The sequence below is a fragment of the Tyto alba genome, unplaced genomic scaffold (assembly GCF_018691265.1).
Source record: "Tyto alba isolate M040663 unplaced genomic scaffold, T.alba_DEE_v4.0 Super-Scaffold_14, whole genome shotgun sequence".
In the NCBI taxonomy this organism is placed as follows: Eukaryota; Metazoa; Chordata; class Aves; order Strigiformes; family Tytonidae; genus Tyto; species Tyto alba.
The window spans coordinates 48,754,200-48,809,259 of NW_024881276.1; the positions used below are offsets into that span (position 1 = coordinate 48,754,200).

General features: G+C 38.1%; 2 protein-coding genes across 6 annotated transcripts; one reads left to right on the forward strand and one right to left on the reverse strand.

The window, feature by feature from the left end:
• The first annotated feature begins 10,920 nt into the window (after positions 1-10,920).
• LOC116964759 (Holliday junction recognition protein) lies at positions 10,921-38,955 on the forward strand. 5 transcript variants are annotated; one of them, XM_033005314.2, is made up of 15 exons: positions 10,921-11,761; positions 12,310-12,407; positions 13,929-14,023; positions 16,776-16,842; positions 18,210-18,274; positions 19,434-19,461; positions 24,208-24,263; positions 25,809-25,848; positions 29,375-29,436; positions 30,551-30,649; positions 31,400-31,412; positions 32,424-33,994; positions 34,517-34,580; positions 35,993-36,080; positions 38,137-38,955. In XM_033005314.2, exons 4-15 carry the CDS (start codon positions 16,812-16,814, stop codon positions 38,174-38,176), a joined length of 2,157 nt encoding a protein of 718 aa, XP_032861205.2. In that variant the 5' UTR covers positions 10,921-11,761; positions 12,310-12,407; positions 13,929-14,023; positions 16,776-16,811; the 3' UTR covers positions 38,177-38,955. The 5 variants fall into 5 exon arrangements, with proteins under 5 accessions (XP_032861205.2, XP_032861206.2, XP_032861203.2 ...); XM_033005315.2 differs by having other exon boundaries at positions 10,921-11,455; XM_033005312.2 differs by lacking the exons at positions 10,921-11,761; positions 12,310-12,407; positions 13,929-14,023 and adding an exon at positions 15,339-15,500.
• A 4,865-nt stretch (positions 38,956-43,820) lies between these two features.
• Positions 43,821-53,344, reverse strand: LOC104367831 (T-cell receptor-associated transmembrane adapter 1). Its single transcript, XM_042788814.1, has 6 exons — positions 53,336-53,344; positions 50,014-50,124; positions 48,347-48,383; positions 46,835-46,896; positions 45,391-45,449; positions 43,821-44,171 (listed from the first exon to the last, which is right to left on the reverse strand). The coding sequence occupies exons 2-6, from the start codon at positions 50,114-50,116 to the stop codon at positions 43,905-43,907; spliced, it is 528 nt and encodes a 175-aa protein (XP_042644748.1). The 5' UTR covers positions 50,117-50,124; positions 53,336-53,344; the 3' UTR covers positions 43,821-43,904.
• Between the last annotated feature and the right edge of the window lie 1,716 nt (positions 53,345-55,060).

Here is a 55,060-nt window from a genome sequence, read left to right on the forward strand (position 1 = left end):
CTGCTCGAACTGTCTGCATCACTGGCATTTCTATGCTCGTAACCAGGCTGTGGTGAACCCGTGCTTTATTGTCCAGTGACCTGACAACTTCTGACCCAAAGATTAGGAAAGGAGCCCCTGCTCAGCTGGTATATGTAGCAGGCAGGGACCTATTATTTCTGCAGCCTGACTGGGACACAGAGCGGAAGACAAAGCTCTGGCTTTCAATAACTCTGAAGGCAGATGGAGCAACTTAAAAAGTGATGTCTTATGGTTAGGCCTGCACTGATTTTTGCCTTACAGTAGCCATGTGAGAGAAGGTTCAACCGCCAAAGGTAACTTAACTGCCAAAGACAGTTGTTTTAAAAGTTTTCCTGTATCACTACTGAATTTTTATTTTCATCTCCTTTGCAGTAGAACTGTAGGAGAATTTCAAATAGCTTGCTGAACAGTTGTTACTATGTTACTGTAATGCAATACTAGCTTTTGAGTGGCTAAACCATCAAATACTACTGGTTCTGGTTAGAATATCTAGTTGCTTTTAGTATGGCCTGAACTTCTCATCTCATTTAAAGCAGCACTGTTTACAAAAAACTTAGATTAACCTATGTCCCATGCAGAAAACTGGAAAGACTGGCAGGGCAGATGGGAGTGAGTCAGAGAACACACAAAAAGGCTATAGAGAAAAAGAAGCAGGGGAAGAAATCTGAAGAGGGAGAGATCAGGCCCCATGAAAGGGACATCATGGTGTGACAACCTCTGGCCCTAAGGGACATTCTCTGGAGTAAAGTCCAAAAAAGAGGAAAAGGAGAAGAGACTAAGGTTATGAAAAGTCATGTTCATGTTGTGATTGTTCCATGCCTCAAAAATACTTGACCACTCATTTGCTTCTGTAAGTGCTCAACAAAACCTTAAACAGAAAGTATTTCATCTGAGACTCTGTCTGAGATCTGGTTTGCCTTTCTCCCATGATTGAATTGCAAAATTTTTCTAACAGCTGTTGAAATTGCACTGTTGAAGGAAGATCCCAGAAGAGGTCATACACACTACCCTGTATATGCCTATCTCCTGCACAAAGGTACAAACCAAAATTGCCTTCTGAGATTATCTAGCATTCAGAGAATCAGATTAGCAACGTTTCAAATAAAGAAAATGAAATAGTGATAATCTGCACCAGCAGTTTTTCCTACCTGAGGTAGTGCTGTGGGACTATTGCTATTTCACCTGATTTCTCAAACACCAAAGGAATTAAACACTCAAGATGTATTCTGTTTCTTCACAGAGGATGCTCAACAGCCCATCAAAACAAGTGTACTTTTTGTTGTTTCTCTCTAGATTATTTTCATTAGCTGTCCAAATTAGCAAGGTACCAATAGGTGTGGTGGCATGCAGAATTTTGCCTGCTGTGGAAAACTGTTTATTTAGGAAACACAGTAATTTCTTCCTCACAGGTCACTAAATACCCTCTGAGTGGCAATGATACTCAAGCGCTGTTTTTCACAACTGAGTCTGAGCAACTGATATAAGGAGAAAATGGCTGGTATTCCATTCTCTGATCCCATGAGCCATCTAGTCTTCTGGCTTTTTGAATATACATAGCAATTACAGATCTTTTAAACACCTTTTTTGGAAAACTCAAAGTACACTCAGAATGATAAATGAACGTGTACTTATGGATCATTTGTGGTCCCATATAAGTCAATGATCCCACTGATTGCAAACCAGAACAGAATTTCTTCATGCTAACATCTAAAGAATATATCAAATTCTTGATTTATTCAGAATCTTATTGACCTTTACGCAGCACAGTATTTCTGTAGGCTACTGCAGAAGAGTGTAGGAAAGGAAAGAAATAAGTATTTTGAAAACACTCTAAAAAAATAAAAATGTAATGTATTGTATTAGAGCCATGATTATGTACCTTTTCAAAACCAATGAAATATTAAGGGAAAGGGTTGACACAGTTTTGTGTGTATCAAAAGAAACTAAACACCCATCATTCTTCAGGCACCGATTTCATTCTTGGCATGTGTCCACATGTTCCTTCCACCCCTGTCCCCAAAGCAATAAAAATGATGTCGCTTTTTGTTTGTTTGGTTTTTTTTTTTTACACTGGCAGCATACCTCTGGCACATCGCTTCAGTGGTTCTCGACAATATGGGAAGAGTTTGTACTTTTCCTCCTCTTTTTATTTAAATTACCAATATTTGACAAACTGCTTTTTTCCTGGAGTATTTCAAATCCACTCAGATTTAAAACACAGCTCACTTTTAAAGAGCTGCTAACACTTAAAGGAAAAAAGTTGAACATTTGAAATTAAACAGGTTTTTATTGTTCTTTCATTGTTCTTTTATTATACTAAAGGTTCTCATATCAAAAGATGATCTTTATTCCCTTGCCCTCATTTATTTTTTAATTAGGTCAGTCTTCCCTTTGATATCCTGTTCACCAGCTCTGCCTCTAATGGCAGTGTCAGCTAGTAATCAACTTCTGGTGAAAATAATAATAAATTAGTCATCTTCTAAGTAATGCAATGACCTTCAATAACATTCCGTAAATAGTGAACATCAAACAGCTTGCAAAACACAAACTATAATTTATGACCAAAACTACCTCTAAGCAGAATACTTTTTCAATTTTCCAAGAAAGTTTGGGCTCTTCCCTAGAACTTCAAAGTGCACAGGGAAAACAAATACACAAGAAATCCAAGCTTTTTAATTATCGGTAGTCAATTTTTTCTAAGTATCTAAGCTGGTGAGATTCCCAAACACCCAGGTTAGGAGATGACTTTCCTTAGATAGTGGAAAGAGGAAGCTCTTCTAATGGTAGGCCAGCACATCGGACCTACCAACTAAAGACATAATCTAGTAAAATAAAGGTGTAGTGCAGCTCCCCAAAAAGGAAAGCTCCCAAAATTATATGTTCTGCCTACCAGGGTTAGGAAATACCTCTGGAGAGCACAATTATAACTCCTAACTTGGTACTTCCTGCTGGGTTTGATTGTTGCAGAAAGTACATCTGTGCCCACTCAGATGCAGGATATATACTGCTGTCATCTTCTCTGCCTTATGCTCAGAAAAGTGACAAATGCTGCCAGGTCTCTGAAGAGAAGCTAGATACGCACAAGAAGCTATTCCCAGGACTCAAGGAAAGTGCTGACCAATGATCTTGAGACAGCCCAAGGTGAGGGTGGATGTGTAAGAAATTACTGTCCTGCAGGTACAGAAGTTAGAGGGAAAAGGTTCAACAAATAAACTATATTGCTGTTTCAGAGAAATCCTCAAAGCAAAATCCTTCTAGACCCTCTACCACTTTGTCCTGAAAGTGTTGATGGTGAAGTATGTTTGTGGCAAGACAGGCTGCTGCTGGCAGGAGGGAATATTTTATGTGATGAGCAAGCAAATCAGATATGAATGGAGTATGATGAGTTGTTTGTCCATATGTTTTTATTATTCCCACTGTTTTGGTCTGCTTGTGACTGAGGGATCTTTTTTCCCCTTCAAATCCTTTCTGCTTTCTTCTACTTGTCCAAAGTACTACTGGAAGCTCAAGGGAAAGAGATCAGACCTTGAGAACAAGCAGGAGAGGACAGATAGAAATGGCTTTCTGGCATCTGGTGAGTAGCTTTGTGCTGGAGAAAACTGCTTACTCACAGATGTGCTATTCCTGTCACTTATTTTGATTTCTTTCATTTCTGCTTTGCATTGACATTCAAGGCGCACTAAGAAGATGAACTTCCCTGTTTACTGGAGAGATGTAACAAAGCATTTTTTTCCTATATATCTAAAACAGAAACATCTGGAAATGAGAGACACGGTGCAAGGAGGCCTTGGTGTCACTATTCCCATGACAAGGCTCTGCTTATCAGACTGAAAGAAGCATTTCATATGTTGTGGTAATTTGCAGTAAAAATTGCCACAGATGGTGTTAGTTAGTGTTTGTGGAGTTTATGAGAATGGTGTTTGGCTACAGATCTATCTCCACATGTTTCTGTGATATCAAAAAGTATACAGAGATAGAGAAGCCTAAGTAAACACAATTTTTTTCTTAAAGGAGGTTTTGTTGAGAATCAGTTTCGCTATAAGCTCTGTAGTAGTATGGTAACCAGATACAGTGAGCGATGTAAATGAAGCTCTAATTTTCACTCTAAAAGTAATCCTAATCTGTATCTGTAAATAATTCCTGATCATATTTTGTTTTCACACATGCTGTTAATCTATGTATGGTATTGCCTTTAAAGCATATAAGCAAGAGATACAACCCCTTCACTAGCAGCTCCTTTTCTCCCTCCCAGCACCCATCTTGTTGAATGAGTTTACCCCTCGCCTCACAGTGTAGGTCTGCGTCCACTTTACCAGACCTTCTCTAAACACAGAGAAATGTCCAAATAAATGTTAACCTCGTGCATCATAAGAGTAAGGCAGAAAAAAAAAAAAAAAAGTGCAAAGCAACAGTTTCTTTTTCTTTCTAAATTATTTGGGTGTATTGTGCCAAAAAGAAAATCAAATCTTTCAGTTTAACTGATCATGGTGATGTGCAATGCTCTAAATATTGGGTTAAGTGATGGGGGGACAGCATTCCTCTTCAAAGCAGTACAGTGAACACTGTTGTGATTTGAGCTCAAAGGGCAACTGAGCACCACCCAGCCAGTCACTCCCCCATTCTCCCCCCAGCACTGAGAAGGAGAAAATAAGGAAACACATAGTATTTGAGATAGGACAGGGAGGGGCAAGTCACCCATTATGGTCACAGGCAAAAGGCAGACTTGATAGGGAAAGAAAAAAATAACATAAATTTTTTACAGGCACTAACGGCAACACCACTTAACAGACAGAGTAAGACACTGAGAAGCATTGCCACATCTTGAGAACACCATCCCCTCACCCCTCCCTTCTTCCCGGGCTCAGCTCTGCTCCCAATATCTCTACCTCCTCCCCACAGCACAGGGGCAGGGAATGGGGGGTGCAGTCAATGCTGCTGCTTTTTCCATCTTCGGTGGGGGGAGCTTCTGGAATTTCTTCCCCCTGCTCCATTGTGGTCCCCCTCTCACAGGAGACAGTCCTCCACAAACTTTCTCCGACATGAGTCCCTCCCACAGGCCACAGAGTTTCCTTACGCTGCTCCAGCATGGGACACCAACTTTCTCCAACTGGAGTCCCTCCCACGGGCTGCAGCCCTTCTCGAGCTGCTCTGGCGTGAGACACCCCTGCATGCTGCAATCCTCCCTGTGCTGAGCTACAACAGCAGGGGCTGTTTTTTCCAACAGGATCCCAGCTGCCTTCAGCTGTAGTCACCTTAATTTTCATGTGAGACCCCTCACAGGCCATAAATCAGTGTCTGCTCCACTGCTGACCTTCATGGGTGGTGGGGGCGGGCAGAACACCCTGCCGTCTCCCCACAGGTTACAGGGGGGTCTCTGCTCTGGCACACCTCCCCCCTCCTTTCTTCCTCCGTTCCTCCACTGACCTTGGTGTTCACGCAGCTGCTGCAACTCCTCCTCACCACGTCCCTTCTTAAATACATTATCGCAGAGGCGCAGCTGATGGGTTCAGTTTTTGTGCAGAGATAGGGCTGACTTGGAGCTGGGGGAGCTTCGAGAAGCTTCTCACAGGGGCCACTGCTCTAGTGCCATCCCCAACTACCAAAGACCCCCATCGCTCACTCAAACCCAAGACAAACGCACATACCGTTCAGAGTCATGCAATAAAGCACAGGCACCTAGGAGTGTTGGGTGATGTGTGAAGGACCAGGGTATAACAGTGTAGAATGGGAACATCTCCTCAAATGGGGCGTTTCAAGGCAGGGGTGCCGTTAGGAAGCACTGTCCTGACTTGTGTAGCAGGTGTACAGCTGGATCTAGGGATACTCTCCTATGAATCTGTGAGTGTTGGATGCCAGATTGGACAAGTGGATGTAGGCAAGGTGCCTCGGGACACAACAGCTCCGCAGAGTCCTGTGCTCTGGACTTGTCACTTTGCTTACTTCCCAGATAAATTGGGAGAGGAATTGTCTAAATCTTCCTGTTGTGGGGTTTTTGTTTTGTTTTTGTTTTGGTTTTTTTTTTTTTTTTTTTCAAGTAAGGAGGTGTAGTTCTTCCTCATTTCCTTGAGAAAAGGACCTCCAAGCATCCACATTGTGTGCATTTGTTGATGGTTCAAAGAAGTTTTTGAGGCTTTCCCTGTTCTTCTTCACCCTGCTCCTATTTGTATCCATCCCCAACCAACCTACCCCCACCAATGCATCACAATTTTTTTATTTTCTACTCTAGCACTTGCTACCAGGTCTTGATCTATCCCCTTTGGTTTATTTTTTTCTGCAACTCAATCCTTCAGCCAATGTCACACAGACCCTGTCTTAATTTTAAAGCCTTCTTCATTGATGAAATTTCTTCCCAATTCCTTGAAGAGACCCCACAGAAGGCAACTGAAGAGTGGAGGGCAAGAAAGAGGAATGTCAGAAATTCAGAACTCCACGCACCAATGCAACTGTCCTTTGCACCTCAGAAGTGATGTCAGCCAAAGCAAGTTGAAGCCTACACGTCCAGATTAGTTTAGCTCCTCACTTTGTGGTCCACAGTGGTCAGAAGTCAGAGGTCTGAGACAAGCAGGACATGTCTGTAAAGCTATGCCATCCACCGACCCTGTTTGTAGCCATGAATTCTTATGAGCTCTGCAATGGGGGAAGGATGCCCAGCACACCTTATTTTGGGTAGGATATAAGCCAGTTTTACAACACATGGGAGTACATGCCACATAACACTGATTTAGCCAGGTACCTGCTATACAAAAATCCTTGAGAATACAGCAGCGTATTTGAGGGCTCCCAGGTGCGTACAGTGGGTGTCCATGTCCTGCGCAACCCTACCATCCTCGCTAATGCTACAGTCCCAGCTGTTTGGAAGCCAGCTGAGATACTGCTGCCCCTGATGCATTCACATCTCCCTTTGCAGGACAGACCCAGCAACATCTGACTTCCATAAAGCTTGCCACAGACCTAAGAGAAGCAGAGGGTTGAAAGAGGAGGGGAAATATTAGCCTAGGCATAGCTCTATTTTCTTTTTATTCTCCACAGCAGTGAGTCTAGCTTAGAAAGGTGTGAATCTTTACAACTGCAGCCCTGAAAACACATTTCCTGTTTTCTCCTGGCAAGCACTAAGTTCTGTGCTCTTAAACCACATACAGCTTCTATAACCAGACACTGCCACAGCACTTGTGCCAAAATATGCCATTCTGAAAATGGCCTTTCACTCTCTGCATATAGTAGTTCTCTCAGGCAACTGCAAGTGCTTATGAACAGTTTTCTAATAAGGACATGGAGACATCCTTTTAATGAAACTAATCTTTTCTAGCTGATGAACTGTTATAATTTCATATGGTTCAAGTGACCAGGCATATGCTGTTGAATCAAGCAGCCCAAATATTTATTTTGACCACTTCGAAAATACCTTGCGGTCTAACTCTGGTTTGCCCAGCTCTTTGTTAAACAATTGCAAATGAGAAACATTCAAAAAATCACAGCTTGTTTATGCATAATTTGTACGCTCACAGTAGAAAGGGCTATGTATCGCAGCTAAATCATTTGCAATGAATAATTCCACCATTCAGTACAGATGCAAAGCGTTGGAAGTTAGAGAACATTATGGAAATGTATCTTCCGTCCTCAGGAGATGGGAGAATTTTAATTCCTGGCACTGAAGGCAGGCTTGAATGAGAATATGATTAAACTTTTATAACTGCTTGATGTTTTCTTGGCTCAATCAATATTCTTTTCAATAAGCCCTTGGCCTGTTTCAGAAGCACTGCCAATATTTGTTGTTGAGTAAATGTGGTTTTATTTTTCACTCCCACTGATCTGATCAACAGAATGACATTGATCACAATGAGTGCTGTGTTCAAATATTTTAAAACAATTTAATCTGCTCATGCAGGACAGAGGTTAGGTAGCGCTGTTGATTACAGCACATCTTTTAGTGGCCTGTTACAGATGAATATGCTTTGATGTCACCTCCAATATATCTGTGATCGTTCATTTGTGCAAGCAGGCAGGAACAGATGGGGTCATGCAGAATGGTTGCTTCCTTTCCTTCAAAGGAAGACCTAAAGGGACGTGACAGGCAGTCATGCGCTCCTCAGGAGGACCAACATACTGGGGATAGACCCTGATCCTTCCATACTGCTGAGTGTGAAAGCGCTCAGAGGAAATGTCTATGGTTATTTAGATGTTAATACTGTCAAGGAAAGGGATGCTAGACTAGAATTTAGGATGTGACTACAGCCTATTCACTGATCTGCCAACAGCATGTGCATAACCTTGGGTAAATCACTTAGCTCCGTGCCTTGGGTTTTCTAGCTATCAAGCAAGGTTAGTAATTCTTACTATGTTTTGTGAAATGGTTTGACATCTATGCAAGAGATGTGATGTGACTGTTGAGTCATGGCACTCGTTCAGCACATTGGTGACACTCAGCTCTTTGCCAATCCAGGCAGGAGATACTTCTACAAAATGCCAGAGAGAGTGAAGGGTTTGAAGCAAAAGTCAATCCAGGCAGTTTCAGCAAATGCTGAGAAACCAGGGAAAGTGGCAAGTAGTGAAAGGGGCAAGAATCGTTCATTCCTTTCTGAAGAAATTCTCATTCTTTGATTCAATAGTAGTATGATCTTACTAGGTCTGATTCCCAAGCGTTGTGCCCTGAGCCCTCAATGATAAGAAGTGACTTTTGTTGTCACTTCTCCATTTCCACATGTGATAGAAAACAGGACTGACCATTTCAAAGTAATGGCTGTCCTAGTAATTGCTTGTCCCTCTATTCATAGACATGATGGTTGAACTTGGGACCTGCCTTTATAAATGAGCTTACAATAGGACATGTTTCAGTGATCAGAAGGCTGTAGAAGTAATCAAGCACTGTGTGTTGAGCTGGGTTGAGATGGGTTGGTTGGCCAGCAGCCAAGGAACCACACACACCCCAGTGGGACAGGGGAGAGAACAGAAAGAGCAAATGCAATAAAACTCATGAGTCAAGATAAAGACAGTTGAGCGGGTGAAGAAAAGAGGGGAAAAGAAACCCTACAAAAGTCAGCTGATGCAAAGGCTCATTACCTCCCACAAGCAAAGGTCTCTGAGCAATGGCCAACATGGAAAAAAAAACAACCAAACAAACAAACAACTCTCCTTCTTCTTGCTCTACCCCAGCTTTTATTGCCGAGTGTCATGGTTTGGGCCTGGTTGGCAACCAACCACCGCAGCTGGTCACCTGGGAATGGGGGAGGGAATTAGAGGGGTGAAGGGAGACTCGAAGGCTGAGATAGGAACAGTTTAATAATGGCAATAAAACGAGAACAATGACGATGATGGGGGAAAAAAAAAAAAGAAATATATAAACAGGCAATGTACAGCGTAATTGCTGACCACCCGCTAACCAATACCCAGCCCATTCCCAGCTGGCAACCCCGAGATACCAAGATCCCAGAATCGCGATCCCGGAAGCGAGAGAGAGAGAGCCCCTTCCCGACCACCCCTCCTTTATATAGTGAGCATGACATTCCATGATATGGAATATTTCACTGGCCAGTTTGGGTCAGGTGCTCTGGCCGTGCTCCCTCCCTGCTCCCTGTGCCCTTGCGCACGGGCAGGACATGGGGAGTCGGAGAGTCCTTGAAGTCTCGGTAGCAGCTGAAAACATCAGTGTGCTATCAGCATTCTTCTCATACCAACCCAAAGCTAAATCCAAAACACAGCACTCATCTAGTCCCTGAAAAGGAATATTAACTCTATTTCAGCCCAAACCAAGACACTGAGCATGACGTTATATGGCATGGAATATCCCTTTGGTCAGTTTGGGTCAGCTGTCCTGCTGTGTCCCCTGCCAACTTCTGGCACAGCCCCAACCTACTCATGCTCAGGGGAGGGAGGTGGGGGCAGAGTGGGAATTAAAAGAAAGCCTCATGCTTGCAAGCACTGCTCAGCAATAGCTACGTTATTCATGGTTTACCATTACCATTACTCTTTTAGCCACAAACCCAAAATACAGTGCCAGAGGGCTGCTATGAATAAAGTTATCTCCATCCCAGCCAGAGCCAGTACACCAGAAAAGAAATCAAAGTAGGAAAAAGTCCCATTCTGGCAGAGGACTGACTAGACTGGAACTGATTAAATTACTCCCCCACAAAATTAAATATGCTCTTGAACAACTGAGGGCAGTAAACAAGTTTCAGAAAACTGCTGACCCAGCAAGGGCAGCCGATTCCCTTCCAGCAGGCCTGCACACAATATTCAGAAGTAGGGAGATAAATAACGTTACTCAGCCGAGAACTGTGTTTAGGAGCTCAGCAAAGTATTTGGCTTGATGGGCAAGATTTTTGATGGCTTCCTGATGGCCAGCTGTGGGGTTTTTTATTTTGGTTTTGTTTTCTTTTATGTTTTATATAAGTTATGGAGTTATGGAGTGCTTGGGTGTGTTTAATTATGATAAGGTTTGGAAACAGCTGTCTGTTTTAATAGAGACACTCATGCAGGGACTGCCTTATGTGAAGGAACTAATTTGTGACTCTGGATAGAGTTGTGAGTAAGGAGGAGTAAAATACCATTTTTTGTCCTATCTCTAGGAGAGCAGGGAAGGCAGGGCTCCTCGCAGCAGCGATGGTACACAGCACTTGCTACAGCACCTGGCCTGTGCTAACTAACTTACTGTGGTGTTTTCCTGGGTTGTTCACGCTCCCTCTTCCACAGGCTGACAGCTCTCCAGCATGCCTACAGCTACTCCCCCCTCCACACTTCTCAGTGTTTTTTCACAGGCTCTGAATCTCCAATTATATTCACTGACTTGACACAAGCTGAGCTGTGTGAGGGTTTCTGGAAAAGAGCAGTTATTTTATGCTTTCATACTCCCTTGTACAAAGAATGAGAGCAGGACGCAATCTAGAAGAAAGATACTAAAGAGAGATGAGTTTGTCATTTCAATAGTCAATGTGATGTTTTGGCTGTATCTGAAGATCAACATTTACAGAGAATAGATGTGTAAATCACTTTTTATATGGTTCTTCAGCGGTCGCTTTCATAAAATGATTTACTATTCCAGATGCCTAAATACTCAAAGATATTGACTGAGTGGAGACAGTTCAGAATAGTAAAAATGATCACTTAGTGCAGATGTTTTGATTTATAAACAAGCGATTAAAAGATTAAAGGGGTAAAATACAGCTTGAGGCTGGGCTAACTGATGAGCTGGAGAGGACACAGATCTCTCCAAATATGAATGAACACCATGAATAAAACAATTACATATTGCAATGTACCAAAGAGAAACCAGTGGCATACACAACTCAGTCCCACAAATTATTCTTCTATAAACCAAACTAAACAAAGAGAATTTGAGGTCAAATCTTCTGTCAAACATTTCTGCATAGACCTACTCAGTAGAATTGCAGAAGATATGGAGCTTGGACAGAACAGAAGACAAGCTTCAAGTACCATACAGGTACCAAAAAAGTTTTCTTCTTGAAATGTTTTTGTTTCTGCAGCATATTAACAATACTCTCTTTTATAGCAAAAAATGGCACAGTGTTCATTGTTAACAATGCCATGCAATGCTACAGGCTTGGGGAAGACTGGCTGGCAAACTGCCTGGCAGAAAAGGACTTGGGGGTGTTGGTCAATGGCTGGCTGAACATGAGCCATCTGTGTGCCCAGGTGGCCCCAAAAGCCAACAGCATCCAGGCTTGTATCAGAAACAGTGTGGCCAGCAGGACTAAGGAGGGGAATCAGCCCCCTGTGTTCAACACTGGTGAGGCTGCACCTCCGAGAACATGTTTTGGGCCCCTCGCAACAGGAAAGACATTGAGGTGCTGGAGCATGTCCAAAGATGGACAACAAAGCTGGTGAAGAGTCTAGAAAACAACCCCTAGGAGGAGAGGCTGAGGGAACTGGGACTGTTCAGTCTCTTCCCCCAGGTAACAAGTGATAGGACAAGAGGAAACGGCCTCAGGCTGCGCCAGGTGAGATTTAGATTGGGTATTAAGGAAAATTGCTTCCCCAAAAGGGTTGTCAAGCACTGGAACAGGCTGTCCAGGCAAGTGGTTTAGCCACCATCCCTAGAGATCTTTAAAAGACATGCAGATGTGGTGCTTAGGGATGTGGTTTAGTGAGTGGTGGAGTTGGCACTGTTAGCTTAACAGTTGGAGTCAATGATCTTAAAGGTCCTTTCCAACCTAAATGATTCTATGATTCTAAGACTGTATGATTCTGTGTTTTCTTAATCATAAGATTAAAAAGATGCTGGCTGTCTTCACACCATAGGAAATTTCCTGCTGACATCAGTTTCCCCTTTTCCAGTGGCAGAGGAAGAATGAGAACCCATCTAGGAGCAAAGCCTCAGAAGTCTGGCTGTATACTGACTGTGGGACCTGGACATTATTTTCACCTCTCCACTGGTACTGTCCAAGACTCATGCTTCCTCGTGGCACATAGCACAATTACACCTTTACAACCCAGCCACCCCTACTCAAATGAGGACTGCAAACCACTCCTCCACTATTCAGTTTATTCATGACTTCAGAAATAGTTTTAATGATTTATTATCTTTATTGAAATAGAACCTAAGACGAGGACTTTGTTACGCTAGGTGCTGCACAAACAGGATACAAATGGGTAGTCTCTGTTAATTTACAATCTCAATAATTAAGCAAAGGACAGCAAGCAGCAGACACGAAAAGAAGTGCAGAGGAGCACTAAGAACAGACAGGCCATTCTCTGGTCACATGGCAGTGTGATCACAAGACAAATGGCAGCTGCTGTTTCCTATAGGGACCTTAACATGAAGGTTTTAATATTATGGATTTTCCTTGTTTCCTTTCTTTTGCTTGTTTACAGTTTGATACACTACCTGACTTTGCAGTCTGTGTAAATGCATCTTCTGGGCAAAAGCATTAGCTTACATTTGTTGACCTTGTGATTCCTAAGGTCACGGAGTTTGAAATTTTGGGTTATACCTTATCAAATATACCAGTTACTACTGCTATAGGATAGTTTTCATGCACAATTGCTGAATGCCACTCTCATTTCCTCACAGGGGTGGTAGAAAACATTACTTGCAATTGAGTGCTCCTGTCACTCTAGTGAAGTGTAGCATCAATTCAAAACAGCCAAAAGTAACTACTGGATAGATTGTTTGAAAGACTGATCTTCTATCAATAAGATTGAAATAACAGGAACATACCCTTATTTTCCTAGGTTAGTGATTACCTCAAATATAAAGCAAGCCCGGGGCTATTTCTATTATTTCTAGTATAAAATTACATATTAAGAAATTAGAAAACATTAAGGTTGTAAAGTAAGTGACTCCTAAACTAGGGAATGTCAGAGGAAAGTAATTAATCTCATCCCATGTGTGCACTGTATTTCAATCTTTAATTATCAAAGCACTGCAAAGGGATCGCAAAACCCCACAATGAAAGCCACGATGACCCTAAACCCTTGAGTGAAAAACAAGACTTTATGATGTTTTGTGTATTTTTTTTTTCCCACAAGGGACTTTATGAGGCATTTTTTCCCATGGGTATAGCACTTTGTTGAAAGAACTGACTAATTAGTTATCTAATATTTCCTTCTATCCTTCTTTCAGTGTGGGGCTTCAGCTCTTTTTTACTATGCACCATCTAAAGCTTGCCCCTGAACACATATAGACTTACTTGTCTAGTAATAAACTTCCTACTAATATTCTGACCTATTCCAATATTTGGCCATGTTGGAAGCAACACAGAATTTATTTTGACAGTATTCACGAGACTAAAAGTAGTAATATTATTCCTCTTTTACCCACAGAAAAGTAAAGATTATAGGGACTTGGTTCGAAGTACTGAGTGCCCACTAATTTTGTCAAATCAGTCTGAGATACACAGAATCTGATTTGTTCAGGGTATTTACACTTTTTTTTTTTTTTTTTTTAATCTTAGGAAGTTTATATAAGCTTTTATATATTCAAAGCATAGCTTCCATCGAAGTGAACAGCAAGAGGAAGCGCTGAGAGCTTCTGCAAATACACTCCCAGGTGGGTATCAGGAAATTAAAGAATATGCAGTTAGGTGATCATCAGTGAGATTTGAATTACCGTACTCATCTTTTCTTGTCCTGCTAACCAAAATCAACACTTTGCTACTCTTTTAACTGGCTTGCTCATCATACACATCCCACTGCTGAGCACAGGGGTTCATGCAGCGATGGCAGCAAAATCATACCTTGAAAAAGGGTAAGACCTCCCAGCAACAGGGTAAGGCTTTAATGCCAAACTTGTCAGCTGTGGAAACTTCACAACCACAGCACAGAAAAGTAAGAACGCTTGAAAATGAAATTATACATTTTTCTTTAGTTCTGCCATTTAAAAAATAAAATTTATTACACCTGAACTAATAAACAGTAAGTAGATAAATACAAATCGGCTTTAGACAAGAAGCCATTATGAAAAATGTATCTTTACATTGGCAAAATGGCAAATGTTTTTGTAACAGGAGGTTCCAGGGAACTTGATGTGCTGATAGCATTTATTAAAAAAAAAAAAAAATCATTATAGAAAAGGAACGATTCGTTGAATATAGGAGAGGAATGGGACGATACTCAAACTCCCAGTGCCGGTGGGCACGCAGTGGTTCGGGCGGTGCCGATGCCAGCCCCCCTCAGCGCCCTCAGGCCTGCAGCCCTATGGGGCGGGCGGGAAGACGGCTGGAAAGGGCGTGACTGTCGGCAGCCATCTAGCCACAAACTCTCCAGCCCTTATTCTCCTGACCGCTGCAGCCGACTCCAGCAGGAAGGTTGTATTCTGTACGGCTTTGCCTGGAGCTGCCTGGCCTGGCGGGGGTGTGTGTGTGTGTGTGTGTGTTGCAGCCGTCACGTTCGCTTCCGCAGCGCTCCGTCCGAAGGAGGCGGTGGGGACGGTCCCCTCTTGACCGCTCGACCGACGCCGGCCGCGGCCTCCCGCAGCCGTGACGCGACCTCCCAGCTGCAGCCGGCGGGAAGAGCCGGCGGCCGGGAAGCAGCACAGGGTCCGCTACAGCCATTTCCCCCCCCCCACCACCACCACCCTGCAGCGCACCGCCGCCCGGCCTGCGGAGCTCGCGCCGTGCCGCCGCTGCTAGGTAGAACAGCGGCTTTGCGCCGCCCCCAACCCGCTGCGAGCCCCGGACCCGATGGGAGGGCTTGGAGGCGGGTTGACTGCGAGGCGGGGGGGGGCGGGGCCGGGCGCTCTAGTAGCCAATCAGGATGAGAAAGGTTCCCCACTGCGTGCTCGGATGGGCTGCGGCGCCTGAACTGACGCGACCAAGACACAATCAGAGATGGGGGGGGGAGGAGGAGGTGGGCGCGCAGTTTGAATTGCGGTAGGGCAGGCGTTGGCGCCTGGTGGCGGTCGGGGCCGGGGTGTGGGCGTGCTCCGCCGCCCCGCCATGGCCTCGGAGCTGGAGCGGGAACTGAACGAGCGGCTTCGGCAAAGCAACGTCCGCTTCATTGCTTCCATGAACCGCATCTTGGAGCAGGTGAGGGCCGCGCGCGTGCCGCCGCGGGCAGTTGGCCGGGGCTCTCGTTGTCGCGCGGGGGCGGCGGGAGAGTTCTGTCGCCTGCGCGGCCGTGCCCAGCGGGGCCCCTGGGCTGCCTCCCGCCTGTCTCGGGAGCGTGGGGCTGCCCACGGCTTCTCCTGCCGAAAATGGCGTGGCGTGGCGTGGCGTGGCGTGGCGTGGCGTGGCGTGGCGTGGCGTGGCGTGGCGTGGCGTGGCGTGGCGTGGCGTGGCGGAGCCTCGCCGCCACTTCTGCGACGCGCTGGCCGCCGGTGGAAGGCTGCTAGGCAGCACGGCCCTCTGCCCGCCTCGCCGTGAGCAACGGCAGCGCTTTCCGCTCCTCTTCTTCCCGAGCACCTCCAAGTCCTGGTGCGTCAGTAGAGACGGTCGCAACATTCTTTGTGCGCTCTAATTTGCGGTAACTGGCAATTCTCACCGTGGTTAGTTACTTGGGTCCTATTTTTCCTGGCTGCCCAAAGCCGCTGTCACCCAGGGCCTCGTGCAGCTTTGCAGTTTCCGCTGGGCCACGCACTCCTGTGGCTTGGCCTGAGGAAGCTAGTAAAGAGCCAGCTCCTTGATTACCTCTGTAAAACTTAGATCTGGGATTGCCGGTATTGAATAAGTGAGTGAAGTACAAGTCCGGGTTGCCTTTATAGTGCCCTTAACCCAAGTTAACTAGCATTAGATGAGGTATTTTCAATGAAACTACAAAAAGAAGTGGAAGACTCCCTCCTTCACTTTAGAGCTGTTTTGTGTTAAGGATGTAGGAACCATATTCCTCTGTCCAGAGATGCATGTATTTGTTCAGGGAAATGTTTTGTACTAATGTCTAGGTGCTGGCATAAGGTGAAGTCTGGTTCTAGAATGTTTCTCATCTAGCATTAGATTGGATATTTTTATGTCATGAGCTGTGGATCTTTGCTAAGTGGCTGCTTCCAGTTATTACACAGGAAGTTGAGAAGAAACTTTGTTAACAGAGTAACTTAGCCACTTTTGAAAACTTTCTGAAGCCCCGTTTTGTCAGTTACTGTCTTATGACTTGACATTGAGTGATTTATGTATGTGCTTAAAATATGTGTGTTTCCTCTAGGTATTAATGTTTCCAGATTGCTGAATTCTAACTTCAGCCAACAAAACAATGTACAGATAATTTCACATTTCAGTCAAAAGAAAATGGTATATAAACAATACTTAAAATGCGGGTTAAAAATATTGCTTTAATAACTTATTATAATCTCAATGGTCCTTTTTATTTAGTATAACCATCCTTTTGAAGATGATTTACTTATTTCCATGGAAACTCTCACTTACGTTACACCTGAAGGTAAGACCTTCTTAAAGTTTGGATATTTACAAGCTGTATATTTCAACTTAGTAAAGCCTGCAACTGTTGGCTGTTATATAACATTTAATTGCAACAGATATTGAATTTTGTTCACCTGGGTGTGGCACTTCATATGTAGCCTTTGATATGTGCATATAATACCTGGAGAGTTTATGCACCGTTTTAGTCCATTGCATGCTCTGTTTTGGACATCAGAAAAAGAGTTATTAGCAAGGCTCAGGATATCAATTGTTAATATTTAGATGACTTGTAAGAAGAAGAATCAAAATGGACAAGACTGAGTTAAAACGAAGGAATGGAGGTATTAGCAGGAAGTTACACACATGAACGGATTGTGTAGTTTCATCTCTGCTTAGTATTCCGAAGACTGCTCTGATAAATTTCTGTTATGTCAGAGTGGACTGGGTAGGTAGTCTCTCTAGCTTTTCCTTTAATGCAGTTAGTGTAAATCTATACCACATTGTGCTATGTCTTATTTTTTCTAGCGTTTCATTGTAACTGTCGATCCGTTATAGAGTTGATAATGCTTGTGGAGTGCTTATTGTGAAAAAAAACCTGTTGCTCTAAAATATATTGCTCAGAGTTTTAGTGGGACTTGTGACTTAGTAGCTTGGTGACTTTACTGGGAAATTAAATGTTCTGCCACTTTTTATTATCACTAAAGTGAGGATCATACATAAATTGCCGTATCAATTCTTGTAAAGTAGAATTTACCGGGCATACACATGAAGTACTACCACAGCGTCAAACCCACTGTAATCATTGCACCAAATATTATTTACTTTTCAAAGGCTTTTACAGACCGGGAAACTTCTATTTCATATATGCTGTCCATCAAGAGAGAGAGGAAATATGAATACAGCACTGCAATACACAGTCGTTGATTTGTAAAGGCTTGTTGAGTAACCTCTATTCAATATAAAGTGAATATGGATCTCAGTCCTGTAAAGCCTTAACTATTGCTCTAAGTAACCTCAGTTACCATGTAGCCTGCATGCATTAAATGAAATTTAAAAACTGAAATAATTTGATGGTTTTCCCCTTCTTCATAGCATCTAGGGCTGTAATGCTCTTCGAATTTTAACACCGTGTCGTTAGACTCAGTGTGTGATTATTTTTTTTTTTTTTTGCCTGACTTCTCAATTAACTTGAAATTACAATATTCTCTTGGTTTGTTTTCCTATAAATTTATGTTTCAGCAATTGTGTTGGAGGCTGTTCAGCTTTTAGAATGTTTTGTTATTATGTAATAAGTTCTCCTAAATGTTTGTTTGTTAGAATGATACTTGGTATAAATAGTGTTACAAGAAAAGCTATGTATTTATTTGTATCTTTTGTTATTTCTAGGACCAAAGCAATGGGGGGAAGTGCCAATCAAGAAGCTTAAAAAAAGGAATAAGGAAGCACTTGAGGTATCTAATAATATAGTCCTCCTATGCAGTCAAAATGTAGCAATATTTCTTTATTATGTATCTGTATGTTTATATAAATAATGTGTATAGGGATACATTCTAATCTTACTGTGCCAAATATTTGCAACAGATGTTAATCAGTGAAGTCAACATCTGATTTAAAATAGGATTTTAGGATTGATTGGCTAAGACTGTTAGATGAGACAGATTAAAATAGATGACCATTTACCAGTGGTTAGCACCACTGTTAAACTTGGAAAAATATATTTTTTTAGAATGCTGTCTGATGGGGACACATCTCATCAGAATATTGTCATTGAAGTTAGCATGCACTGAATCCATTTATCTTGGTTCAGGTAATCAGCTTCTTAGTTCTAAAGGGCTTACTGGTTTCATCTTTGGATTTTTTTTTTTTTTTTAATGTAAAACAATGCTAGAGTAATTAAAGTATCCTTAAAGTCTCAGCACTCGCTGTCTGTCTCAGGCTAAAGCCATTACTGTTGTGGGCACGTGATCTGTATTTTTTCATTCTGAGTATTGACATTAAACAAGCAATCACTTCTTTTTCCTAAACTCCCCCATAATAACTTAACAGTGAATTTAATAAAAATATTGGTGTTTATCACACGACTATTAGAAGTGACATTGCTGGTATATTCCTAATGCCTGTCTAAAGTGAAGTTGTGTAGTGTGCCTTGACAACTAACACAGAAGCTGTTCTGAACCCCACAAAGTGAGGGGATGAGGAGTGAAATTCAGTCTTGAGTAACAAGAATGGATTTGATGGAGACAGAAAAGGGGCTGTATTTCCCTTTCATTTTCTGCTCCTGATAATCCCTCATGGATCATCCGATAAGCATTGCTGCACAACTTCACAGACTAAATCAATTAAAGACTGTAAGAGGAATTCTCTTAGTCTTTTATGTGGGCCAAGGTAGCTAAAGCTTACGCTCTTGTGATTTCAAGAAGTGAATAATCAGGTAAGTTTTACCATGTATTTGTGGCTTTTCTGGTCAGGCCATGGGAAACCTGAAGGAAACTGAATAATTATTTAGGAAATGCCTAGTTGTAAAATATACCAAATTAAATAAAGGCAGCCATTAAAATAACTACTATTCTAAGATTGTTCTGACTTTTTTTTTCCTATTTCTAATTGCAGCTTAATAGAAGAATTCAAAGGAATGCAGGTAAAGTGTTTTTTTTTAAAAAAAGAAGTGCTATAAATTACCTTATCCAAAGAGTCTTGACTTAATAGAAGTTGTCTTGGTTTTATGCCAAACTTTTTAGGATACTCACTTTTTTTTTTGTGGGGGGAACCACCCAGAAAACCCAAATATTTATAGTCATAAGGATTCCAAAATGTAGTTTAAGATGAGTAAATGCATTATAATTGATGTTGCTATCATCACAAGTTGACTAAAATAATCTCCCCTCATCAATTAAACAGACAGCTTCTTGTTGTATTTGTCAGTTTTGTCAGATGTTCATTGAATCTAAAAATTCCAACCTTGACTTACGTGTGTGTACAAGTGGAGAAATTGGAAGTTGCTACCTTTTTGAAATTAACTAGATAACACACATTTTAATAATATGCTTGCTTAAAAGAATCTCATGAAGTAGCATGATGAGCTATCAAAAACTTTAGCGGATTATTCTGTATAATGAATGAATCGGGATGCCTGCAGGAAAAAGTAGTGTATAGTTATTCCATTAGAGATCAAGTACTGTGATGGAAGTCAAATCAAGACTGCACACAGCAAAGTAATTCTGATACTACTTAGGGAGATGTACATCTGAAGTTTTTCTCACTGTTTTTAAAAAGGAGCTGGATGTTCCAATAAAATACATGTTTTTACTGAGATAAATGTTTGGGGGAAAATGTGATGTGTAGTACAACAAAGGTATGTTGGGCTTCCTTTTCTTAAGGTTTTGAAGTGGTTTTTTGGTGTTGCTTATTTTATGACATTCACCTGAGAAACTTTTATGCTGAACATATGAGGACAAAACACAACCTAGTGTGTCTCTCCTTCTACGATCCTATCAAAATCTTGTCCATACAGGATTCAGGTATAGACTTTGAATCAGCCTATGAAATTAAAATGAGCTGGGAAATAAGGGTCTGATAAAAGAAGATTCAGACGATCCAGACCCTTGACTCTAATTTTTAGAAAATATATGCAGTTGGATCTGAAAAGTACAAAAAATGACTGGCTATAATCTGCAGTAAAACTCAACAGGAAAGAGCATCTAGCAGTTAAGTTTTTTTAAGATACAGCATTTGAAGTTTTTTAGTAACTTTTTTTGTTAGTCTTTGTTTTGATCTAAGATCAGAATGCCTTAGAAGTTGAAGGATTTTATTTGGAGTTTCTTTAATGTGGTGAATTCTCATGCCCGTGCGCAGCCTGGTCTCATGTCGGTGACGGAGCCAATCTCAGGCGCCAGTGTGGTGTGCAGAAGGCGCTCGTTTATTAAGCCTCAGTGATACATATTTATCTTACTTTGTGTTCTGTACACGCGCCGAGCATGCATACTACGTTACGATTATAGGCTACTAATTAAATATGTTAGTTTGTGATTGGTGCTGCAGGCTGACCACTTGCTGTTCACGCGCCTTAGCGGATTGGCTGCTCTTTGCCCGAGTCCGTTGCCAGCTTCTTCCCTATATGTTGAACCATTGCTTTTTGTTTCCTTGTGTTGAACCATCACTTTTTGTTTCCTTGGTTGCCTTGGTGAGTCTTATCATAGGTCCTGATATGGCCGCTGGGCCACATAAACCCCCACACTTTAATGCTATGAAGGTTTGATCTAATTAACTTTAAATTTAGTGTATTGCACTACAAGTAAGGTAGAAAAGCAGAAAAATTGCCATCTTAAATATCTTTTCCAACTTTTAATATAACTTGAGCAGTCTTTAGTTATGCTTTAAGTTACCCTAGGGAATAAATATTTAACTAAATATTGAAGGTGGGGAGATAACACTAGTGTTAACAGCTTTTGTTATAAGGAAACCCCCACTTTTACAGATTTGTATTTATACATGTAAAAAACAAACCCAAACCCCAAAAAGGCCTCCAGGAAAAACCCAACCCAACAACAACAAAAAAAATGCCTTCTGTCTATGGATTATTAAAGTTAAGGTGCAAATTTTACCTTTTCTTATTTCATACTCTTAGTTGGACCTGATATGTGTTTTCAGCTAGGATACATAGTTCTGTGCTATTAAGTGTGAACAGTTAAAATATCTTTTTAAGACCCAAATAGTTAGTAATGAACCCCTTCTCTTGGTGTATAGGGGTGTTGTGTTATTTGTTCCAACTAACAATTCTTGATTTTGCTAGAATATATTTTCACTATTTGGATATAAACTCCAGTACCCCCATGAAGCTTTACTGAGTAAAGTGACAATCCTTTGAGTGTTTAGTTGTTGGGGGTTTTTTTATATATATGGCAGTTCTGAGTATGGGAGGACCAGGTATGTTAAATTTCAACCTCCAAGGTATTTCTGTCATATATTAGCCACTTAAAATGCGTTCTTTCCTTGATAAATCTTTTTGAAATAAAACACCCTCTGCAGTGTTTCACAGATCTTACTCAGTAAGGGATTTCAATGGGACATTACTGTATTATTCTGATTTCCTGTGTTCCCAATCCAGAAATGTTTGCAAAAAAAGCTTATTTAGCATTCTAAAAATTGCACTGCTAATATATTCTAAAGCAAGCAGTACTGTAGTTTTTTTGCAAAACAGTGAATGTAAATTTTCTGAGAAGGCTACAAGCTGAAGCCAGAGCCTCCTAGTCCTAGAACATGCTTCATTACCTTTATAGGAGAGAGTGGTTTTATAGCCCAGTTTCCTACCAGTTGGAAAACTGGTCTTAGAATAGTTATCAATGGTGTGTGTTCAGACTGAAGGGAAACATGAGGGATTTTTTCCAGAACTTCTGAGCAAACTACTAGCTTATGCTTTGAGTAAATAGGAGAAGGGAGGATACCCTTAATTACCTCACAGATGATACCAAGTAGGGATGACGACTGAAAGATAGTCTGATAAATTGGGGCTAAAACTCAATGTAAACTTTGTACACTTCATGCAGAGAATTTCAAAGTAATAGATTTACATAAGAATAATTAAATGCAGGAAGAGGCAATTTTGAAGGCTGTTTGAGCCAATCAAGAATATCACTGTTGAGAAAATAGTGCAGTTTGCTAGAAAATATACACAGGTGCAGAGTATGTAAAGCACACAGAACAGGTTTTCTGCACTGTTCAACAGTGATAAAACTTGTGGTGAAGTACTTTATTTTATATTTGATAGTAGCTTGACTAGCTGGAGTGAATCAGAAATGGAAAAAAAACTTACTAGAGCCTTTGGTGATAGGACTTAAATAGAGGGGGAGGGAAGAGCAAAAGAGAACCTCTAGGTTAAATATTAGAAAAGCTTTCCAAATGTAAACATAAGGAAGTGCTGAAATACGTTTCTTAGAGATTATGGAGTAGTTGTTAAGAATGAGTTAGACTTCTAGAGATGTTAGGTATAGTTGATCTTCCATTAAAATGGAAGAAAAAATAGATGACATCTTTAGGTTTCTTTCCATATGCTTTAAGCCTTTAGGAAACTGGAAATCTTTACATGTATGCTGGGCAGTATTAAATAATATGAAGTGCTTATAGGAGTAAATAATGCTGATGTGCCTGAGTTAGGTATGAGAAGTTTTCTCACTTTTTAACCAAAAAAAAGTAAATCACTTGTGATACTTGATAGCAATTTTTCTGGAAACAGAAATGCAGAAAAAAGCAAGGAGAACAAATTCTGCATTAAACAAACTTGTTTGACAGTCTTGTGTAGGGCAAACATGTCTGCTAAAGCACATTTATTATTATTTAAGTCTATCCCATGCATCCAGTCATGAGAAGTCCCACTACAACTTCAGCATCATCAGAGTCATTTGGAGCTATAGGTCTTCTCTTTTGAGATAAATTATAGAAATTTAATCTATGCAGTATTAACAGTAGATCCAGGCAATAATTTTTATATGCACATCACAGCCATATGCACTCTGTGCAGACTTGACAGGTTGTAGCTTGTTATAGATACCTTTTTTAAAACCTAACACGGCAATGCTTAGAAATGTAACTTTTTTTCAGTGATATCAAACCAGTTTTCAGTGTTTAATTTTAATAGCAACTATATCCAGCTTAGATGCTAATTGTAAAATAAGCTTAAGTGGAAGTCACATTTATTTGAAGGTAGCTACTTCTCTGTGGGTCTAATGTTTTGGATCTTATTTAAATCTGAGTTGTGATAGCTAATGAAGAATGAAATATAGATTAAATGTAAAAAGGCGAGATCTGTGCTACATTAGACAGCTCCTACACTCTATATTTCTTCAGCTTCTTATGAAATAAAAAGGGGGCAGGGGAAATCAACCCACAAAGATTGCCAATGGATCTATCTGAGGAAGACAGGTCTCAGTTTTGGAAGGCTCACTTACCAAAAATCATTAAAAAGATGCAATAGAGGTTTGGGGCTCTATCCTCAGGCTTCAGGAGTAGTTAGTCTTTTTCCTATCCTTTTCAAGATATGACAAGAAAGAAGGCACAAAGTTTGCAGTTGTCTTCCTTTTCTACAAGTGATACCACCTGGTAAAAGGGACAAATTTTATTTTCTGTGGTGCTTCATGGGTTAAGAAGAAAACATGTAATACGGTAGATGTATACCTCTGATCAGAATTACTCTGCTGTATTTGACTAGAATCTTGTTTTGTCACTTGTCAATTCTTTGTTTCAGTGCCCATTTGTTAAATGTTTGTGTTAAATAATTTTCAAAATAAAGAAGAGTGTATACAAATGAAAAATTCACGGACTCAGGAACAACATTGATCTGTGATCTATCAAAATTAAATAGAATTTTTTTTCCCCTCCCATTCATGCTAAGAAATGTCAACGCAACAGACCAGTGATTTTGAAGATGGACATTCGACATTACATCAGGTATGGGCACCACATTGCATTTACTTTTATGAAGCTTCTTTGGGAAAATATATTTATGTAGTTAAAAGCTAAGAAATTAATCATGAGCAGATGGACCTGTACTGTAGCTATAAAGCTATATTTTAAAGACCTACTAATTGCTTAAGGAGAATAAAGTGATTTGATTAAATAAGTACTTCTGAAAAAATTGAGGGCTTAAAGTATTTTGCTGTAGTTCTTTCACTGCAGTTCTTTAAACTTCAGGTATCTAATTAAACAATTGCTTTATCTTTCCACTCATGTAGTTCCCTGCATGTCGTTGCATTATTTTAGGAAAGATGTGTCTTTACTTAAGAGGTGGATGTTTGTGTAAAATTAAAATCTTCATGTTCTGGTTAATGTTGATCATCTAGTATAATTCCCCTGATTGTTTCCTCCTCCGATAGATTCTGTGGTAGGAGATGGTGATGAATTCAAGTTCTGGACTTGTATATATGGTGGTCTCATACATTTTGTGATAGTGGATTAATGCAATTTTTAAAAAATTACTATGACCCTATTCATATTGTTTATGTGGTAGGGTTTATGTATGTTTCATGTAATTACATATCTTCCCTCCCATTGTGATATGAGGGATATCAAATAACAGCCATGATACCAGCTATGGATTTCAGCTGAATTCTACTCTTTTAAGTTTATTTAAAGGGAGAGAGAGCAGTTGGATATAGGCTTTAAACCATCAAGTATCTTTTTAGTTAGGCAATACATGTGTCTACGTATTATTTGCAAAATCTGTGGTTCTCTAGAATAACTTCTTTTGACTCCTTATCTTTTTAAGGAGAAAATACTCAGCATTTGAAGAGTGATACGGACCATCTCACTGGTCACTCCTAATTAGTTGTTCTATGTAGATAGTAGTTAAATTGTCTCATTTTACTGATTGCATTTTAACTCGCAATACACTAATTTTATGATTGAACTAGACAGACTATATTTAGACCTTTTAAAAAGAATTTCTAAAGAATGTGATGTCAGATGCAGATTTTAAACATTTAGAAAAGGCTCTTTACTCTATAAATGAGCTTTTTATGCAACTATCAAGACTTCAACAAAATAGAGCAAAAAACCTATTTGAAATATTATATATAGTCTGAAATAGGCAATTAAGAATTCTTTAAAGAGGGAAGTTAAGAAACTTTCCTTATACATTGGAACACAGAGAAATCCCGAGTACATATTGATAAAGATTCAATGATTAGAATTCATCTGTCAACTGTGTGTTGCTCTTGTTGCATGATGACTTCTCCCGGCATTATTTATCTGAATATATAAGGGCTGGGAAGAAAATAGTTTTCTCCATTGAGTAATGAGATGTGAATCAAGACAAATTTGTGTACAGATTTGTTAATAAAGATGGTGTCATTTGGTCATAGTTTGGGGAATATGACTGGGTTTATTTTACCACCACCTCAAAAAATTGAACAAGTAATGACAGCAGGGAATTTTACAGACTAGTTAACCTAGCTTATGCTACCAGGTCTTAAATTCCTTTCATGTGCTTTTAAGGAATCTTCTGAAAACTCTTATGTGGATACATCTGACAGAGGTGGGTTTTTTAATCTACTTTTTAACTACCTTTTTTTTTTTTTATTTTTTGAAAAAGATTTCCAACTGACTTTTCTGTAATTTTCTAGTATAGGAAAAATAATTTTAATATGTTTTCTATACCCTTTCAGAAAGTAGATAATAGGAATAACAGGAGACTGAAGTACTAGTAGTACTATGAAAGCAATATCCACATTCCTCTTTAAATTGTCAGTCCTGAATCCCTGATTCATTGGAAAATCGATATGGAATATGTTCAATTGCCTTTTCTTAATAAAGAAAGGAACAGTGAAATCACAACTTTGGCACAAGTGGCAACAGAAGTTTTATTAATAACGACAATGTAAACATTAATTTCTAGTGGTCTGGTAAACACAGATATTGCATTCAGCTGCAACAGTAAGTCTTCAGTAGGGTTTGTAATAGTTTCAGCATCAGTCTTGTGACCTGTCTGCAGAATTTTGGATGGTATTGGCCTTGTATTCCTGAATAGTTATTTGATTGTATTAATTAGTGGTAGCAATCTTTGAATGGCTTTTTAAAATATTTAAAACTTGTATTACTCAAGATCTTTTCCTGTGCATATAAAAACTTACTATTTTGCATAAATTAAACTATGTCTAGGTGGTAACCAGCATTTAATGGTTAAAAGAGCAGTTACAGCAAAATGTAGTTAGCTGGTGTTTAAATACTCTGGTATAAATTAGGTGCTTCATACACATAGCTTTCTCCAAGGCATGTGATTACTTCTCTGTTGAGGGGAAAATAGAAAACAGCAATCTGAAACTTGTTCTATCATTTGAGAGGATAATTTGAAATATCTGTTTGAATGATAAAGTATTTTCTGCAGATTTAGAAAATGTGACTTCAAACTTTCTCAGCCTGCACAGTGAAACATAGGAAACAAATTTCAGAAGCATCTGTAGCTTAGATTCTTTAACTGTCCTTTGTGTCTTTTGCACTCATGGGATAAATCAGTGATGCAGTTCAGACTCTGGTATCTTCATAGCAACATACAATAATATGATTATCTACTCCTCCTGCATCTCCTGTGAATGTTCCAGAAAGAGACTGGAGAGGATTTATAGCAGCCTTGGTGAATCTCAGCTATCTCCAAATACAGTAAGACCTAGAAATTAGCTTCTTGGAGACATGGGATTGTATTCCTCACTTAAAAATGGAATTCACTTTGGTGTTTGTTTGTGGGTTGGTTTTTTTTTTTTTTTTTACATATATAGGTGGTTAGCAATGGCTAACTCTTAAGAAAAACATGTATCTTCAGCTGCTTTAGCTAAAACTTAAGCTTTGGCAGATTTTTTTCATTTGTAGTATTCCTACAGAATGTTTCACATTACTCAGTGATGGCAGTGTTTCTTCCAAGTATTACGTAGTGGTTTTGTTCTAAAAGTATGCAAAGCCTATCAACAGCAGGTACAAATAAAGTGAAAGAGCTGTCACCTGGACCTGCAAGTATTGGTCTTTCTGCTAAGAAAATTTAATATGTCACCTTCTTTGGTTTCACAGGAAGTAGCATGGCAAAGTATAGTGATATCTGAACAATTTCAGAGAATCATAGGATGGTTTGGGTTGGAAGGGACCTTAAAGACCTATCTAGTTCCAACCCCCCTGCCCCAGGCAGGGCCCCCTTCCCCCAGCCCAGGTTGCTCCCAGCCCCGTCCAGCCTGGCCTGGAACCCTTCCAGGGAGGGCGCAGCCACAGCTGCTCTGGGCACCCTGTGCCGGTGCCTCACCACCTTCACAGGAAAGAATTTCTTCCTTGTATCTAATCTAAATCTGCCCTCTGTCAGTTTAAAACTACTACTTTTCATTGTATCACTACACCCCCCTGATAAAGAGTCCCTCCCCATCTTTCCTGTAGGTCCACTTTAAGTACTGGAAGGCTGCAGTAAGGTCTCCCTGCAGCCTTCTATAGGCTCAACAACCCTTTAAGTGCAACCAACTAGCCATTTGCTTACCCACTGAGTGGTCCATCTGTGAAATCCATGTGTCTCCAGTTTAGAGACAAGGATATTGTGCTGGATAGCACTGGATGCTTTGCATAAGTCTGTGTAGATGACTTCCCTTATCCACCAATGCTGTAACCCCACCACAGAAGGCCACCAAATTTGTCAGGCACAATTTCCCCTTAGTTAACCCATGTTGGCTGTCACCAATCACTTTCTTTTCCATGTGCAATTCTTTGTATCTATTAGGATAGTATCACAAAAAGTGGATTTATTTTGGAGAGAAAGGGGAAAGTTCAATCTGAATTAAATATTTAACTAAGGGTATTTTAAGTTTTGATGATGACATCAAAGTCAAAACTTAACATTTACAGTCACCCCTTGTTCATCTCTTAAATAAGATACCTAAAAGATGCAGTAGCAGTGTATTGAGTGTATCTCCAATGAAATAACTTCTGTATTATAGGTCAAATTTTCCAGAGAGAAAGATGGGAGTTTTATTTTTTCCTCTCTTCTGTACTTGAAGAACAGATGTTTTCCAAATTTCCCTTTAGGCCTTTAAAAGCACTTTAAAGTTCCCTAGAGAAGATACTTCACATTTTTTCTGTTCAGTGCTGTGCCATGGTCCTCTGTTAATAATTAGTTTTCCAGTGTTTTGAAGTATGATTGATGATACGTTGAAGACATACTAAAGTTACACTTGTGTGAGGTTTCACACCTAGAAGAGTATTCAACTAATATATAGATCAATTCATTCTACGATACAAGCTATTTTCTAATAATTTGTGATTGGTGTGATGGAGTTGACCATTCCTGGATACTGGAGTTGTTACCTTTATCTCAAGAGCCTCCCATTTTATAGCAGTCTGGTCTGATCATCTCAGTGACCCAACATGGGACAAAGATATAACAGTCAGGGAAATTCAGAAATCAGGGCTTAGAATGCAGCCATGTTTTATGATCGTGAAAGACTGAGGCTTTAGCTAGTGATAAATTAGAAGGCCTGGCAACATCTAGCAAAAAAAGTTTTGTTACGTTTCATTCACAAAAATACTGATAGAATACCAAAAAATTGAGTTGAAAGACTTGGACTTGCTTTTTAATATTCTGAAGTCTGTCTTATTTCTCCCCCTGGCAGTTCCAATGCACTCTTGCCAATAACAAACTAAGAAAAGGTGTGGTGGAAGGTCCTTACTATCTTTGCTGGTATATTTAGGTGTGTAGCTGAAAGTAAGTGGGAATGATACATTAATGAATAGTGAATCTTGCAGAGCAATGCTTTGGAAATATTCTGCTTTCTGAAATGGTTAGCATAAATCTTGATGAATTGGCTATAAACAAGTTATCCTCATTCTTCTTGTTACCCTCAAGTCATTTATGATCTATAAACTATGCTTTTCAATTGGACTTGAAATGGAAATGTAATACAGATAAAAATTTTAGTGTAGAAAATAATTTTCTAAAATTAAACCAGTTCAGTCAATAAGTTATACAGTGTGTGTTTAAAAACTTCTGGTTTGAGTTCAACTAGATCTTATTTAGTATTTATCTCTTCAAATTGTAGATGAAGAAAGTGATGACGATATAGTTTCAGTAAGAAGAAAATTTGAAAACATTCACTTCCAGGTAAAAATTTCTGGTGTCTAATGTTATGGAATAATTTTGTGTTCAGTAGGAATGATTGAACTCTTTGAATAGCTTACAGGTGCCTGGTGAGTTGATAGAGTCTTTTGCTGACTGCACGTAGTCTGTGTCTTAATGCACATTTTTAGTAAGTATAGCGAATGAGAGGTTCAATAAATAATGTCATGAATATCAATATGAAGTAATATTATGTCTTGGTAGTATTATTATTATTATACCAGAGGAAACCACACAATATATCTCATAGAACAGGTGGTCCTGAAAAAGGCTATTATTGGTATGGAAAAAGAACAACCAGATGATAACAAAGTCAAAACACTTACAGAAGTATGATCATTCACCTGAGAGTGTAGCGTAAACAGGTAACGTGATTAAAAAAAAAAAAATCTGAAATAATGGCTACCATAACAAAAGCAGACTGGAATCTTCTGCTGTTTTTTCCCAAATTAGCCTGTGGGTATCAGGACTACCCAGAATAGTTACTGATGAAGAAAAGTACATTTCAAGCTTTGTGTGCGCAGCCATTCTAATCCTGTGTTCGGCTTGCTGAAATGCCATTACCAAAATTTTATTTTACTTTGCTTATTTGTTTAGCATAGTGCTAGGCATTGTCATGGCTCTGACAACAGCTAATACAAACTGCTTCAGAAAGTGAGAGTTTCACTAATGAACAATTTTTACTACTTATCACCAAGTGCTTTTAGATTTCACAGAGGTGTGTTACAGTGTAGACCTTAATGTCTACCTGTAGATCTCAATGGGATGTTAATTATACATGTAAAGATTTGCAGCTGTAATTACTAGTGCTTTGTAACCTAACACAGGGAATTTTTGTTTGGTCAGTGGGTCTTCAGAGGCAGTGTGTTCTTTTCCCTGCATCAGTAAACTAGCTAGTTATTTAATGTGTCTTCAATTACAGTTCCTTCTCAGGTGGTTTTTTTTTGACATAAAATGTATATATTAAAATAAGTTTATGTTGGTTGGAGGTCTTCATTTGAGTAAGACTAGCTTGAAATAAGTCTAAGTAATGTATTTGGGCTTGTGAGTGTTAATAAACTCCATGTTTTAATTAATTATTTTTTTTCTCCACTCTAAGCACATGTATGTAGATAATGGGAAAATTCAAGAGAAAAGAAAAGTTCAAGTGGATGTGATAGTACAAGAAGATGCTAGAAACATTCCCAAGTGGATTACGGTAACATATTTCTCCTGTTCTGTTATAAGGTATTAACCAATTAGAATAAAATAAGAACTCTCTATCTATGCAGCACAATGAATTCTAATACAACTTCTCTGCTGTTCCATCTTTGTTCCTCTCCTGCTTGCTCTCCACAAATATCACAATATCTCAGGTCTCTGAAAGCAATGATTTGTAAGAAAGAGAGCAGACAATATCCAAATATTTCTTTTTTAATTTTTTTTTATATATACTTTGTGCTTTGAAGCCTGATGCGTGGGTTGATCTTCAGTAAGTTTTCTGAAAAGCCTAAATTTGACCTTTGTAGAGGAAAAAAAGGAGTTTTAGCTTTATTTTGGTTTTGGGATGAGGGGTGCTAGGACTAAGGGTTATGTTACATGGTACAGCTTCTGTTTCCTACTGGAGCTGCCAGAGAAGTATAAATTATCCAGGTGTGTATATATCCATGTATAAATTATCATATTTGGGAAAGGCATTAAAATAAGATACATAATGTATAAGTCGCAAAGATGATGAATAGCTTTCCAAGATTACACTGGTAACTCTTGGAAATTCTTATTGAAGTTTTAGACTAGACTTTTTCCTCCTTGTCTGAAATTTACTAAGACCCTTAGGACCATAACTATACATAACCTAATATAGTAAAGAGAGAGTAGGAGGAGTCACAAAGAATGTTTTGATGTTACCTTTAATGTGCAAAAAAATCAGGATATTATATTTTGTGTCTTTTTTTTCTTTGTTTTTCAGATAGCACCTGAAGGTTTGTCAGAAGGTCTTCATTTAGCTTCATCAGTGCAAGAACTGATTGGTGTAACTGAATCTTTTTGGGTGTTGATCAAATATATTAGAAAATGTGTTTTTATTAAAATTTAATAGAAATAAATATTCAGTGTATTGAAAACAAAGAGGCATTATTTATTCAACAAAGTTCAACAAGCTGGATCCTTGAAAAGCTAGACATTATTTTGCTTATGGCAAAATGTACTTGAAAAATAGACAATAAATAACCTATATACATAAAACCAGCTTTTCTTAAATAGCCCCAGGAAAAGAATGCATAGTTACAAAATTCAGCAGCATTAAGCTTAATTAAATGAAAGCATAACTTTTTCATTCTGCTTATTTTAAATTCAAGGAATGTAATGAATTGCTTCAAGCCTGCTGGTAGTGGATACTCAAAGCAGTACTTCGCTAGTAAACTTTCTTCATAAGCTCTTCAGACTTGATGCAAACCTAAGATAGAATTTTGGTGTAAATATTTCAAGCCTAATGACTACAAAAAGAATTCCCTTCATCATGCTTTACAGCACGCAAAGTTACACTGGTACTAGCCAAGTACAAAGCTTTCGAGTAATATGGAAATAAAGTAATAAAGCCTGTAGGATAAGGCTGTTCCTCCTGTTCAGAAATCACAAAGAGCAAAGCAGTCTGTCTCTACAGTAAAAGTATTTTTATATCTATGTATTAAGCTATATGAAAATAGGGGCTTTTTCCAATACATTTCACTTCTGTCTTCTATATTCTGTTAATTCAATATGGTTAGGGAAATCCTTTTAACTTTTTCCTAATGGATTGTATGTTAATCATCTGTTTAGCCTGTCAAAAAAGCTTTATGAAATATGCTATTGCAGTATGACTATCTGTACTGCATGCAGTTGTTTCAAAGTCATGTAATATATTACTGGAAGTGACCTAATAGGTTGTGTTGGGTTTTTTTTTTGTTGTTTTTTGGTTTTTTTTTTTTTGTTAACTCATTTGTTTTCTTGAATAGGCAACCAAGCTGCTGTTTGCAGAAAGAAAATAGAGTTGTCTAAAGAATGTTCATCTAGACCTCTACAGTTACAACTTTCTGGTGCTCCCACTTCACCAAATACCATAACCATACCCAGGCATCAACATTCTTTGGAACTGAATGAAACTTGCTGTGATAGAATCTTGGAAGAATACCAGTCTGCAGATGAGGAATGTTCCTGGAGCAATGTAACTCTTGTAGACTTGTATCCAGCAATGTTAGAGACACTTATAAGGTTCATGACAAAGCAGTCTCAGAGAAAACACTTAAAATACATGTTTAGACTCTTAAGGCTCAAAAGAAGGTATTCTGGAAAACGAGAGTTCAGTGTCACTGTAGGCAAAAACAGAGGGTTCAGACCTCTTAAACTGAAGAAAGCACTACCTAGCATATGCAGCCGCAGAAGTGAAGACATCGAGAATCAAACTTTTGGAAATGAGAACAGAGAACTTTGTGATGACAGGTGTTCCCTTAACAATTCATCTGGTCTGGTACCTTATTCTTACACTGATACCAGTGAAAACAGAATGGACTACTCTGACTCAAGTTTAGAACGTTATTTGGTATCTGGAAAAGGCCAGAAAGTCTCCAAACAGACTGTTTCTCCTAATGTTATGTCTAGAATAGGAGAGCAGACAACTTTCTCACTCAATAATTTAAAATGCAAAGAAAGTGAAAAATTGTCTTACCAATGCTCCTCGAGATACTCTTTTACACCTGCTGCCAGTTCAGGGTCAAAAGCACTTCATCTGGTAAAAGAGAGTAAAACTCAAACAAGGGATATTTTTGGTGGTGATACCTCAGAGTTATGTTCATCTACTTCCAGTTCCTATGACAATAGTAACACTTCTACACCGGTCGCAAACTGTTCTCGTGCAAGAGCATCAAGTACTTTGCTTATAAATCCTGAAAAAATAATTTCTGAAAGAGGAATTTCTTTCCAGCATAAACACTCATTTTCCTCATTGTCTGTGAAGCAGAGTCCTTCAAAGATGCCCGAGAAATACAAAGATGAATTTGAAGAACTCTACTACAAACTGTGTTCCCAAGAAATCCAAAAGCCTTTGATATTTACAAGACCTCGTTCAAATTCACAGAACTTTGAAGAGAAAGGAAGATTAATGAAGCGTAATTTAAGTGATTCTGTGAGGACTGATAAACATTATGATAGAGAATTTGACAGGATCTATGAGCAATTGTGTAGTGAGGCTGTTCCAAAATCTCCTGGCTTTCAGAGAGCTTCAAATTTAAGGAAATATGGAGGAATACAAATGTCTGAAACTGTGAATGCTCTTGTTAACTCACCTGGCAGAAGTTTATCTACAATTCCTAGAGTTAAAAGACAAGGAAATTTTCAAAATGATCTCCTTAGTTCACCACTAAAGCGACAGAAAAATATACCAGAACGTAATTTTCCTTCAACAGAATGTCAACAGATTTCTCACAGAAAAATCCTCAATCTTCAGACAGCTGGCATGGATTTTTTGAGCATACACAATGGCAGTAACCCCAGTGTTTCTGACAGTTACATCTGCATCTGTGGGAGACAGGTACTTAAGGACCTTGTAAAAAAATTACTGTGCAATCTTTGCTGATATTTGGAGAAGGGCTTAAAAAAATGGATTGGAGCTGGAAGCTGTTTATACTAGTGACTGCATACTACTGGTGCTATTTGGTCAGTAGGGTTGTTTTACGGGTTTGGGGGATTTTTGTTTGTGAAAATGTAAGTTGTATCAGGTCTCCTGGACCATGTAAGGAAGTTCACTATATTTAATAACCTTGATGGTTATAAAATGCTCAATAAAAAATTTTGTTATATTTTAATAGACTGTCACTGATTAAAATAATCTCAAACAGTGACTCTGGTAATTAAGGTACTGTCCTTCTGAAATTGTCATATAGATGGACAAGGTGAGACTAGCTTTACTGGGTTCCATTGGAATTATTAGATTTGTCAATTTAAATATTAAATTAGGCCCTTATTTCCAGGTTCCAAGTCATTTCTTCTGAGGCAAGCCTTAAAATAATGTGAGTTTCTCCATTGATGTAATCTGTTGATGATTTGTTTTCAGGACTCTGGATTTCATCCTTCTTCAGATAAAACTTCTCTTGGTATTCCTGGTGATTCCCTACAAGGTTAGTTCCAGAGACTTTATAAATTACTACTCTAGAAATCACAAGCACTTCAAAGAGTAAATCTACAGATCTCAATAGACCACTGTGTAGGTGACAGCTCTTCTTAATAATGTGGTATGTTTGTGTTCCTTTAAATAAGGAACCTATACAGAAAAAAGTTTCCTGAATCACATATTAACAGCTATTTAAAAAGCTTTTCTTTAGGTTAACTAGGACTTTTCCTACTAAAGTGTTGCTTATTATCTGCTCGGTTTCTCTTTTCCTTTTTTAAATTTTCTTTAAGGTTTGCTGTTGCTTTTACTTTCTGTATCTAAATGTTCAGCAGGAAATGCATAGTCTATTAGTCCTACATTTGCATAACCAAATGCTTTGGTCTGGATTCTTCAGCTTTACAAAAACTTGCAATTAAGTTGTTGCATGGCTACTGTCACTTAGAATCGTAGAACAGTTTTGGTTGGACTGAACCTTAGAAGACCATCTAATCCTACCCCCCCTGCCACGGGCAGGGACACCTTCCCCCAGCCCAGGGTGCTCCCAGCCCCGTCCAACCCGGCCTTGAACCCTTCCAGGGAGGGGGCAGCCACAGCTGCTCTGGGCACCCTGGGCCAGTGCCTCACCACCTTCACAGGGAAGAAATAGCCTCACATGCTTAGATGAATTAGATTATTTATCTGGATAAAAGATGTTTGCCAATTCAGAACAGTAGAATTATTAAAATAAACCCAACTCTAAAACTACTTTAAGATTTTACATGATAATATTTAAATTAACATTTAAAATTCTGAGTTTGGTTAAAGCATGTTTATATCACAACCTGAACTTTTTTTCTGCTTAGTATAATCACTAATGTTTATTTGCCACATTTTATTTTTATGAACCTTACCATCAAGACAATAATTAACATGTAAAGGAAAATACTGAAGATGGTGACTTGAAATATTGTCAACTGGTATACAAGAAGAAAATGGCAGAAGAAATGCACTTTTTCACGTGGTTGTTGCCTTGCTGAATTTTCATTATCGATTAATTACAAAGAATTTGTTTGAGGTGGACTTAGCCCATCTGTCTTATTTTCTCTTCCTCAAATTTTAACTCTTATTTCATTTTACACAGTTTTTTTCTGGTATCAACAGTTTCTTCTACTTCTACCTTGTTCTAATGGTGATAAATTATAATCAGTTTGAAAAAACCTATCTTATACTTAATATATTCTGTGTATAAAATGCATTTGAAATTAAATTTTGCCAGAACCTTTTGCATTAGAATATTTTCATAAGGAAATTTGCTCTTTGAAGTATGCCAATGAAATATTACCAATGTCTTAATAGGCTAATATTTCAACAACATACTGCAATGTCCGTGCTACTCAGCATTTTTCTTACACTTTTCATACTACTGTGTTTCATCACCAGAAACTGGGATTGCAGATGCCCACTGTGGTGGGGCAAGGGCAGTGAAAAATTACAGCTGTCAAGGAGATGCACTGAGGCATCACAAAATGTAAGTTCCTTTTGAGAGAAGAAATTTCAAAATAAATTCTTGCTGTTCTACATCTGTATTAAAGGTATGGAAGTTGTTGCTGTCATGTACTTATAGAATGAAAATTGGCATGGATGCTTGGGAGAGCCCAAGTTAATCAAACCTGCAGGCTTGAATGCTGGGAGGCAAGTGTCTGGACAAAACTAGCCAGGCTCCAGCATGGATGGCCAGTGAACACAAGTTAGTAAGATAGCCTAACTGCATAGATACTCCTTATTTTGTGTTCGTTATAAAGACACTTATTATTTTAGATAAAACTATAGAAATTATTTGATTCTGGCTGTGTGTTTGAGCTAACAAGGCCTCACAGATCCTTACGCTGTGGCGAGGGCAGTATGTTGCCATTTAAAAGGAATTTCAAAAGTTAGCTTCTCTGCAGTTAGGTATAGTTACCTGCATTTTGGCTCTCTGTAAAGGAGCACTGGCTCTGTTTGGAAGATAACCGAGATCCTCTCTTCCTGCTGTTATCACTATTGGCAGTTTATTTAGATCTCTGGAAGGAGAACCCTCCTTCCAGCTCCCTGGATGCTGGCCTAGTACATCTGCTTTTCTTAGAAAATATGTGACTTTTAAAGGATTCTTAAGTTTTAAATATCTTGGATTTTTAATTACAAACTAATAGGCAGCAGGATTAAAAATCATTAGAAATTCTCTAACCAGTTTCTCATTTCCAAAACATTTTTTTACATGTTGTTTTTTTTTTTTTTTTTTCCAAAAAGTCTAATTTGGCACCACAAGATATGCTGCCTTACCAAAATCAGTCAAGAAATATTTTCACTATGCTTAAAATGATCACACAGCTAATATCAAAATTTTCTGACAATGTTGGAATTAAAACTTCAAAGGAAGCGTGAATGCATTTTTAAACTACTTGTATGGAGAACTTAACCAGAAAAGAGGCCACATGATTTAAAGAAAAAAGTTGCAGTTTAAGCAAATATGGAATTAGAACTTAGAGGCTTGTATTAAAAATAAATAATAATATTGCTAAAGATTGTATTCTGATTATTTTTTTATACAATGGAAGATTGGAGGCAAGCTGATGAGTATATGAGGATGTTTCTATTATGTTGAGTATGCCCACTTAGTTGAGTAAATTTTTGCTCAGTTTTTGGATTTCCTTTTTCCTCATTTCCTTTTTCCTCACCTCTCTTTTTCCTGACTCCATACAAAACAGTCCTCCATATGAGATTAGTAATTTTTCTGAAGGAAAAGCTTTTAATTTCTTTAAGTAAAGTTTGAGAAAGTTGGAAATCAGGCTTTCACAGAGTACTTTCTTGCCAAGCCATCTGGAATAAAATCTATTTCTTTGCTCCTTAATTACACAAATGCATGTTTGTTGATTTGTAGACAAAATGGACTGTCAGCTGGCAAGTCTCCTTAGGCCTGTGGTGTGATATTCTTAGCCTTCTATGGTTCCCAGGAGTGAAGCTCTTCTTTAATGGCTTCAGAGCCCTCAGAAGTTTTATGCCTAAGGCATGTGGCAAAATGCTGTATGTTGTAATAAATGGCTGTGGAAAAGAAAGGAATATTGTCTTCCTGTCTGCAACTTGATTGCCTTTATCTAGAAGATGATTATGAAAGAGGTATTTCAGAAAAGGAAATGTTTATAACTAATAAACTTTTCTTCAGCTCTGTGTGAATGCTATACAGCTATACTGCTATACTTGTCAGATGTAATATGCAAGGAAATAATTGTATTCTCACTTGTTTCTTTCATGTTTTAGTTATTTGTGAATACATTCAAATATTACATCTCAATGTTTAATAGATATTTATACAATTTAGGTTAGTGTAATAGCAATACTGAGACATTAAAATGACATAGGATGAAAAGTTTACTCTCCAGCTGAAAGCACATAGGAATGCAGACAAGGAGTCCTGCTGCTGTTCACAGTTGAGATGTTCAGATATCTTGCTTCTGCAGTTTTTTTCAATTTCATTGTGTTCATCGGAGTTTCAGCAAGCATAGTATTTTTGTCATTTACTTTCTCGTCTAAACAATTCCTTTCTATAGGGTATCCAGAAAACTATACTACACTGATGGGAAAGATTAAAATCCTAGCAATCCCTTGAATAACTTCCTGATCAAAACTCAGCAAGGAGCATTCATGAACTGCTACAGAGAAAACACTGGTTTATGAAGTTTGTTTTTTTGTTCTTCCTTCTTCCAAGAGTAAAGGTTTAGTTATATGTATGTAATATACAGTTAGTCTTGATTTAGACTTCCCTGTAATACAAATCTTCATGAACTGGTTTGTCCTTTCTGACAAGGCACTTATTACTCCTTTGGCTTCATCAGGTATTGTGGGGAATCAGGCTTCCTTTCTATAGCTAAATTTAAGTTAGGTATTCAGTAGTGTCTAGTAACAGAATGTGAGCTGTATTCTTATCTGCTAATAAACTTTGATTCCTAACATATTAATCATAAGTAGCAACATCTTTCAGCTGAGTTCCTGCCTGTTCATGCTTTACAGATGTATCAGTTACTACATGAGTGTAGTAACAAACTGGGCTGGATAATCCAAATGCTGGATTATATGCTATGACTTTTAACATGCCAACTATGTAACCTTGATTTTAAATTTTCTAAGTAGCTTGTCAAAGGTGATTGTTCAATAAAGCATTATAATTTTTAGTGATAGTTATATTCAGTGCTTTGACAAAATTCTACCTGTTACAATATACGTTCTAAATTAAAAACCTGTTTGGAACAAAACATGCTTTCAGCATTTTATTTCAGGTATGTGAGTTCTCAGAATCAGTTTCTATACTGTGTCGGGTTTGTGTGTGGCATGTTTTTGGCAGTAGGGGAGGGAGCTACAGCTGTGGCCCCTGTGAGAAGATTCTTGAAGCTCCCTCGGCTCCAAGTCAGACCCACCTCTGGCCAGAGCTGAGCCAATTGGCAATGGTGGCTGTGCCTCTGTGAGAATGTATTTAAGAAGGGGAACCTGGGAGGAGGAGGGTTGTGAGGGAAATACCGATGTAAACACCAAGGTCAGTGGAAGAAAGAAGGGGTATGGGGAGGTAGACCAGAGCAGAGACTGCCCTGCAGCTTGTGATGAGAGGGCAGGTTGCCCCCCTGCAGCCTATGGAGGTTCATGGTGGAGCAGATGCCCCCCCTGCAGCCCCTGGAGGACCCCCATGCAAAAGCAAGTGTCTGCACACAAGGAAGGCTGGGACTGTGGGAAGCCCATGCTGGAGCAGTTTGTTGCTTGGAGGTTTGCAACCTGTGGAAAGGACCCACGCTGGAGCATGTCGTGAAGAGCTGCATCCTGTGGGAAGGACTCGTGTCTGAGAAAGTTCATGGAGGACTGTCGTCTGTGGGAGGGACCCCACACTGGAGCAGCAAAAGAGTGTGAGGAGTCCTCCCCCAGAGGAGGAAGTAGCAGCAGAAACAACGGTGATGGACTGAGGGCAACCCCCACTTCCCGTCCCCTCCGTGCTGCTGCAAGTAAGAAGGACAAGAAATTAGGAGCAAAGCTGGGTCTGGGAAGAATGGAGGGGTGGTAGGAAGTTGTTTTTAAGATGTTTTATTTCTCACGGTCCTACTCTGATTGGAGAATTAAGTGGTGGTGTTCAAATTAAATTGATGTTCTTTTTCTTCCCTTATGGAGTCTGTCTTTTGCTTGTGACCGTAATGGGTGAGCCACCCCTCCCTGTCCTTATCTCGATTCTGGAGACTTTGGGTTTTTTTTCTCATCCCTGAGGGGGAAGGAATGAGCGAGCAGCTGTGTGGTGCTCAGTTGCCCTTTGGGCTTAAACCACAACATATACATCCAGCAAACACATGAGAGTGATGTGGCAGGGTCCCCCAGGTTTTCATTGCTGTGTCTTTTCTTGGCAAGGAGATTGTTTTAGCAGTAAGTATCGGGTCAAGTACACTGTTTTATTGGCATTTCCCATTTTCAGCTTTCTGAGCTCCAGAAAAGGAAAAAATCATTTTCCTTTGCCTTTACTCCATTCCTCAGCATACAAGTGTGTTTTATGTAATTTTAGCTCTTAAAACCAAGATCTTGTTATCTTAACTGTTCTTGAATTGAAGAAGAAGCTGACTTCAGTGAGGTTTACTCTGCAACAAGACAAGAACTTCTGCCCTATACACACACATTCTATCCCTTTTAATTTGTATATTAAGTTTCCTTCAACAACAGCAACAACAAAATATTGTCTTTTAAAAATGCTTTTGTGGCTCATTTTTCTTCCTGTTGCGGACATGGATGAACTGTAGGGAATACACTTAATGAATTACCTTCCTCCATGGATTTGTTGAGGTAATTATTTCCTAGCATTTATTTCTTGATACATCAGTACTGAGAGATTATATAACTCCATTTTCTATTCTAAAGTAACTTAAAGGTAAACTGGAGCTGTGTTTTGGACATGTTTTGGCTCTAGATATGACTCCACAGCAACCTGAATGGAGGCTTACCCATGTAGGAAGGTAAGTTTATTTAAACAACATAGCAATAATTCATTTTCTCTGTGAAAATTACTTCAAAAGAATTTTAAGTAGTAGTTCTTGGAAAAACCTTGGGGTATTTGAAGATAAGCTCATACCAGTGCCACCTCTTTGGTGCTAGCAAATGGGAGAAAGTGCACAATTATTTTTAGAGTTTGATCCCCCCAATATCCACTTGAGTCAGCAGACTCTTAAAAGTATGATACAAGCAAGCATCTGTGTTGTTTTTCCTAACAATACCATTTAAGCAGATGCATCTGCAGTGATTCCCAGGTGCTATAATAACTACTGGAGTACACCTGTCTTAGACTTACAAAGATTTCATGGTGCTACTCGATCTCTCTTCTGTTTTCAGTTGCGTTCTTCTTCCCTTCCAAACAGTTTTTCTTCTTCCACCATATTTCCTCTTGTTTACTATTTCCTCTCTTTCCATTGAACTGATACTTAAATGCTAAGCTTACTGATAAAAACAGCTTCATGCTGTTTCCCTCTGTTTCAAAATTTTTGTAAAGAATACTTGAAAAAACAGGCTAAGTTACTAAGACAGTATAAACCTAGACCTAGCATCTCCTTTTCTTATTTTGTTTCAATTAGTTGAAACTTTCTTTATACATAAAGAATGTAATTAATATATGAAAGTTTTTGTTGATCTTTCTCTAATAGCTTGAAGATGGAGCTATATTGAACATTTTCTTTCATGTAAGAATTCAGTAGTCATTTAAAAACTATCCTAAGTCATCACTAAAAAAAAATAGGTCGTTCAGTTGCTTATTTAAGCAGACTGAGGGTAAAGAGCTGAAGGAATAAAGATAAATCTGGACTCTGGCAGCATTAGAAGTGCCTCAGAAACAATTGATAGGCCATTAAAGATGATCCTGAAGTGGAGCCTGTGAGAGCAGCAGTGAATAATTTAACTGAAGCAGTGATTAAATGTGGAAAGGAAATATATATTGAGGGAGAATATTTACCGAAGTGCCCTGCTCTTTTAGCAAGTGTTGCAAAGGAAAGCAGCTGCTGAAAATTGACATAAACAATGAAGACTAAGAACATAGAGCAAACTAGATGTACCTAAATCCCACGAGGTGCACTTATTGTTACATGTACACTCAATGAGAGAAGTGTGCACTTCTATTAAATTAATGATCAGGCTGAAATGACAAGGTTGAATTTGGGTAACTCACAGAAGTTCTTTGACTTTAGAATTTTCAGAGAAAAGGCATAATCAAGAGTGCAAATGCCATGAGAAAACTAGGAAATAGCAAGTTTTGTACAACGTGTACACAAATTGTATTAAATGAAAATACAGCATCCGTTATGGTATGTGTATGTTGGAAAATAGCAACAAATGGACTCTTGGACCTGTGTATATTTGCTTGAGGGACTGTTTAAAAAAGCTTTCTCTCTTAATCATCTCAGAGGGCTGAGTATTATATCTGATTGGTGCCATCTAAATTGAAATATTTTATATAAATATTTTGTATATTAATGTTATTCAAACAATTTTGATCTGTGAGTAAGCAAGAGTATGTTGATATGTTGTTTATTACTTATTTTGTTCCTACTGTGGAATAAAGTCTAATTCCTTCCAATCTAATCAAATCAGGTTAGTAATTCATGCGCTGATATATTGGTGTTTAGCTTTGGATCTTTGGCTTTGGATTTGCCTTCCTCTTTTCCCTCCTTAGGATCTTAGTCAGGATCATTGTTTAATATGGTTCTCCATTAAAGTGATTTTTATCAATTCTTCAACAGTATTTACTTTTATTTATCCAGTGGTAGTTGGCCTAAGACCATGATAACACAGTCACTAATTCCAAGTCTCTCTTGTTTCTGGGGTGTAAAAGACAAACATATATTGACTTGATTTCTGCACACAAAAGTAAGTTCTAATACAAGACAAGCAGTGACACTGGGCAGCTTTTGTTGCAGGGCTTGGCCCCTTCCTTTTGGCCTAGCATAGAAGTTAAGGCATGTTAAAGAGGCTTGTTAATAATGAGCTAAATTAGACATGAACCAGGCTGTCAAAGAATTGTTTCTTTTACAATGATATTTTTTTTTTCTACATAAATTCATCCCATCTGTGGGCGATTCCCATCCACTTCTGCTTTTGGAAGAGGTGTTGGCACTTTGTACTATGGGGTTTTTGTTTGTTTTGTTTCTTATTACTGCTTTCAGTGCTATCTCCTTCAGGACCTGAAACCTTTGCAGGGCTCTGTATGTGCTTGAGAGTTTCAAGACCCTTGACACTATGATCTGCGTGGATTTTAAAGGCGCTCGTACCCTTTTTTTGAGAAGGCAGAACCGACACCTAGAGGTACACATATTACATCAACATGCCTTACTGTTTCCTGCTACTACTACTTAATGACTCCCAGGATACAAAAATAAGTCCCCACTCTATAAAAGCTTACCATCTGATGAGCTTAAAGTGTTAAGATGAATGTGCACACAGTATGTGAATTATTTGGGGAAATAAAAAGTTCTCTCTACTTTTGTAAAATAGTTTGTAACAATGGCCATGTAAAACCCAATAGGAATTTAAACATCACATAGAATATTGGAAAAAATCCTCCCTAGGAGATTTATTGTTACAGATCATTTGCTAGTATCTTTTTGGACTCTTGAATACGGCTGGATACAACATTATGTTAGTAGAAGAGTTGAGATTTAAGATGTATTCTGGTATTGCTCACAGAAGGAAACTACAGATATATAAGGATATTGTTAAATCTTGTGAGACATACAATTATACTTTGAACAAGCTGTTAAATTATTCTCCAATTAGCTTTAGATTCATTGTGTTATTACTAGAAACCAGTCACAGTGGGAAAGTACACAGTGTTGAACAGCAGATCAGTTTTTAGATGGGAAAACAACTAAATCATTAATTCTGCAAGTATAAAATACAATTTCCTTCTGAAAGTATTGTTAAAGCCTATATAAAAGAATAGTTATACTCTGCTAGAGCTCTACAGACACCAGAGTGAGTCTTTTGGCACTGTTTGAAAGTTGATGGTTGTATTAAACAAAGGATTAATTTTTACTGGAATCAATGCCATGTGAATGCTGAGATGCCAGCTTCTACAACTCCCTTTCAAAATGTCTTCAGAAGGGCAGGTCCTTCAAAGTGGCAGTCTGGATCTATATTTATTTCTTGCTTAGTCCATAAATATGGTTCAATGACACTTTAGAAAACTTATCCATTTTATAGCACTGTTTGGTATATTAGTTTGCCAGGATATTATCTCTAATCATTCACTGTTCCTCCAGAATGAGCAAGTAGATCTCAATTTTCGATTACATATTTGGTTCATGAAGCCACTTCAAATGTCCTCTCCTTTTGTAGTATGAATCAAACTCATTAATCTGATGGGATCATCATGAATGGCTTCTATGTTTGCCGTGCTTTCAGCAGCCAGCTGCTCGCTATTGAGGTAAATACTGACTTTGGAAGCCATCATGGTGGGGTTAGGAGATCTTTCTTCTCCATCCTCCTCTAATGAAGGGTCTTTCTTTCTCCTTGGTTTTCTGCGTTTTCCCTTGGCACTGTGATCAAGTGAGGCATAACACATCTGATTGGCAGGCTCCACCTAGAAGGAAATTCACTTTAATATTCAGTAGTTATGCTTGCTTTAAAATTATATCTAAGATTTTAAGTATGCTTACACTGTAACCATAATAGTGACTGAAGTTTACCCAAACTAGCTGTAAATGAACTCATTAGAAGTAAAAATTATGAAGTTGTGTCAGCATAAAAAAACAGACCAACATAACCTGATGGTAAATGACGCATGTTTTTAGGATAGTGGCAGTAAGGAAAAATTCATCAAAGTAGTATTGGAAAGATTCACTTTGGGAATGAGGGTAGCTTATATAATCAATTCAAGTTCTTTGGGATGTAAGACATTATTTGATCTGGTTTTCTTCACACTTTTTTTTTGTAATTAGAATCTAGTTATGAGCAACATTTTTCACAGGCTTTGTCTGTGCAGAAAACCAAAGAAGGGTGATTCTTGTCTGTATGTATGATCTCATTTCTCGTACAAAACATATGCTTTCTGTGTCTTTCCCCTGCTTCTCTCTGTGTTTTTCCAACCAAATTGTCAAGCACATATGACACTGGAATTTTCATAGATTATTCTCTTTCTGTGAAGTTAATGAAAACAAATGCCTAGATTTAAAAAGGATAATTCTACTCCCTGGACATATTCTGAGAGAGAGGCTGGAAATCAGTCCTTATGAAATACCTGGAAATCAACTCAGGAAATTGATGCTAGGAATGCTTCAATTACAGACAAATTTCAGTTGAAGCTTGCATGGTTTTAGGCTTCCAGGTATCTCAACAAAATACAAATCAACAGAAGAACAATGTTCTTTAATTTGTTAAGGTATATAAATTTTGTGCTGGGCAGGAGAAAGCCAGTCAAGTTCATGATTATCATGTGATGCAGCTTGTGTTTTCACTTGGTTGATGGCCAAAATAAATAAAATTAATTCTTTACGTAAGTCATGGCAGTAGATGCAGGCTTAATTCAGCCTGATCTGCATGCCTGAAACTGAGCTTGATCATGCCATATGGATGAAAATAAGCTGTCTGTAATTATCCTGCTCCCTCATTAATGATCCAGATTGAATGAAAGGTCAACTTTGAGCTTAAATTCCCTGATGAACTGAGACACTAATGCATGGTAATTTTTGTGATGAGCAGTGTGAAGGGTTTTGTTATACATTGTCATGGGATAAACACAAGAACTCTGAGACAGACCACATTACCCTAATTTGGAAACCCAGAAGTAAAATTAAGGATACCTGTAGTTGGTTAACTGGGCTTTGAGGCTGGGACTTCATCTGCTCGTAACAACATTCCTCTATAATTTATCAAAGTAGAAAAATGTTTTAGTTATTAAGACATGCTACTGAGTGTTAAAAGATCAGATCAACAGATCCTCCCTGTTGCAGAACTATCTCCCCTCAGTTTACTCTGGTAGAAGTTTGCTTTATTTTGAAATCACACACAGATCACTCCCTCTATGTATAGAAGGGCAAATAGCTAAGATATTCAGATGCACAGACAGTGAAAATGAAAATGATTTTCTGTTCATAGGGATGGAAAGTTTTTAATTATTCACTAAGTGGGCATCATTTTAGATTGCTAGGAGGGCATCTTGCAATTAGGGGCTAACCACATACTGACGTATTTTTCAGCATAAGCAATCTTTTCTTTGACTGAAAAAGAGGCTGTGTGTTGCAGCAGTGGGTGATAAAATTCTATTCCTGAGTCTGCTTTCAGTTTTCTGTAAATTTGATGAAGGTTATTTTCTCATGCCATATCTCATCTTAGCCATCAGTAAAGCAGATTACTTCCTTACAGTTTTCAGACTTTTGTAGTGTCAATGCATTTGAATGTTGACTTAGTTAAATTTGTGCAAACCCTGTATGAAAAAGTTGGGTTTGTTTTGTTTGTTTTTGTTTTTGTTTTTGTTTTTTGTTTTTTTTTTTTTTTTTGTTTGTTTGTTTGTTTGTTTTTTGGTTTTTTTTTTTTTTTTCTCCCACAGTTCAGGTACTTTAGTTAGTTTAATTTTGCTTAACCCTAAATAAGGCTGGCAAAAATGTTGTGTTCATGTTACTTAAACACTGCTTTAACACCATAAAGGCTTCGAGATACACACTCTCAGCATATCTAGCTCTAACTGCAGTTATATGATGCTATACGATGTGGTATCTCTCTGCCAAGGATTATTAACTTCAGCCCAGTAAAGCAGAGAAAAGCTGTCTGCCCACCATTCAGCCTCTGGACTTGTGTCAACACTGATGATGATCTCTGGATAGCCACAACACAGAACTCATATGTGTTTGTTTCTGCCAGCTTCTGTGTGAGCATTGACTTTGGGCAGTGAGTAATGTGTCTTAGACTGCTTTAACATGCGTGGATCAAGCTGTTGTTTCAGCTGGTGCAGCTTTACATGTAGAAAAGCTATTGGGTTTGAGATATTTGGATGAACAGGACCATTTGAACTGTAAAAAATCAAAATCAGTATGAGATCTGGTCTTACAAATGCGAGTATGTATTATGTAGAATGTACAGTATGACAGTTTGCAGTTCTATCCCAAGTAGGTATTAATACGGCAATTGAAAAGGGGTAGATTCTCAAGTTTGCTATTTGACAAACACAGAAAGTGTTGGTTAGTCAGCTTATAACCATATATTTATTATAGCCTCTGAATAGATACATGTTCTTGAAATGAAGCTTACCTAAAATATTTTGGTTGAGATTGCCATAAACTGGGTCATCTTCTGTGTAATAGTCATCATAGCTAGAAGGGGAATAGAAAGATAATTTTAATTCACAGAATGTGCTTTATTTAGGACCCCACTATTCTACTCTAAACATTTTACACACATATAGCAATGACAGACTGTGTGTGATCTAAAAAACAAGATCAAAAATATTAGTCTAAACGGGGGGAGTAGGGGACGGGTGGACAGAAACGGCAATGCCTGTATTCTGAAGAGAGATTTTTTAACTAGTCAAGAATCCAACTCTTCTACTCTTCTTTCCTGTAACTAAGTATAAAGCTAATCTTAAGACTACTAAGCTACCATTTGATGTAGTTCTAGAAAAACTAATGATCACTGAAAAGAACTGAGTTCATGTCCTCTGAGACCACTTTGCAATACAAATTAAAACACCAAATGGGTCTTTTGGAGCGCTGTTCTTAAAAAGTCTGCTCCTGATTCAACTAAAAGTTATCTCAACACAACTAGAGAAGGTCAAAGTGAAGTTCAACTTTGGATTTTTAATGGTATTCTGTGTTTCATTACCTGATGTTGCCTGAAAATGTTTTTAAGCATGTTTGTAAAAGGGGAATTGTTGGGGGGAAGCACAGTGCAGCCTTGTTCCTATTACATCCTTATACTGTGCCTCGCAAAGGGAATGAAATAATGCAGTCTAACACTTTTTCACTGGTATTTTTCAACTGAACAGGCAGTAATAGACAAACAGAAACTTCCTAACTTCAAGTAAATTTATAATTGAGGATTGGTTTTGGGGAACAGGTAGAAACTTTTGTATTTTTGTTTCAAGGGTCTTTTATATTTGGGTTGAGATGAGGCTCTTTCCACCTCTTTTCTAAAGTTTGCATTTTTTTTAATATGGAATAATAGAAACAGACTTGTAAGAGATCATGATATATCCAGCAGTTGTAAAGAGTCTCCATTTTATTGCTTTTGAACACCATGTGTAAAAGAAGGGTATGAAACATAAATATATGTAAATTATTACTCCACAAGTATTAAATATCAGAAAACAATAATACAATATATTATATAATAATGCTATATAACTTTTATTAGAAAGTTATATAATTGCTTATATAATATAATATAATATAATATAATATAGAAGAACATATTGTTTTCTGAGAGTTCTTTTAAATGATTATAGAATTATTGATTTTGAGTGATAGTAACTAGTGTTTAGCTCAGTATCTTGCACTTCCTTTGGTATATAAAATTATCATATTAGCATGCAATTATTTCATCACTGATAAAATGACTGCAATACAACTCTCTGATGTGATTTTTTTTTTTCCCCTCTCTTTTCTTTGGAAAACTCTTTTTCTACAACCATCCTTTGCTCTGACAGTCCCAGGAAGGCTGCATGAGAGACTGGATTTTTCCTCTACACTGTCCCTTCAAAGCCATCTGTCATTATGTATTGCTTATTTCATCCTTGCCAGAAAGAAACTTTTTTATCCAACTTACCTTGGACTGTTGTCTTCATAGTCTTTATACATTTTAGCTGGAAAATTTGTTTAAAACAAAGTTAAGAGAAAATGAAACGTACTATTTTAGAACACTTCAAACAATTGTCTCAACTGACATGCTTTTGATTTCACTGTAGAGAGTAAAACTGAAAGCTGTTAGTGCTCAGGTCCTTCAGTTGTTCCCCTGCTTTTCTCAAAAATCTTTCCCTAATACAAGAAACGTTTGTGTCATGATCCTGTGCTGTGGGTGCAAAGTCTACATTAGTTCACAAGACCCCAAAAAAGTACTGTAACACATGCAATTAATTCCTTATTTCCTCCTGCTTCTACCTCATCTTTTTCTCTGCCTAGGGAGGTGCATCATGTGTTTATGTTACAAGGTGAAGGATTTATTTATTCTACTAGTTCTATTGCTTGTATCATTGAAAGAGAGATATCCTGTGATCCACACAGATGAAGAAATTGAAGCAGAGAGGCAATGGCTACAAAGAGATTTATTGCTAGATCTTGATTAATAACTCAGGAATGCCTGACTTTCTACCCTTCGGGACTCCAGAATTTACCACAGTAAGCTCCGATTCCATGAGCAATGCCAATCTGACTGAAACGTTGCTCAAGGTTAGTTTTGTAAATGGCTGTGATTTTTCATCATAGAAATATCTGCCTAGTAGCACTAAATGACAAAATAAACCAAAAAGACACCCACCCATCCCTCAACATTCCTGCAGCTCTTTTAGTATCCTATAATAGTCTTATTCTCTTATATTTGGTGAGTTCAGTTTATAAGCATAGACCTTCTGTTTATGTAGATTTTATATGTGTGTTTAATGTGGTTGAATCCTCCAGTGTTGGCCTGCCCACCCATAAGCATATAGCACAGTTGCAATCTTCCCTGTGTAAAGGCAGTTTTTCCCTGAATGGGAGTGGTGAGGATTGTACAACTTAACAACTATAGAACTGTATGCATAAGAGAGGTTGCACTGGCATAATCAATTCTGTTTAAAAAGTCACAGTTAATTTTAACCAAAACCAGAGTATATAGTCACCCTCTAACATAAATTAAACAAATCAGTTCCTTGCTGTGAGTAAGACATTGGTTTAAGAGCTACATTAGGATCCCATGATGAAAAGCAATTGAAATTTTTTTTCAAAATAAGCTGATTAAGCATAAAATGTGTATGAAATCTGAAATTCAAATAAGCATTCATGAATTTTGGGAGGGAAGAATTTTCTCAAATGTATCTTGTATCAGTGCAGCTACTTAAAATAATTTTTAAAGTAAAGTTCAAATAATAACCAGTTACATGAAAAGCACACTTAAAAAAAAGGAAATTACAGGTGTTAAAAATATATTTTAGAAATAAAAATTTATCCAGAACTAAATTCTTCACCTTGTACATGTTCTGTTAGTTTGTCTTCAGAGAATGGACTTGGGTAGCTGTTTTCAGCAGTGGATTGGGCAGCTAGCAATCATTCTGTAATCATATCTGACTCTCCTAAAAATTTTTCAAAGTTGCATCCTCTCTACTGGAATCATGCTTGCCAAAAGATAGCTTTAAGATTCAAAAGAATCAATTTGTTGGCTTGCAGTCTCCCAGCAGCGATGGCTTTCTCTACAGGCACTTTAAACACTCAAACTCCATTCCTCACAGAGACATTACTTACCTTGTTTCTTTTTCATATAGTGTGAAATGTTCAGTATCAATGAAACAACCAGAGACAAACACAGAAACGCCAAAACTCCCCAGACAGAAAAATGGCACTCCATTTCTGTAACTGAAAGAAAATAATTTTATAGTTTGTATTGTCTAACAGTTTTACTGTATTCTTTGTGCTTGGTTGGTTTTTGCTTTCTGTAATTGAAGCTGTTATTTTGTTGTTTACTCTGTGACAGCCATTGCTATATAAGCTAAATAGTTGTCAAAACCAGATGCTAAATAAGAAAGCAACATCAATAAACTGTTAAGAGAACTGCTGTTTCATAGGAATTCTGCCAAAGGTTGGGCTATTGGATTGCCTGTAAGATGCAGTAAAAATCAGCAGTTGCTAAAGAAAAAGTAATTTTAGTGAATGCCTTTGAAATTTCTTTTGTAATTGTCTTTAACTTACTGTTTGCAGTAAATTTTTGGCTACATTCTAGAGTTTGTGAATGTAGTTCTGTAGATGAATTCAGTCTAAACATCTTACCTCACTAGAAATGTCTCTGAATAATAGCTAAGATCATCAGATTTTAACAATCCCTGCAAAAAATTTCAAAGGTTGGTTATCCGTTTTCTTGCATCTCCTATTAAAACTATTTACTTGTACTCACATCCTCACTCTCCTTCCTGAGAAAGCAGAGGACGTAGTGGCAAAGCATGAGCAGTATCTGGGAACCAGTGAACTCCCCAAGAACTACTGCAGTGAAAACTCAAACAGCTCCTGAAAAATCACTTGGTAAAAGGTAGGTCAACTTAATTGGACAAAGCCTCCTTCTGCACTGAACTTGCCTTTTATTGGAGTCCTGTTAGAAACACAGGAAGGAACTCCTGCACACCAAATGTATTCTGTGATTTAATTAATTCTTCAATTAACCTAGATCATACACATTTTCTATTACAAACCATGCTGAAGAAAACAGCCTATTTGTGACAGTCTAATGGCCAAAATGATCAGCATTGTTGAAAATGGCCTGCAAAATCCTTCCTTGACAGAGGAAATGCTGAGCCAAATACCTGAGTGAAAGGAGCTTGAAGCTAGATTTTTCACTTTTCCCAGAGGCATGTTTTATGTTTTTCTAGATTTGGCATGTTTGAAATAAAGCCTGGTCCCAAAAACTAAAGAACTCCACTAATACTGCACAGAAAAAGTCTAGCTGGAGGAGGACAGTCAAAGGAAGAGATTGGATGGTACTGTCAGACTGAGATTTGAGCAGGTCCCTAATATGCTTTATTTAGTTTTGATGTAGCTGGATTTCTTCAGGAGGCTGACATTTTGTTTGCTTCTTAAAGGAAAGCTGAGGTAAAAGAGTACAGGAATACACTTTCCCATGTTGCTGGTCAGGGGTGGCAGTGGGCAATGCGTTTGCTCCTGATGAGAAGACAGAGCTTTGTTCCTTGGCTGACTAGCTCCAGCTCACCTTGGGAACTGTCCCTCATGGGTTTTGTTCCCCAATCATGCTGGCATTGCAAAAGCTCATTTGGTTTTGTTTTCCTCCAAGTCACAGGTGTTTTTATGATGATGAAACAAGAGAAGATAACCTTTGGTAGTAAAAAAAGCACAAATCACATGGGCTTCTGTGATGCAGGTTTCCTTCCTCACCAGAACTCTCTTTTGAAAGGAATAAAACAGATAAATAAGCTACAACTTTTTGACAGACTTTTAACTGGTTTTTGCACATGGCACTTTCAGTGGCCCATTCATCCTTCCTTTTATACTGAACATCCAATTTCCATTTCTTTTCTCCTGCTTGAGTTCTCTCAAAAGTGTTTGAGGGTTCTCCGCTAATGCAATACTAGTTTCATGTTGAGAGGCATTATTTTGCAATGAGATGCAGACATTCACGAGGAGAAACATCGTCCCTGTGAAGTAGCTGTATATTATTCCAATTTTTCAGAGAAGGAATTAAAAGAAAGGAAGATCCTACCTTGAGAAGATGTTATCAGGCCACATCAAGAACCACCAGTGTTTGGAACCTGGTTACTCTACATTAGTCACTCAACATTTGCATCCTATGCAACCTGTCCAAAACTAAAAGAAGTCTATGTCAAAGGCAAGAACTTTTAAGTCTCATTGTAGTCCCTAAATAATAAGGGCAATCCTTCCTTCTTCTCTTGTCCTTTTATCTTTTCTGAAGTAATTGTTTTCCACTTTTTTTTGTGTTTGTTTCAATTTTTTTTTTCCTTCAAACTCTTTTTTTTTTTTTCTTCCAGGGAGCAAAAGCATTATTGTGGCCGTAAGAGAAGTGAAGCATGTGTAACTATGATAGAAACTACAACCATGTGATTCATTAGAATAAAAAGAGTGAGTAGATACTTAAAATACAGTTCCAACCTAAGTATGTACCTTTTCCTTGATAGTGAATGCTGTCATTTTTTTTTGATTCAGTAATCCTATTTTTCTCTGGTGTTTCCAGAGTAGAAGGGGAACTCTTAGTTTCAATTTTAATATTTTCAGCACTTAACTGAAGTGGAGGAAGAAATAAAATTTTTTATGACAAGTATTATTTTCATGCTTCAGCTTTTGATTTAAATTGGAATTTTTATCTAGAAAACAGTAAAGACTGGAAAAAAGTTGTTTCCTTTTCAGTTTCAAGTTTAACTTCTAAAGTATTTGAGGACTCCCACTTCTCTAGGACTTTAAAAATATTCTAGCAAAACAAAACGTATAAAACTTGGATTTCTGATAAAATGTGCCAATGTTTTAAACCTCATAATCTATAGTTCTGTCTTAAACATGACTTAGAAAACTGCATGGGTGTCAAAAGATTAAGAAAACAACATTTAAACATCCTCCTCATTGACTATTATTTAGTTTATTTTTAAATTTATTTTCCACAACTCTGACTTAAACATCTGCTTGTACTATAGCAGAATGTATACAAACATATGTGTGACTTCAGTATCTCATTTTTAAATTTTTTTTGACTTTGCAATACAAGCTATTTGATTGTCAGACAACACTATTTATATTACAGAAACAACAGCAGTTTTCATTTACCCCATAAAACGATAGCAAAGGCCTTGGTCAGAAACATGCGGGTGCTGCTCTGAGTGCTTTATGCTTTTCTAATGTCAGTTTCAAGTTAACCTTGTTTTCCAGGTACAAAATATGAGAGGTTTTGATTTTATATCTTAGCTTTAAAGATATACAACTCCTCGCTCTTTCCCAGGTGTTCTTGTACTACCCTTATAGTTGTTGACAATATGCTAGCTATTTACATTTATAACCACTTTATTTAAATATTTGCTACTTTAACAACAGCAACAGTAGAAGGAAAGCTGAATACCTGTGTGAAGAACAATTTGTCTCCTCAGAAAACTATGCTGTCCCTATATTTATAGTAGCAGATGCAGCCTGTGACAGTTGTGCTAAAGGACAAAAAAAAGATAAGGTGATTGTGGATGGAGAGTGAGAAATAAATAGAATGGGAAGTCTATTAGACTAATTACAGTCTGTTCTGAAATAGTGTCTCTATTTTTAATTCTCATTCAAGTAATTTACTGTCAAATGTAACCAGATTATTATTTTTTACATATTACAAATTTATTCTAAAGATCCCATAGAACTGTGTTCAGGGGCATTCTCACTCAATTGCCATCAAATTGAATATTTTAAAAAGTTTTGTTATATCTTTGAATAAAAAGACCTAAGGAAAAATTAGGCCCCTGGGAATACTGCATTACAATTCTAATAGTGTAAACTCAAATTCCATCAGAGTTTTCTGCAGTAGTCTATCTGTGATGGGAAAACTGAAGAATGATAGTAGTTTGTTCATTAGAAATCATATTGAGGATGTTCTTAAAGTAATGTGCTCCTCTGTGAAAGAAAAGAGTTCATCATGTAACCAAAGTTTTCATGAGGACAATTCTCGTTTTATTCTTAGAAGAATCTGGGACATGTGACTGGGGGAACTACTATATTTAATCATTACAAAGATGACGATATTTTGAATACCTAATACCGGAATTTCTCTAATATTAGTGATACGTTCCTATTCTGATGTTCTTTCATTTCTATTTGGAAACAGGGTCAAACTCAGAATTGCATCCAAGTAGAACATCTACCTTAGCTAATTTACTCCATCTGGGTATGTTTTTACTTTTCTCACTTCAAGGATGGGGTTACACACCTCCTCTTAGTATATTTTACACTACTATAAAATAAAGGTACTATATTCACACAACAAAATACAGGAAAACAGAAGACTTTCTAAAGACATAGTTAATTGTGCTTTTCCTCCTTTTCAAATCTATTGTCAACTTTCTCCACGAACAGAGACAAGACATGGGAATAAATAGGTTTTTTTGGTCACTTGTTCTTAGTTTTCTCTTTGCAAGGTTCATTATACTGTAATGACCAGCAGAACAGAATGAAGAAGCAAACAAAACAAACAAACAGAAACCCCCAAAACATTTTAATTTTTCCTGCAAGTCAATGTTATTGCAACTCAAAGTGGATATAATCGTGTACTTACCTTTGGGGAAAGGGGCCAGATTTAACATTTTGGGGCTAGAAATAGGTGTTTATCCTCCTAGCATCATAAGAATAGACAGCAGAAGTACTAAGTTTCATTCCTTCTTGTTGTAATGTATTCTGTTTAGAGAATCCACCACAAAGACTAACAGGAAGATATCATACTTCTACAAATTTTTATTACTGAAAAGGAACATGAGGTGGGGAATACAGATACTTGTCTGGCTGGACATGCCAGCTGGTATCAACTCATCATTCCTAGAAGCAGATTGATTACTTTGGTCACTACCAGATTTAAGATGATTATCTGGAGCACAAAATGGTTTGTTTCCTATTGTTTCTGTCTGCAAATTTGTCAAAGATGAGATAAAACTAGCTTCACCCCCACGTTCCAATTAAATGGTGAAATAAATAATATTCTGTATTAATGACCCTTAGAAAAAGAAATCCATTAAGAGATTGATGAATGATAAGTTAGCATTAAAGATGCTTCCATCTATGTGAGTTTTTAAGACAGGATTAATCCTCCAGAAAGAAT

Excerpts from the sequence above, each read along its gene's own strand:
- LOC116964759 (XM_033005312.2), top strand. The coding sequence starts at position 15,411 with ATGGCCTCGGAGCTGGAGCGGGAACTGAACGAGCGGCTTCGGCAAAGC. Across the intron at positions 16,843-18,209 it reads CACTTACGTTACACCTGAAG|GACCAAAGCAATGGGGGGAA; the intron begins GTAAGACCTTCT and ends TGTTATTTCTAG. Across the intron at positions 18,275-19,433 it reads GGAATAAGGAAGCACTTGAG|CTTAATAGAAGAATTCAAAG; the intron begins GTATCTAATAAT and ends TTCTAATTGCAG.
- LOC104367831 (XM_042788814.1), bottom strand. The coding sequence starts at position 50,116 with ATGGAGTGCCATTTTTCTGTCTGGGGAGTTTTGGCGTTTCTGTGTTTG. Across the intron at positions 46,897-48,346 it reads TATGAAGACAACAGTCCAAG|CTATGATGACTATTACACAG; the intron begins GTAAGTTGGATA and ends TTCCCCTTCTAG. Across the intron at positions 45,450-46,834 it reads TCTCAACCAAAATATTTTAG|AGGAATGTTGTTACGAGCAG; the intron begins GTAAGCTTCATT and ends GATAAATTATAG.